The sequence below is a fragment of the Equus caballus genome, chromosome 19 (assembly GCF_041296265.1).
Source record: "Equus caballus isolate H_3958 breed thoroughbred chromosome 19, TB-T2T, whole genome shotgun sequence".
Lineage (NCBI taxonomy): Eukaryota > Metazoa > Chordata > Mammalia > Perissodactyla > Equidae > Equus > Equus caballus.
The window spans coordinates 43,289,983-43,362,071 of record NC_091702.1 but is presented as its reverse complement, the minus strand read 5'-3'; the positions used below and the strand labels follow the sequence as shown (position 1 = coordinate 43,362,071).

General features: G+C 39.3%; 2 protein-coding genes across 2 annotated transcripts; both read right to left on the bottom strand.

Moving 5' to 3' along the window:
- Positions 1 to 25,335: 25,335 nt before the first annotated feature.
- Positions 25,336 to 56,520, bottom strand: RNF168 (ring finger protein 168). The gene is made up of 6 exons (XM_070243525.1): positions 55,560 to 56,520; positions 40,662 to 40,738; positions 37,920 to 38,099; positions 35,303 to 35,424; positions 29,773 to 29,854; positions 25,336 to 27,553 (listed from the first exon to the last, which is right to left on the bottom strand). Exons 1-6 carry the CDS (start codon positions 55,858 to 55,860, stop codon positions 26,594 to 26,596), a joined length of 1,722 nt encoding a protein of 573 aa, XP_070099626.1. The 5' UTR covers positions 55,861 to 56,520; the 3' UTR covers positions 25,336 to 26,593.
- Positions 56,521 to 58,838: 2,318 nt separating this feature from the next.
- On the bottom strand, positions 58,839 to 63,457 carry SMCO1 (single-pass membrane protein with coiled-coil domains 1). Its single transcript, XM_001501186.5, has 3 exons — positions 63,203 to 63,457; positions 60,299 to 60,448; positions 58,839 to 59,847 (listed from the first exon to the last, which is right to left on the bottom strand). The coding sequence occupies exons 1-3, from the start codon at positions 63,361 to 63,363 to the stop codon at positions 59,403 to 59,405; spliced, it is 756 nt and encodes a 251-aa protein (XP_001501236.2). The 5' UTR covers positions 63,364 to 63,457; the 3' UTR covers positions 58,839 to 59,402.
- Between the last annotated feature and the right edge of the window lie 8,632 nt (positions 63,458 to 72,089).

The following is a 72,089-nucleotide window of genomic DNA, read 5'->3' as shown; positions in this document are numbered from 1 at the left end:
GGGAGAAGAAGGAGAAAGAAGCAGAGAGCTTGTTCAAAGAAATAATAACTGAGAACTTCCCAAACCTGGAGATGGAGCTGGAATTACATGTAAATGAAGCCAATAGAACTCCTAATTACAGCAATGTAAAAAGGCCTTCTCCAAGGCATATATTAGTAAAGCTGGCAAAAGTCAATGACAACGAAAAAATATTAAGGGCAGCAAGGCAGAATAAAATAACCTACAAGGGAACCTCTATCAGGCTTTCAGCAGATTTCTCAGAAGAGACTTTACAGGCTAGGAGAGAGTGGAATGATATATTGAAAATACTGAAAGACAAAACTTTTCAGCCTAGAATACTCTATCCAGTTAAAATATCCTTCAGATATGAAGGAGAAATAAAAACCTTCCCAGATAAACAAAAGCTGAGGGAATTCATCGCCACAAGACCCCTCCCTACAAGATTTGATCACGAAGGCACTCATACCGCGTGACATCAGCATCATGACACAGTGAACTTGCCCAGGACTCTCTCCCCTCCAACATACAACAAAAAGGGGCAACCATACTCCAACAGACGGCAAGGTAACAACACAAAAACCTCAGAGAGACACACAGCCACACAACAGAGGGCAGAGAGGCTGGAGCCCCACTCGGAGAAGCTGGAACAGGGTAAGAGAGAACCTCACTCCCTCCCCTAAAGACTGCAGTCATTGCAGTGGGAGGATCCGTGAGGGAAAGAGTGGGGGAGGGGTCACACATTTGCAGGATCACCCAGGACTCCCACAGGCACTTGCAGCCTAGAGGGAAGTCCTCTAACAAGGTGAAAGCTTTTGCACGGGGTGACCTCATCAAGCCAAGACCCCAGGAGACCAGATAGAGAGAGCTGATTGAGAAATCCTGGACTGCATGCAGGAGAAAGCACCCCTCACCCCACCCGCCCCACCCCATCTCGGCTGAAGGTCGGGGGCTCAGAATATGCGGCTCTTGACCCCCCACCCAGTGGCAACAGATTATAACTGCAACCAAATAATATCAGAATGAGAAAGAGCCGACCTTCCAACATCAGACACTACATCAAATCTCCAGACCAGAGAGAAAATGACAAGCACCAAGAACTCAGTCCTGAGGACATAGAAATATGTAAACTAAATGACAATGAATTCAAAATAGCTATCATCAAAAAACTCAATGAGATAAAAGAGAACGTGGAGAAACAATTCAACAAGGTCAGGAGCTACTTCACAGAAGAGATTGAAACTATAAAAGGAATCAATAAGAAATATTAGAGATGCAAGACATAATGGAAGAGATAAATCAAAATACAAATTCCCTCAATGCTCGAGTGGACATCATAGAGGAGCAAATCAGCATAATTGAAGATAGATATGTTGAAATTCTCCAGAGAGAGGAGGAGAGAGAACTAAGACTGAAAAGAAATGAAGAAAGTCTCCAAGAAATATCCGACTCAATGAGGAAATGCAACATAAGAATTATAGGTATTCAAGAAAGTAAAGAGAAGGAGAATGGAGCAGAAAGCATCTTCAAAGAAATAATAGCAGAGAATTTCCAAAATCTAGGGAGAGAGGGAAATATGTGTGGTAGAACCTTGAAGATCTCCTAGATTTGTCAATGTAAAAAGACCTATTGCAAAACGTATAGTAATAAAACTGGCAGAAATGAATGAGAAGGAGAGAACACTCAGGGCAGCAAGGCAGAAGAAAATAACCTACAAAGGAACCCCTATCAGGCTTTCAGTGGATTTCTCTGCAGAAACCTTACAAACAAGGAGAGAATAGAAGGACATATTTAAAACTTTAAAAGACAAGAATCTTCAGCCAAGAATACTCTATCCAGCAAAAATATCCTTCAGATATGAGGGAGAAACTAAATCTTTCTCAGACAAACAAAGGCTAAGGGACTTCATAGCCACAAGAACCCCCCTACAAGAAATCCTCAAGAAGGCCCTCATACTTGAAAAAAGAGAAAAAGGGAGAAAAAGGTCACAAAACACAGAGTAAGGAGCTAAATAGATAGACAGAATCAGAATAGGATAGCAAATATTCAACTATAGCATTAGGCTAAAGGGAAGGAAAACACCAAAAACAAAGACAATCTTGTCACTTTAAACACAAACTCACAATACAGGATGGAATAAGATAAGAGAAAAACAACTTAGGAGGGGAGGAGGAAAGGGACTGAATCAGTTTAGACTAAGGAAATAAGAGGCCATCAGAAAATGGACTATCTTATACACAAGATTCTGAATACCAACCTAAGGGTAACCACTAACCAGAAAGCAACAAAGACACAAAAAATAAATAAGGAAAAAACAAAGAAACACATCATGAAAAACTACATAAGTCAATGGGTGTACCAAAACAAACAGGATGAGAAACTAAGGAAATACAGGAAAATGAGAAAATGAGTGATATAACGTCAGCATTAAGCTCTCATACATCAATAATCACCCTAAACGTAAATGGATTGAATTCTCCAATAAAAAGACAGAGTAACAAGAAGAATTAAAGAACAAGATCCAACAATTTGCTGCCTCCAGGAAACACAGCTCCAATGACAAACACAGGCTCAGAATGAAGAGGTGGAAGACGATACTACAAGCTAATGGCAAACAAAAGAAAGCAGGTATAACAATACTTATATCAGATAAAGTAGACTTCAAGATAAGGCAGGTAAAGCGAGACAAAGAGGGGCAGTATATAATGATCAAAGGGAGACTCCATCAAGAAGAAAATAATTCAGAACATTCTCAAGGTTAGACCATATCTTGGGAAACAAAGCAAGCTTCTATAAAATATTTTTAAAAATTGAAATAATAACAAGCATCTTTTCTGATCATAATGCTATAAATCTAGAAATTAATTGCAAGAAAAATGCTGAGAAAGGGACAGAGATATGGAGACTAAACAGCATTCTATTGAACAAGCAATCGGTCATTGAGGAAATTAAAGGAGAAATAAAAAAATATCTGGAGACGAATGAAAATGATAACATACCATACGAGGTCATATGGGATGCAGAAAAAGCTGTATTGAGGGAAATTCATCACAATACATGCACACCTTAACAAACAAGAAAAATCCCAAATAAGTAATCTCAAATTAAACCTAACTGAATTAGAAAAAGAAGAACAAACAAAGCCCAAAGTCAGCAGAAGGAGAGAAATAATAAAAATCAGAGCAGGAATAAATGCTATTGAAACAAAAAAGGCAGTAGAAAGGATCAATGAAACAAAGAGCTGGTTCTTCGAGAAGATAAATAAAATTGACAAACCCCTAGCAAGACTTACAAAGAAAAAAAGAGAGAAAGCTCAAATAAACAAAATCAGAAATGAAAGAGGAGAAATAACAACAGACTCCACAGAAATACAACAGATTATAAGAGAATACTACAAAAAACTATATGCCAACAAAATGGATAACCTAGAGGGAATGGATAAATTCTTAAGACTCTTGCAGCCTCCCAAAGCTGAGTCAAGAACAAACAGACAATCTGAATAGACTAATCAGAAGGAAAGAGATTGAAACAGCAATCAAAAGCATCCCAAAGAATAAAACCCCAGGACCAGATGGCTGTCCTGGGGAATTCTACCAAACTTTCAGAGAGGACTTAATACCTATCCTTTTCAAGCTATTCCAAAAAATTAGGGAGGATCAAACACTTCCTAACACATTCTATGAGGCCAGCATCACTCTGATACCAAAGACTGACAAGGACAGCACGAAAAAGGAGAACTACAGGTCAATATCGCTGATGAACATAGATGCAAAAATCCTCTACAAAATTTTAGCAACCCGAATTCAGCAATACATCAAAAGGATCATACATCATGAGCAAGTGGGATTCATACCAGAGACACAGGGATAGTTCAACATCCACAACTCTATCAACGTGATACACCACATAAACAAATTGAGGAATAAAATCATATGATCATCTCAATAGATGCAGACAAAGCATTTGACAAGATCCAACAGCCATTTATGGTAAAAACCCTTAACAAAATGGGGATAGAAGGAAATTACCTCAACATAATAAAGGCCATATATGACAAACCCACAGCCAACATCATACTCAATGGGCAAAAACTGAGTGCCATACCCGTGAGAACAGGAACAAGACAAGGATGCCCACTATTACCACTCTTATTCAACATAGTACTGGAGGTTTTGGCCAGAGCAATCAGGCAAGAGAAAGGAATAGAAGGAATCCAAATAGGGAGTAAAGAATTGAAACTCGCACTGTTTGCAGACGACATGATCTTATGTATAGAAAACTCCAAAAGACCCATCAGAAAACTAATAGAAATAATTAACAACTACAGCAAAGTTGCAGGGTACAGAATCAACTTACAAAAATCAGTTGCTTTTCTATACTGCAATAATGAACTTACAGAAAGAGAACTCAAGAATACAATTCTATTTGCAATTGCAACTAAAAGAATAAAGTACCTAGGAATAAATTTAACCAAGGAGGTGAAGGACTTATACCATGAAAACTATAAGACATTATTGAATGAAATGGATAATGACATAAAGAGATTCCTTGCTCGTGGATTGGAAGAATAAACATAGTTAAAATGTCCATACTGCCCAAAGCAATCTACAGATTCAATGCAATTCCTATCAGAATCCCAATGACATTCTTCACAGTAATAGAGCAAAGAATACTAAAATTCATATGGGGCAACCAAAGACCCTGAATTCTAAGGCAATCCTGAGAAAAAAGAACAAAGTTTGAGGTATCACAATCCCTGACTTCGAATTGTGCTACAAAGCCATAGTGGTCAAAACAGCATGTACTTGTACAAAAACAGGCACACAGATCAATGGAACAGAACTGAAAGCCAAGAAATAAAACCATACATCTACGGACAGCTAATCTTCAATAAAGTTGCCAAAAACATACAATGGAAAAAAGATAGTCTTTTCAAGAAATGGTGTTGGGAAAACTGGACAGCCACATGCAAAAGAATGAAGGTAGACCATTATCTCACATCATACACGAAAATAAACTCAAAATGGATCAAAGACTTGAAGATACATCCTGAAGCTATAAAACTCCTGGAAGATGATATTGGTAGTGCACTCTTTGACACTGAACTAAAAAGGATATTTTCAAATACCATGTCCTCTCAGACAAGGGAAACAAAAGAAAAAATAAGCAAGTGGGAATTCATCAGAGTAAAGAGCTTCTGCAAGGCAAAAGAAACTAGAATCAAAACAAAGAGACAACCCACCAATTGGGAGAAAATATTTTCAAATCATATATCTGACAAGGGGTTAATCTCTGTAATACATAAGGAACTCACACAACTGAACAATAAAAAAATAAAACAGCCTGATCAAAACATGGGCGGAGGAGATGAACAGACATTTTTCCAAAGAAGATATACAGATGGCCCATAAACACATGAAAAGATGTCCAACATCACTAATCATCAGGGAAATGCAAATCAAAACTACACTAAGATACCACCTTACGCCTGTTAAAATGGCTATAATCACTAAGACTAAAAGTAACAAATGTTGGAGAGGGTGTGGAAAGAAGGGAACCCTCATACACTGCTGGTGGGAACGCAAACTGGTGCAGCCACTATGGAAAACAATATGGAGATTCCTCAAAAAACTAAAAATAGAACTACCATAAGACCCAGCTATCCCACTACTGGATATCTACCCAAACAACTTGAAATCAACAATCCAAGATAGCATGTGCACCTATGTTCATTGCGGCATTATTCACAATAGCCAAGACATGGAAGCAACCCAAGTGCCCATTGACTGGTGATTGGATAAAGAAGGTGTGGTATATATATATACAATGGAATACTACTCAGCCAGAAAAAAAGACAAATTTATCCCATTTGCAATAACATGGAAGGACCTGGAGGGAATTATGCTAAGCGAAATAAACCAGTCTGAGAAAGACAAGCACCAGAAGATTTCACTCATATGTGGAATATAAACAAATACGTGAAGAAAGAAAACAGTTCAGTGGTTACCAGGGGAAAGGGGGTGGAGAGTGGGCACAGGGGGTGAAGGGGAGCACTTATGTGGTGACAGTCAAGAAATAATGTACAACTGAAATCTCACATTGATGTAAACTATTATGAAAATAAAAAATAATAATAATTGCTACAAACAAAAAAAATTAAAAAGAAGGCACTCATACCTGAAAAAAAAATAAAGTGTTTACAAATACTTCAGCAAGGAGATAAATAGGAAGTCAAAAATCAGAAAATTGCAACTCTCAGAACAGATTAGCAAACACTTAATTATATCTCTAAAGATAAAAGGAAGGAAAAACATCAAAAATAAGTATAATCACTTCATTTTAACCAGAAATTCACAACACATAATGGAATAATGTGTGACAACAACAACTTAGAAAGAGAAGAGGAAAAGGATGAAACCTGCTTAGACTAAGGGAATTAGATGCTATCAGAGAATGGACTATCTCATCTACAAGATCTTTTATACAAGCATCATGGTAATCACTAAACAAAAAATCAGAACAAAGACACAAGTGATAAGTAATGAGAAAACCATCATAGAGAGCCACTAAACTGAATTGGCAGTCTGAAATACATCAGATGAGAAACAAGGGAAATACAAAACAACTGGAAAACAAACAATAAAATGGAAGCATTAAGCCCTCATACATCAATAATCACTCTCAATGTAAATGGATTGAATTTCCTAATCAAAAGACACAGAGTGGCTGGATGGATTAAAAAACAAGACCCAACAACATACTGCCCCCAGGAAACACACCTCTGCTCTAAAGACAAATACAGGCTTAGAGTGAGGGGATGGAAGACGATACTTCAAGCTAATGGCAAACAAAAGAAAGCAAGTGTTGCCATACTTCTATCAAAGTAGACTTGAAGATAAAAAAGACAATGAGAGACAAAGAGGGGAAGTATATAATGATAAGAGGGACACTCCACCAAGAGGAAATAACAATTACAAATATATATGCACCTAACACAGGAGCACCAAAGTACATAAAGCAACTATTAATTGACATAAAAGTAGACATTAACAGCATAACAATAATAGTAGGGGACCTTAACTGTCATCAATGGATAGATCAACCAGACAGAAAGTCAACAAGGAAATAGCGGTAGAATTAAACAAAAAACTAGACCAGATGGACTTAATAGATATATATAGAACACTCCATCCAAAATCAGCAGGATAGACATTCTTCTCAAGTGCACATGGAACATTCTCAAAGATAGGCCACATGTTGGGAAACAAGGCAAGCCTCAATAAATCTTTTTTTTTTGAGGGAGATTACCCCTGAGCTAACTCCTGCCAATCCTCCTCTTTTTGCTGAGGAAGACTGGCCCTGAGCTAATATCCATGCCCATCTTCCTCTACTTTATATGTGAGATGCCTACCACAGCATGCCTTGCCAAGCAGTGCCATGTCCACACCTGGGATCCGAATCAGCGAATCCCAGGCCACTTAACCACTGCGCCACCAGGCCAGCCCCCAAGCCTCAATAAATTTAAGAAGATTGAAATCATATCAAGCGTCTTTTCCAACCATAATTCCATGAAACTAGAAAATCAACTACAAGAAAAAAACTGGGAAAGTGACAAACATGTGGAGACTAAACAACGTGCTACTGAACAACCAATGGATCATTTAAGAAATTAAAGGAGAAATCAAAGAATATCTTGAGACAAAGGAAAATGAAAATATACCATGCCAACTCATATGGGATGCAGCAAAAGTGGTCCTAGGAGGGAAATTCATAGCAATACAGGCCCACCTTAACAAACAAGAAAAATCTCAAATAAGCAATCTTAAACCATGCCTAACAGAATTAGAAAAGGAAGAACAAACAAAGCCCAAAGTCGGCAGAAGGAGGTAAATAATAAAAATTAGAGCAGAAATACATGAAATTGAAACAAAAAAAATAGAAGCCAGCCCTGTAGCCAAGTAGCAATCCACACCATGATACTGGTGAGACCAAGAATAAGGTGAAGTCGTGAATAAGTAGAAACTCTGACCAAGCAGAAGGTGTAAGGTAGAGAAGAGATGGAAGAGGTAAAGAACAGAGGCCAAGATAGTGTGTCAAGAGTAAGTTCCTTTTCATCATGGCCTGAATTGCTGCCTTCTCTGCATGTTCTTTCAGCTTCTGCTTGTACTACCTCCTCTTACATCCAAAGTTTTGAAGGGATAATCTCATTGGTTATCATTATCCTTGTTTGTGTCAAACTCTTTGATAAACTCAATTTTAGAACACTTCTTGCAAGTGACAGAAACCAAATTCAAATTGGCTTAAGGGACTAAAAAGGAATTCATTGGCTCACATAACTGAGAAGTCCAAGGATAGTCAGGCATGTACTGATAGGGTAGCTGAGCTGATAGGATGTGAGTCTATGGTGCCCCACCTTGTGGAAAGTCTTTCCTAGAGGTGAAGAGATAGAATCTTTGCTTAAGGGCTGGTCCCGTAGCTGAGTGATTAAGTTGGTGCACTCCACTTTGGCGGCCCAGGATTTCACCAGTTCAGATCCTGGGTGCAGACATGGCACCACTCATCAGGCCATGCAGAGATGGCGTCCAACATAGCAGAACCAGAAGGACCTACAACTAGAATATACAACTATGTACTGGGGGGCTTTGTGGAGAAGAAGAAAAAAAGATTGGCAACAGATGTTAGCTCAGGGCCAATCTTAAGAAAAAAATAGAATTTAAGGATAAGAAGCCTTAAAAAAAAAAGAAAGAAACCAAAAAAACAGTAGAAAGGATCAATGAAACTAAGAGCTGGTTCTATGAGAAGATAAACACAACTGACAAACCCTTAACCAGACTCACTAAGAAAAAAAGAGAGAAGGCTCAAATAAATAAAATTAGAAATGAAAGAGGAAAAATTACAACAGATACGATGGAAATACAAAAAATATCTACAAATTATTTGACAAGTCTCCCTTCAAAAAATGGTGCCTAATTCCTCTCCTTTTTAGTGTGAGCCAGATTTAATGACTGGCTTCTAAGGAAAAGAACATGGTAGACATGACTGCATGAGACTTCCAAGATGAGGTCATAAAAGATATAGCAGCTTCCACCTTGTTCCCTCTTAGATCACTTGCTCTGGGGAAAACCAGCTGCCATGTTATGAAGACACTCAAGCAGTTCTGTGGAGAGACCCTTGTGCCAAGGAACTGAGGCCTCCTGCCAACAGCCAGCACTCACTCGCCCGTCCCAGTCAAGTCTTTGATGATTGCAGCCCCAACTGATATCTTGACTATAGTTGGATGAGAGCCCTATCCAGAACCACATAGCTATACCACCCCACATTCCTGACCCACAAAAGCTATGTGAGATAATAAATGTCATTTTATTGTCATTTTAAGTCACTAAGTTTTGGAGTAATTTGTAGGCGGCAATAGATAACACATTCCCTCTGGGCAAGTTGGGTTCTTACGTAAGCCTGGACGCAGGGTGATATGCTCACCTGCATCCATGTGGATGATACCTCTTTGCTATCTTCTAAAGAGTCTTCCTCCCGGAATATTGGTTCCATTCCCTCCACTCCCCAGGGATGTAGCCTTCCTCTGTGTTGGGTGAATCCTCTGATGGGTCTTGCACACCCAGAAGGAAGGGCAGAGCCACTAATTCAGTTTAAAGGCAGCAGGAGCCTAATGTTTAAACCATACCATCTGCCATCTTCCTTCTCAGACAATATAGGCTGGTTTACATATGGTCTCAGACAATACAGGCCTTGGCTATCTACCTAAGAGGGAAAATCTGTACCAACCAAACTAGATATTGTGGGGACTCTGGTTATTTTCTGGCTTCTGAAAGTCAGTATCCTCCCCAAGGTCTGACTTAGCTTCTGCATTTATAGTCGTAAGTTCTTTTTGTGAATTTAGGAATTGTCCATTTTTACCACAAAGTAGTAATGAGAGAGAGAAATGCTTGCATTTCCCTAAACTCTTAGCAGCAACTTAAGGTCCTAAATAATCCCTCCGCTGGGGGCTGGACAGTGCTGTAGAGATGAGCATTAGCCTCCAAAATTCAGTCTCTTCCCACGCATCTTGGCCATTTTTACAGCAGATTAAGAGGTGCACCAGCTTTGGAAGGGTTTTGAGAAACTCTCTACTTTGGCAACTGAATTTTGTGTCATTGAAATTACTCTTCCTTTCCTAAAAAGTGGCACAGTCTTTTAGAAATTCACCCTGAGATAGGGGCTTTATAATGACTGTGCTAGTTTCCTAGGGCTGCTGAAACAAATTATCGCAAACTGGGTGGCTTAAACAACAGAAAGGTATTCTCTCACAGTTCTGGAGGCCAGAAGGCAAACAGCAAGGTGTCAGCAGGATCATGTGCTCTTGAAGTTTCTAGGGGAGAATCTATCCTCTGCCTTTCTCTTAGCTTTTGGTGTCATGGGCAATCCTTCACATTCCTTGGTTTACAGCTATGTAACTCCAACCTCTGCCCCTGTCATCAGGTGGCTGTCTTCCTATGTGTCTCTGTGTTTTCATATGGCCATCTTCTTAAAAAGGACACCAGCGATACTGGACCAAGGGCCTGCCATAATTCAATATGACCTCATCTTAACTAATTATATTTGCAATGACCTTATTTCCAAATAAGGTCACATTCTGAGGTACTGCGGGATAGGACTTCAACATACCTTTTTTTAGGGGGCACAATTCAATCCATTACGATGACCTCACTCATTCTGATTTAGTAAATTTAATCATGAATGCAAACTCTAACAAGAGTGACTTCACCCTCTTGTTTCCATCACCCTGTGTCTGTCTAGGGAATTGGACCATTCTGTAGGACTCTTTCGTGCTTGGTCTCATCACTGTCCACTGCTATTGCTGAATCAGCAGAGACTTCTGAGGGGTCACATCAGCTCTACGCACTGAATTTCCAACCGGGTCACGGCCTTGGTCTCAGGATGACTCGACTCTAATCCTAGTCTAGGGTTAATATTCAATCTTCAAGAAGTTATGAGCTACCCCAGAATTCTAAGACATCCTGGATGAACCCCACAAATAGCTGATACTAATCTTGAACCAGAAGTAGTTGTACAACAGCTTTACTCATCTATAATTCAATTTAATCTCTACTGTGAGTCCCTGTCACCTGGTGTGGCAAAATTTAGCTTCACTTAAGTTGGTTTCCTCATGCTTTATCTGAGTTGTGCGAAGTTCTAGGGGGTCTTGCATTAGGCCCTGCCAGGGATGTATGTGGTTCTTGGTTGTCATCTATCCACACCAGCATCTTTGACATATTGGCATAGTCTTTCTGGTGCTTAGTGGCCCCCCAAGCACCATGGAGTTCCCTCCTTGTTTCCATCTGCAGGACTCTTTTGGGTCCAAAGGCCCTCTGGGCTACATGTCTGTTTACCCTTGAGCATACAGGAAATGTCCCACTGCTCCCATCCCACAGTGGGGCAAGGGAAGCTCTAAGGTTGTCTGCTCTGTTTCCATGTTGTTTTTGAACATGCAGGGGTCTGGGGCACTGGGTCTCCCTCTCTAGGGACACATACAGCACCTGAACTTCTAATGCCTCTCCTTTATCTCCCTCTCTGCCAGCCCAGAGATTATTTATTTGTCTGAGAACAGGGAATCCTGTCTTACTGATGTAGGGAATGAAGAAACTTTTTCCTCTACCCTCTTAGTTCAGTTGCTGGGGCCATGCAAATTAAACCGATAGATTAACAGGAGAAAAAAAAAGAGTTTATTTACACATGCAACATACATATATGCAGGAGAACCCAGTGATGGGTAACTCAGAGGAGGGGTGAGCATATGGGGCTTATATGCCATATTAATAGGCAAAGGAGAGGGGTGAGAAAGGCACTTACAGGAAGATAAGTGACGTTTTGGAAAGATAAAAGTTTTTTTGGTTATCAGGACAGCAAACAGGAGACAAGAAAGTTGTAATAACGTTTGTCTGTACAGGTATGAGTGGTCTTTCTGTCTCCTTCAGTGCCATAAAATTTCCCTGAGGGAGGAATTTGGGGTAGGTTTTATTCCTGTTCTCCTTCTGGGAGTAGATCTTCCTGAAGAAGAATTTATAGCAGCATTATTTCCTAGACATTGTTGCTTTTGGTCACATGAGGGAAGCTCCAGGAAGGCTATTTCTCTGTGTCTGTTGAATCCCCAATGTCTTCAGCTTAAAATAATCTTTATACTAAGTGGCCTATTTTTGGGGTGGCATATTCTGATCCCCTTTACTCAACTTCAGATATTCTTACAAATCTATTGTTCTTGTGTCGAGTTCTCTCTGGGGGCTAGATTTTGAGCCTCAAAAGCCTAGAACCGAATTCTTCCTCTGTTTTTTCCTAGGTGAACCTTTCCTGAAGGAATAAATGTCAAATAGCCCAGGTGACTAAATGTGGAAAGGAGCAAATCACTCAAGGACAGGGTAAAATATTGTTTAATATTTCAAAAACTTATCCACCACACATATGCTATATGAAGAATCTTCTCAACAGCTCTGTGAGGAAGATTTTATTGCCTCTGTTTTACAATTGAGACAACACTCAGAGAGGTTAGGACTACACAGATAGAAGCAAAATCTGAACCCATATCTATCAGATTCTAGACCCCTAGTCTATGCAGCCGGCCCCGTGGCCCAGTGGTTAAGTTCGTGTGCTCCGCTTCAGTGGCCCAGGGTTTTACTGGTTCAGATCCTGGGCGAGGACATGGCATTGCTCATCAGGCCATGCTGAGGCAGCATCCCACATGCCACAACTAGAATGACCCACAACTGAAAATACACAACTATGTACTGGGGTGATTTGGGGAGAAAAAGAAGGGAAAAAGAAGAAGAAGATTGGCAACAGTTGTTAGCTCAGGTGCCTATCTTTAAAAAAATTTAAAAGAAAAAGAACCCTAGTCTTGCTGTCTCGCCTGTACACCATAGACATTAAGTGTCACCTGAATGTTGCAGGCCTTATCAGCCTGCAGGTGCAAATGAGGTCACTTAGCACTTAACAAAATTTTACTGGCAGGTCACCCCTCACTTGTTCACATAGGATCTCAGCCTCCTTCAAAATGTCTCCCAAGAAGATTCTCATAGATGTTCAAGAACAACTTCATTTTAAGTATTGCTGCTCTCTTTTCTTTTCTCCTTGGCAAGGAGAACTCACCTCATAATAATGCTCAGTCTTCCTGTTGTGACATGAGTGATAAGGTCCTTTTTCTCTGACCCAGGAATCTCAGGTCTTCTGCCAGCATCCGTGAAACAGTAGTAGGCTAACTTCTGAGCTTGTAAGTAGGGTAAAATCCACTCCAGACCTGGCACCTGGCACAGGCTTGAGGGCAGGTACTACATGGTGGCCACCACATGAAGCTGTTCAGAGTCCAGGCAGAGCTGGTTGCTGTAGCAGTGGCTGGAATAAGAGGCAAGTAAAGCCAAGGGAATTCAAAGGGGTGATGAAGTGTCCTTATGTTTCTGTCTCCTCAGATCTCGTACAGCCTCCCACCCCGCTCACTCTTAACTGAGAATGGGAAACTGGAGTCATCAGACAAGAACTCCGGTGACCCGTAGCCACTAAACCCACAAATCTACATGCAACTCCACTCGTCCTGTTCCCTCTTTCCCTCTCACAAAAGCCATCTCTCCTCCTATGCAAGACCTAGCCCTTCTTTTGCCTGGGCGTGTGTATGAAATGTCCATTCTCCGCTGGACTCTCTCTGCTGACATTTCAGTATGCCCTGGTGTTCTCTCCTTCCCATGACAGCTATGCCCTCATCTCTCCCCACCTCCTTTCAAAACCAAACTTCTCTACACTGTCGTCTACACGACCATCTCCTTTTCTCCCCTCCCACTCACTTCAGAAGCCACTCCAATCTGATTTCTGCTCACACTGCACTCAATCCACTTTTACTGGGGTCACCTAAGACTTCAAAGTGGCTAATCCCTATAGATGTTTATCAGTCTTTATCTCAACTGACTTTTCAGTAGAATTTAGCATTTGCTCACTCCCTCCTTCTTAGAACAGTCTCACTCTTGGCTCCCATGGTACCTACCTGATTTTCCTCCTATCTCTCTGGCCCTTCTTTCCCTCCCCTGCAGCATATTCTTCTCTACCAATCATTGACTGTATCCTCAGACTTTCTCAGACCCAGCTCTCTTTTCTTCTGTAGGATAGGCAATCTTACCATACCCTCAGCTTTAAGCACCAGAAATAAATATGATTTACAAGTTTCAGGTGTTATATAAGTATATTTAATCATATTTCTTTTATATAGTTTTTATTTATTTATTTTTTTGAGGAAGCTCAGCCCTGAGCTAACATCTGCCAATCCTCCTCATTTTGTTGAGGAAGACTGGCCCTGAGCTAATATCCATGCCCATCTTCCTCTACTTTATATGTGGGATGCCTGCCAGAGCATGGCTTGATGAGTGGTGCCATGTCCATACCCAGGATCCGAACCAGCAAACCCCGGGCCGCTGAAGCAGAACGTGCGCACTTAACTGCTGTGCCACCGGGCTGGCCCCTATATAGTTTATATTTAATGAGGCAGCACATTTTGCTTGAAAGAACATAGGCCTTAAATTTCCATCTGGATACAAATTCTGGCCTTTTCCACTTATTGTCAGAATCCCCTTGGGAAATGTCAACTGCCCTGGTCTCAGGTTATTCCTCTACAAAATGGTGTCTCATTAGGTGTCTAGAACTGCACGAACTGCACACAATCCCTTCTTTTTTTCCTTATAAATCAAATCCTAGCTTATTTCCTTTTTGAACAGAATAGTGAGTCTGTGCTCGGTCTCTAGAGTTGAATAGTCTTGTGCTGAAATCCTGACTCTGCCTCATTCTTGCTATCTGACCTTGGGCAAATTACTTAATCTCTTTGAGTTTCAGTTTCCTTCATCTGTAAAATAGGCACAATAATAGTGTCTGCCTCATAGACTTGTTGAAAGGATTAAAGGACAGTTAAGCACATAGCACAAGCCTAGCCCATAGTTAGTTTTCAATAAATGTTAACTCTTGGAAATATTATCATCTCTTACCTTTAGGTAGTCATATTTCAGTTTTGATTAGTTGGAACTCTATAGATGTCCCCAGCAAATATAATTTAGAGGTGATGATGAAATTGACTAGCTTGAGGCTCGTAGCACACCTTTTACCAAGGTTAATATCAGAATAAGCTAGAATCCTGAGTGTGATTCCGAACAGTATTTCAATCAAAACCCAGATATTTGATGCCTGTAATTGGGATTTTTTTTTTACATATAATAAGTTATATGTATAAGATAAGTTAATTTCTTTTCTTTAGAGTGAGGGTGGAGGAATTTCACAGATTCTGAATTTAACATCCTATGATACTGAACCGCTTAATCACAAGTTCTGTGCCCAATGCACAATAAGTCAATCACTGAGACATCAGTGCTTGGAGATGGAGAAAGGTTTATTTGAAGTGGCCAAAATGAGAAGGTGGGAGGATAGGTTTTGTCAAATCCACCTTCACAAAAGAAGAAAGCAGGGGGTTTGATAGAGCTCAGGGCCTTGGGAGGAGGCTTTTGGAGAAACATAGGGGAAATCCTGTTTCACTCGAGATAAGCCCCTGGGCAATCAGACTTCTGGGTGTCAACGGCAGCTGGGGGCTGGTTATCTGGTGATCAAAACTTCCTTAAAGGCATTCTTTTTCTTCTGCAAAACCAGCTCATAAATCCTTGTGGTCCTTGAATCACCCCTCAGGTTAAACAAGAAAACAGAAAATTAATGAGATGAACTTCTTTTCATTTGTGTCTGTGTTGGGAACAAGGTTGAAGTGTAATCATATGCTTATTGAATATTTACAGTACTACCTTCAGGTACATTTATGTCAAAAAGTATATGATATTAATAGTGCAGTCCTTGACTAATGTCCAAGTTATAAAGGACCAATACATGCAAAAATCATGCAGCTTCTTCCTTTCTTGATACTTCTCCTGTATCCCTCCTCAACTAGAGCCCCATTAACACAGCAAGGCCTTTAGGCATTTGTGAGAACCTGGGGATGCACAAACTGGAGAGATGTTTTGAAAAGCAGAGAAAATTCTAGAGAAAATGACTTGAGAGAGTGGATGCTGAGGTCATCCCAAGAAAGTCATTTTTCAACTGCATTTCCAGAAACGTTCTGAATTTTAACTTTTCTTCAAATGCCTGAAAATTTATCATTGAAATTAATAAAAATATTTTGGACACAATAGGTAGTCGCATAATAGTACATATGAATAGGTGTCCTTTCCTCCTAACTACTGGTTGAAAATAGCTAAAATGAGATGGGAGAGAGAGTGGAAGAAATAGACAACAGTCTCCAAATTTAAAGCAAGACTGTCATTTACTGAGATCTGCAGATGGGAAGAAGACAGAGAGAAGCACGCATACAGCTGAGGTTCAACTCTCTTAGCACCTTAAGATTATAAATTTTAAAAAATATACCCTTATTCAGAACAAATACATGAAGCTAGCATAATAACTTGAGGGAGCCATGAAGGCTTTTCTTTTTTTCTCCCTGTTAAGTATTTTTCTCTGTGGTTGAAGGATCACTTGAGACACAGGGGAGCATGTAGGCAGGGGTCTCTTGTGACATGGGAACTACGCAAAGGATCATTGAGTGACCCATGGGAACTAATGACATGGGTCATGGATTTCATGGACTAAGTCTTAAAAACATCAATTTTATTGAGGTATAATTTACATACAGTAAAAATACATCCATTTTAAGTGTACTGTTCAATGAGTTTCCAAAATATGGAACATTTCCATGGCTTTTCATATCTGGTATGCTTCCTAGTCTAGCTAACAGTGCCAGGCAGGGCCTGGCAAGAAATAGATGGCCCAGTAAAACTGGATAATTTGAGAAGAGGGACTATTTGCAAAGGCGTGGGCATGGTGTAGGGAAAGCACAAGATGGTTCCTTGTAGCGATGCCAGAGAGCTGTTACCACTCCCAGAGCAGAGGAATGGAGGGGAGGAAGCTGTTACCAGAACCTGGGAAGAGAGGCTGTGAGGAGAGAGAGACTGTGAGGAGAGCACTGCCGCACAGGAGCTCCGGCTTTAAGTGGAGGGGCACAACCAGCCCGCCAGACTGGGGTGATCCTGAGGGGCCTCGGAGAGAAATACTCCCACCCTCCTCTCCTCTCTCTCTGATTTCCTGCTAGGGCTCCCCTGGGCATAATTCAACTAGAAGTCAGAAGGTAAGGATCCCCCTGAGTTAGTCTTTACAGGTTGTCCTCTTGGGGCATTCCCAGGGCAAGGGTGAAAAGAAGGGGCAGTCAGAAGATAGGTGTTATCCTGATTAGTGAGTTTAAGCAAAAAGTAACACGACCTCTTGTGAGAAGGCTGTGAATGGAGTGGAAAGGCCATTTCCAGCTCAGCAGTTTCTCAGTCCAAGCTACATGACCTATGCTAGTTAACTCTTGATGTATAACAGTATAACCGGAGCATCTTGAAACACGCCTATATTCTCTCACAGTCGGGAGTCTGGGTACGGCTTAGCCACATTTTCCGCTAGGGTCCCACAAGGCTGCAGTCAAGATGTCTGCCAGGGCTGGGTTCTCATTTGGAGGCTCCACTGGGGGAAGGATCCACTTCCCTGCTTGTGTGGTTGTTGGCAGCACTCAGTTCCTTGCAGCTGTGGTACAGAGAACTTCAGGTTTTTGCTGGCTGTTACTTGAAGGCCGCCCTCAGCTCTTAGAGCCGATTTATAGTTCCTTGCCATGCGAGGTTCCCCAACATGGCTTCAAACACTTTTTACCAGAGCCACCAACTTCGGAAGCCAAAAAGCTGCAGTGGAGCAGAGGGGGAAGTACCAAGGGGTTCTAGAAGTAGCAGGTCTCAGAAAAACATCAGCAAACTTTCATCTTCAGAAGGTGAGGGCCCTATTCTGAGTGGAACTCCTGTGAGCAGATCTGAGAACAACCGGGACCCACCATAAGCATTGGAGAAGGTGGAAGGGGGAGGCATAGAGGAAAGGTGAGAAAATTACAAAGGCCCAGTAGCGGGCCCTTTAAGAGAGGGAACTCCTTCAGAAAGCAGAGGCAGTATGCCTCCGTAGCAGCCATTGGGGATGAAGGAAAGGAAGGAAGTGGCTGGAGGTGAGACTACCAGAAACAGAATGGGATTCTAGAGTTTATGTAGAAAAATAACAATAGCTGGAACATTGTGAGAAAAAAAAGAGCAATGAGAGGTGACTTGCTCTATTAGTAATTAAAACGATGTGTTATCAGTGCATGAATGGATAGCACGCCAATGGAACAGAATAGGAAAGCCAGATAGACCCTAACATGCATGGGAAAACTGCCCATCTCATATAGGGAAATGTGATGGTATTGGTTGTACTGGAAGCGTGTTTACTGGAAGTGAGACCACTTATAATTAGCTGACTTTCAAAGCATGAGGCTTTCACTGATTGGCTGGTTTTTCAGAGGTGTGTTCAATGAACCAAGTTGTCATTGATTGATTAGACAGGTTTATAACCTGTTCTGGTGGCTACCTGTTACCATGGCCATGGAACAATCAATCTTTTCCTCGGAGTGTGGGGACTTATTCCCACGGGGAAATTTTTTTATAACTCATTACAAAGAAAGGGTCAATTTTCCTAATACATAAAGAACCCCTAGAAATCAAGAAGAAAGTCCAACAATCCAATAGAAAAAATAAGCAAAGAATGCAAAAGGAAAAATAAATACAAATAGTCCTAGAAATTGATTTTAAGAAAAAACCACCTCCACCGCATTCAAATAAATGTTTCCTGTAGTAACTACTCTTAAGACTCTGGAGGAAAACAAACCACATTCCATAAAATTAAGGTACAATGTCAAAAAGTTTTTGACATTTAAAGATAACAATGCAAAAGTCAACTAATTTAGAATAAATGTTTCAGAAAAATACATGATACTAAATGATTTTCTTAAGCCAAAGAAAGAAGACGTGATTGGCTCAGCTCTCATCTTTTTAGTTGTTTTTGCTATTATGCAACATTAAAATTGCCACTTCTCCCTCCTCTAAAAACCTAAGTCTTCATTTTAATTAGGCCTCATCTATTTTTCAGTTTGTGACCTATTTTTATCAGTGCCAAAGGAAATTTTTTCTTCTAAAAATAAACCAGTTAAATTCATGTAATTTTTAGCCTTATGCAAATAAAACCTTTAAATATAAGTTTTCTAAGCATTTGCCAATAGAAGGAATCAAGTCAATCTTTTTTGGTTTACAAGGTGCTTTTTCCAATCATTCTTTTTTGAGATTCTGAGATTTTGGAACACTGTTTTCAATTCAGTAAACTTAGAGTACAGTTGTAGGAATTACAGCGCTTCAAGCGCTTTGGGAGTGGAAAGATTCTCACACGTTAAAACCATATTGATTTAGTATTATCTTAGTACCTCTTGCTAGAATTATTACACAATTCCTCTGCCATCTGACTTTGTGCAATCTAGGTTTACTCTGGAGAGTCACTCCATCATGATCTATTCCAATTACTCAAACGCCCTCCTTTAAATCTTGTGTTTTAACTCTTATTTCTAGGGTGTATCCTCCTACAGGCTCTGGAGATTTAGTGACACTGCCTGAGGGCTTAATTTTAGATGAAATTTCAGTGAGGGGTTCTTTTTTTTTTTTTTTTTGAGGAAGATTAGCCCTGAGCTAACATCTGCTGCCAATCCTCCTCTTTTTGCTGAGGAAGACTGGCTCTGAGCTAACATCCATGCCCATCTTCCTCTACTTTATGTGTGGGACGTCTACCACAGCATGGCTTTTGTCAAGCGGTGCTATGTCCGCACCTGTGATCTGAAGTGGCAAACCCCGGGCCGCGGAGAAGCAGAATGTGCGAACTTAACCGCTGTGCCACCAGGCCAGCCCCAGAGAGGGGTTCTTGGCATCCCTGTAGGTGAGGGATTGGAAAGCTTGTAGGGACTCAGGACAATGGTAGCTTTACGTGTCTGTGTGTGGGATGGCACATAAACGTTACTCTGCTGAATCATCAGTTCTGGTCGAGATGGGGACACGGGTATTATCAATAGAAACTAAGTATTCAGGATGGCTTTCTACAGGTACGTCGGAAGGTTCTCCACCTTTCTTCCATAGATCCTTAATGAGATTTTACCTCTCCTGGACATTTGTTTAAGCATCATTTTCCCACACATATTACTCCATCTTGTCAAGATAGAAGCTTTCCATGTTTGTGCTTTAGAAATTTCAAGACATCTTTGTCCCAGAAGCCATTAAAGGAAAATATCTCTGGTGTGTTTTCCCCCTCTTGTCTCTCAGCTCCTGCCCGTCTTCTCAAGCCTGCCACTCTAAGCTCTGCTGTGACACATAACACTTTCCCAGACTCCTTTGTCAGCAAGCTTCCTATTAAGTTCTAATAATATGAGGTACTAGAAGGGAAGGGCAAAGGGGACTTATTTTTTTGCTGTTCGTCAGTGCTGCTCCAGCAGTGGCAGTGGACTCCAGCTTCCAAATTTCTTCAACTCTTCGAGAACTAGTCTCACTGGGCCCTTTCAGAGTACCAGCAGCCAGCTGGGAGGTGTTTCTTTCTCAAAGGTGTGAACACCAGGTCTGCAGGGTCCACTCTCCCCCACATCCTGAGCTCCTATATTGCAGCAACCAAAACGCTTCCCTTTCGTTTCCCAGCTTTAAAGGTGGTAGCCACTTCCTGAAGTTATCATCTTTGCGTCCACACCTGTCTAACCAATTCCCTATACTGCATCCCCTCTGTTGAAATACCTACTGTGGTTTCTGTTTTCTTAACTGGACCCCAATTAATACACCCAGTATAATCTACATTTGTCTAGGATAAACTGAGCAGGGAATGGGGTTTTCATACTGATCCTGGGATTCAGGAAAGCCCCTGGTCAGTCAGTCTAACCTGCAGTGAAAAACAGACACTCAAGGGGCTGGCCCCGTGGCTGAGTGGTTAAAGTTGCGCGCCCTTGGCTTTGGCGGTCCAAGTTTACAGGTTTGGATCCCAGGCATGGACCAACTCATCAGCCATGCTGTGGTGGCATCCCACATGCTAAAAACATAGGAAGATTGGCACAGATGTTAGCTCAGGGCTAATCTTCCTCATGGAAAAACAAAAGAGGAAGATTGGCAATGGATGTTAGCTCAGGGTTAATTTTCCTCACACAAAAAAACAAAAATCAGACATTCAACCTTCTCACGGGTCTTAAGAAATGGAGTGATAGAAAAGATGGACAGACTCAGTTTATGATCCCTAACTGAGAGACAGCCTTCTGAACTGAACCAGTCTCAGGGATAGAGCCTAACTGGGGCAGCCTGGGACCACAAAAGCCACATTGGAGAGAAATGTAAATAAAATGTAAAGTAAGAGGAAGGGTCCCCTCGGTTGAACTCAGGGTCTATATTACACCAAGTCCTGCCAAAACAAGGCAAAATATTCTGGGGGAAAAAAATCAGACTTGAAATTTAAAATGGTGATTTCTTATTATTTATATACAGGAATAAGAAATGGGTAAACACAGAGTAGTGGCTCAACTCCCAGTCTTTTAATATTTCAGTTTTTAGTGTTTTCCACACCTTTATGCATACCAAATGTGTAGAAGTAGTATAGGAATTTGAGGAAACCACAAAGTATTTCTGAGAATTCATTTCCTCTGAGGCCAAAGATTTTTGTGACCTGGGAGCTGTGACACAGTGGAACTTATGGGCAGGGGTCTCCTGTGACACAGGGAGCTGTGGTTACATCTGGCAGGGCAGAGATAAGTGGAGTCTTAACTGGTAGATAGAAGATAATTGCAATTTATTGAATGCCACATATGGGGACTTACAGGGGCACAAAGTCACTGGATGAAGTGAGACTCTTCCAAAGTGGGACCGGTGGAGCAGTGAGGTGAATGGCCAAGGGAAGGAACTGTCACCTATTAAGGTTCTCTTTTGAGTCAGGGCCTGTGCCAGGTGTTCTATGTATATTACTTACCTTAACTCTTGACAGCAACTTTGTTGCTTACACTATGACTCCCATTTACAAATTAAGAAAGCGAGGTAATGAAACTTAAGTAGCTCACACAGGTAAAGACCAAATTAAGAAGGGAATTCTCTTTCTTCCCTCCTGCACTATATGGCCTTGTTTTTTGGGGTTTTGTGTGTGTGTGTGAGGAAGATTGTTGCTAACATCTCTGCCAATCTTCCCCTATTTTGTATGTGGGACACCACCACAGTATGGCTTGATGAGCGGTGGGTAGGTCTGCGCCCAGGATCCGAACCCACAAACCCTGGGCTGCCAAAGCAGAATGCGGGAACTTAACTACAATGCTATCGGGCTGGCCCCTACATGGCCTTGTTTTGATGTTCCAAAACTCATGCACAAATTATCAGTCCCCTAGTTCAATTTCTCATGGATTTAATTATTTGTGAACTAAGGAATCTAAAAGCCATTTAAAATCATTCTTAGCTCATACGCCCTACAAAAATAGGCGGCATGCAGATTTGGCCTCTGGGATGTAGTCTGCAGACCCCCATGCTAGGGCTTTCGATTGAGGCCCTGGTGTGTTCAACAGGCTTCCTTCTCCTGGTAAGTCATGAACCGTATTCTTTCATCTCATCAGCAGTGTGAGCCTGATGACAACTCCTCTCTGCTTTTCAGAGGTTTTCAGCCTTTTAGTCTCTGCCATGAGCAGTTTCAAGAAACTGCAATTATCTTGATGGGAAAACCAGCTTTGTGTTTGATGACCCTCAAGTCTCCAATATTGCCACTCCAGCTTCATGAGATGGACTAGGGCTCTGCCAGTTTTTCTGTTCACAGGCAGCAGCCTTGACGCTCATCCTGCATTTAAAAACAGGCACATGCTAGGGGGCTGGCCCGGTGGCGCAGCAGATAAGTGTACACGTTCCGCTTTGGTGGCCCAGGGTTTGCTAGTTCAGATCCCAGGTGTGGACACGGCACCACTTGGCAGGCCATGCTATGGTAGGCATCCCACATATAAAATAGAGGAAGATGGGCATGGATGTTAGCTCAGGGCCAGTCTTCCACAGCAAAAAGAGGAGGATTGGGAGCGATGTTAGCTCAGGGCTAATCGTCCTAAAAAAAAAACCACACACACAAAAAAACACAAAAACCAAAAACAGGCACATGCTACCAGCGAAAAAGTGGTTGCAAACATCAGCTCACCTCTTACATCTTGTCTCTCTAGAATCTTAGCCTCTAATTTTGTCCTCACTGTTTCACCAGCTTTCTGGTGCGGTTAAGTAGACAATTTAACATTTTTATCTGGCTTTTCTCATTGTTCTCAGCAGGACTGTAGGTCTACTGAAAAGCTACCTGAAAAGTGTAAGTTTTGCTTTTCCGATAATTTAAAAATAGTACATTAAAGCTAAATAAATTCAAATTCACTCCCAACGCTATTTCCAAAAGTTCACAATGCTATTTTTTTTTCACGCTGAAAAAAACCTTCCCGAATCTTCATTCTTAAAATTTAAAGGCAAAAAGGAACCATCTTGAGTGGCACAGGCTGAGATGCATAAGCTTCCTTCATCTTGCAATACTTTAACATCTAAATTTTGACTAGATATGTTCAATATGATTGAAAATTCAAAAAGTATAAAAGAACATACAGTGAAAAGTCATTCTTCCACTCCTATCTCCCAGCCACCCAGCTTCTCTCCCTGCTGGCAACATTTATTGTTTCTCCAAGATATTTTAAGCAAAGACACACATGTATTTCTCTTTTTTGGACAAACGGTTGCATCTGCATCACGCATTTTTTATTTAACTCTATATCTTATGGTTCTTGTCATATCAGCAAAGTGGGTTTTCTGTTTAACTGCTGATTAGTATCCCGTTGGACCATCATTTATTGTCTATTGATGTGACATTAAGATTGTTTTTAACCTTGTTATTACAAAGAATGCCATATAAAAATGCTTTGTACATGTCATTCTACACACATGTGGAAACAGCTTTAAGAAATTCCTAGAGGTAGAATTGCCAAGTTTACTTCCATCAGGATTTTTCATTTTCTTTCTTTTAGATTTTATTTTATTTTTCCTTTTTCTCCCCAAAGCCTCCAGGGCACATAGTTGTATATGTTTAGTTGTGGGCCCTTCTAGTTGTGGCATGTGGGATGCCGCCTCAGCATGGCTTGACGAGCGGTGCCACGTCCATGCCCAGGATCCGAACTGGCAAAACCCCAGACCGCCAAAGTAGAGCTTGTGAATTTAACCACTCTGCCACGGGGCCGGCCCCAGGATTTTTCATTTTCTATTCATACCAAGCAACATATCAGAGTGTCTACTGCCCCATATTCTTGCCAAGATGAAAAGTAACACACGTACATACACCAAAAAAAGTGCACCTCTATCTTTCCTAATCTGAAGGGTGGAAAAATGCCTCAGCATTAGTATAAGTGATATTATGCATCTTTTTACAGATTTGAGCCATTTGTATTTCCTTTCCTGGGAACTATGTTTCTTGGGAACAAACACTTTTCTACTTTTCCTTTTGGGTTGTCAGTCTTTCTCTTAGTGCACCGGCAGCTACTTTATAGAACGGGAGTTAGCTCCTTGCGATGAGCTGCGTCTCTTTCTTTCCCAGTTTGCCATGTCTTCCAATTTTCCTTTATGGTAGTTTTTATCATGCAGAATTTTTTATTTTTATGTAGTTACTTTTTATTTTTTAATTGTGGTAAAATATACATAATAGCCCATTTTTATTTTTAATAAGTGTTTTAATTTTCAGATTCTCGACCTCTGCAGTTTTAGTGCTCCTTGAGAAACTGAACACTCTCATACCCCCTCCACAGAAATGAAAGGAGAAAGCAGCAATGCCTTCTAATTACTGACACAAAACATTTAACAGTCTCTAACAAAAAGGCATACGTGGTGGGACTACCAGAAAGACTAGCAGAGAAATTAAAATTGATCTTAAAACCAACTCGAGTCAGGAAGACTTCTTCACAGACAAATACATGGTTAAATATCTGTGGTTAAATCCTAAATGCATCACACTCCCCCCCTCCCCCTTTTTGGTCGTGGACTATTCCAGGAAGATTTAATTACGCAAATATTAATTTGAGGAGTTACAATGTCTACTCTAAAATGTAAAGTGAAATTGCTCTTAGAAGAATATTGGTTTGAGGAGAAGACCGATTTTAGTCTATTTTGGACAAATTTGGTTAGTTCCTGACTACATTTCAGCACAATCACTACTCAGAGGGCAATCACCTTTTTTTGGAGAAAGGACAAACAAAATTCTTATATTAGCACTGGAATTCTACCCATAATTACCCAATCAATACTGAAGTAGATGCCATCAAGTATGCACAGATTAACAGAATTTCAGTTACAAAATCTGGAGGAAAAACATCTTAATAATGTATAAAAAATTGACAAATTTAAGCTAGAATTAGCTTTAGGACATTTTATTATATTTTTACTTTAAAAGGATAAGGACCAGGACATCAACAGAAATGCTGTTAAAACTGTTGGTTGTTTGCTCAAAGTTGTTCATATTAATGAAACAAAAGATTAATAGTCTCGAAGTTAAATTTCACAAAACGAAATCACTGCCTTCTGATTTAACTTTCAGGGGTAAGAGAGGGCAAAATCCAAGTATCATACTTTGTATTTCTGTCCATAAATACAAATAAAAAGTCAGGATCAATACAAATGATAATATGAGGAAATAAACACATGGTTACGTCTCAGGTTGCACAACAGAGGATACTGTGATATAACTCTCCTACAGTAAATTCCCATTGTTTTCCTGGAATAGCAGATTAATAGAAATGTGAATTTCCAAAATTTCAGGTAATTTAGTAACTAATCTTGATTTTGACACCAGATACTATGGTGTGAAAAACCGTAAAGCCCAAATGCTTCCTGTGTCATTTAGCAAAGACAGGAGGAGGGCGAATGCTCTGCCAAACTACCCCTGCGACTCCATCCTGGCCCCAGTTTCTGAGGAACCACTGGGTTCCAGTGCTTCCATACTGCCAATCCATCCCACCCAACCTCAGCCCAACTCTCAACTCCTTTTACATCAAGAGCCTAGTTTCCTTTCTGTCAACTAATGCCTAGTTTTCCAGAAAACTCTGATATTTCTGATTTCACATTGATCCTAACCCATTTTAAATGAAAGAAAATGCTATAATGCTTAAAATAACTAAAGTGGAGGTGGAAACTTTAGTGTTATGGAAGATGCATTTCAAGTGCTCTGCAAATATATGGGAAAGCAAGAAAACTTAGATTTTAAACCCTGCCTGGACTCCTTAACTACTTGATATAGTATAATCTTGCTTTGATTACTAGTCACGACAAAAAGGTGAGCAAAGGCCATAAAACATGCACTTTTGGGAAAGATTCAGAATGGCACCTGAAGATTTCTTGGGTTGGCCAAGGCATTTTTATATCCATAAGGATTAGCAAACCTAGTATATCACAGTTATTTTTTTTAAAAAAAAGGTTTGGGACCCTTGCTTACCACTGAGTTTGGCAGAAACACATTTCTATATTCCTCCCTTGGAATCACACAATCCTTTAATTAAGGACAATGAGTGTGCCCACAGTGCAGAATTAACGAAAAAATTTTAAAGATTCTAAGATGGAAGAGAGAGCTTCACAATCCAGCTTACTAATTACAAAGCACTCCCTTTATCCAAGCATTACTTTGTGTATCTCTGAAACATCTGAAAAATACTTTTCTGTGACTTGCTAGGCTGTCGGGAATGAGTGCTTTTAGATACATTACAATTATCTCTAGCAGAATTCGGCACCTTTCTTCCATTAACATTAACTGAATGTTTCAACTGGATCTTTAAAGCAGGTTGCCAATTTTCATTTTTTGAGCCTCTCCGAGGTTTTAAATGTTCTCTATCAGTTTGTCTTTTTAAGTTCCTGTCTTTGGAATTCTTCTTCTGTCCATTTAGCAATCTGTCTGGCGGTGAGGACGCAGCACGTAACTGATACTCATCTGGGGAGCCTTTCTGCCGGTTTGGCTTCATTTGTTCTTTATCCACCTCTTTCTGAAGCTGTAATGCTAATAACCTGTCCTCTTCTTCTTGTTTATGTCTCTCAAAAAGTAGATGTTCCAAATCTATCAGTTTTTGCGTAAAATTGGTTTCTGTTTCCTCTTGGTCTAAGGAACCTTTGGGGAACATTTTCCTTCTTTTTGCAGAAAAGCAGGGATCCTTGACTGTTTCAAATGAGGACTCCTGGTTTTTTCTTTTGGAAATATCTTTATTGATCAGTAGGTGAGACTCTTCATTTTCTGTCTCAACTGTGTTATTTCCAAGTGTCTGTGTCGTATCTGACACAGTGCACCCATTCTCTGTTTTGCCACTAGGCTTGTCTGCAGCTTCTCCAGAGCAGGGAGCTCTGGCGTCAGGTTCCTCATGATTTGTGACACATAACTCTTTATCATGATTGCTTGGGCTGGTTATGACCTTTCCTTCAAGACACCGTTCCGTTCCATTAGCACATAACTGAGGCATAGGTGACTCTACTGAAGACTGTGTACCTTGGTCTTGAATTTCAAGACATACTTGCGGAGAAAGCGTTGGCATGTCCTCCTCAATTTCTGTGTCTTGCCACGTAGGGCTCTTTACATCACTACTGTCAGTTTCCTGTAGAAAATAGAAAAAGACTGAGTGAAACAGAGGAAACTATCAAGTCATAATATATGTCTAATTACAATGATACCAAAGCAGAATGATTATAAGGTAGTTATTATTACTACTAATAAGGTATATTAATTCTTAATAGTATTTTTATTATTTGTGCCAATTTAGATTAAGGCATTCCTTCACTTTCACTCCCATAAAAACCTACAGATTAAAACCCAAAAGCCAGATCCTATATCTGGCCAATAGCTGCCACCATGACCTGACCTCTCTTTGACCTTATAAACTTCCTCCAGCCCATATAAACCCCACTTTCCCCTTTAATCCTTATGTCCTCCTTTAGGCATTTTGGTGAAGCTTACAGACCTCCTCTGAGAACATTATTTTTAAATATAAAAATAAACACATAGCATTATAAAGTGAACGATTTATATTGCAACACAATTATTAAAATGTTAAAATTTGCGATGTAGTAATGTATATCTATTAATATATTAAATAATCAGATCTAGTGGCAAGTCTAATAACTTGCAATATTGAAGCAAGGATGAATATAAATGATATTTCAAGAGATCTGCAACAAATGTAACGTGATGAAACCTGTGCTTTCTACTGATGTCGAAGTCACAGGAACTGTTAACAGTATTATGCTTTGCTGTCTACATTCATAATTAAAGGAATTAGGTGAAAGTAAAGATAAACTTTTTCTTCTACCTAAATTTATATATATTCCCTGGATTCTAACCACAGACCTGAGGTTAAGAACCCCTGCTTTAGCCAGTATAATTCTTCTTCTCACCTACGGTGAAGACCTAGGGTTAGTTTTGACCATGGGAAAAACTTAAGAAGAAAGGCTTCAATGAGAATTTGACTCAAAACAAAAATTACTCCTTCTTGTTGGAGACCTTAAATCTGTTCTTTTATCTACTTTGCATTTATCATTCATGATAGCATTTCTTATGAATCAATATGGTTTGGATTGGAAAAATTCTAGGTTGCTTACCTAGTTTTGCTGTGAATATGAACACCAGGGCTGGAAAAATATCCCAGCCCTACAATGCTTCTTCCATCAATCCTCTCAGTTCCAGTAGGAGCTAGACTTTCGGGACTTGCTTCCTCCCTCTATTACCTATACTTGAGGGACTTTGGGCAAGTCTCTCGTCTCTGTGTGCCTCAGTTTTCTCAACTGTAAAATGGGCACAAGAAGGATACCTACCGTGTAGAGTTGGTGGTTGCCATGAAGAGCAAAGGGAATACATATATTATCTGGCACATGGTAAATGTCTATCAAACGTTAGGTGCTATAAAACCACCTAGCTGAATTGAAAAAATTTCAGGAACTTGGGGGTAGAAAGTTAACAAAACATCTATGTAGGAAATCAACCCTTTGTGTCAGTTTACCTTTCTTAGTTCTATTTTCCTGGAAACCTGATAAAGGTGCAATGTCACCTATGTTACTAGGCCATATAGCTTCTGGTAAAAATTACTCTTATTAGCGAAATGCATCTGCACTAGGAGAACTATGAGTGATCTATAAACACCTAGCAGGAAGCCAAAGCTTGGGGCTTCTGTAAGTGACTTCCAACTCTTTTGACTAGATGTGTTCCTTACCAGGACCCCTGGAAGCTGCACTCATGGGTTGTTACAATAAACAATTGACTCTATGGGGCATGGGGCTTCTAAGCTAGGGTGGTTACCACATTCATTTGCATGGTCTCATTTCCAGGCTGTCACTCAGGAGTTCTGCAGTGCAAACACTTGCTGAGCAGATATCCCTGATGCTGCCCTACCAGCATGCTTTGTTTCCCATCCTATACTCTTTTAAGTGAAGCTGGTAGCGGGGGCAGCCTATTCAGTTTTGTGAGTTTGATTATCCAGGTCAGGGATCCACAAACTATGGCCCATGGACCAAACTGAGCCTGCACTTGTTTTTGTAAATTGTTTTACGGGAAAAAAACCAGCTCATCTGTTTACATACTGTCTATGGATACTTTCACACGACAATGGCGTAGCTGAATAGCTGTGGCTGCCGTATGGCCCCCAAAGCCTAAAATATTTACTATCTGGCCTTTACTCCTAGTCTAGTTGAGCCTAAGATGACTAAGAAAGTGTTCCATTTACTACTGTGACTTAAAAAAAAGTTAGGAAACTATAAGTATAAACAATCTATTTATAGTATTAGTAAACGTGCCAAACTAAGAACATCCCTAACATCTACATACCTTAGATATGGAGTTTCTCCTGCCTTCTTGTACAACTTCAGACTGTGATGCTGACCCAAATTGAGATTTAGGTGACAAATACCTTAAAAAAGAAATAGTTTACCAAACTTTAAGTGCTTTGAAAGACAAGTGGTATGTACCCAATATGATAAAGCCAGATTAGCTATTTATGCCAAAGGTGGTCTGGTTTGCTGCTTGGCTTATTTATCAGAAAGAGTATGTTCCATCTCCTTGTCTCAGGTATTTTGGTCAGAGCAAAACTTAAGAGGCTAAGTATTGATAATGTAGTGAAAAACAGTAGAAAAGGAAGCAAAAGACAAATCTAAACACTTCTTAATTCTCAAAAGAAATTTAAAAGGTAGATCGCATCAAAACAATGAAAGACTGTACAGTATTCCCAAAAGTAATGGAAATGACATTTTAAATCAGGAAAAAGGATATGTTAGTTTCTATTTAATCATAGAAATTCTACATTTTTTATCTCTACTATTGGGAAAGGGTCCATGATTAGATTCTTTACCATTCTGGAATAGACATTTTGTTATACACACATTTTACATCAACTATCTGCTTAGACACAGAGAGATATATCAACATATCAGCATTAAGAGCATATCTCTAAATTTCTAAGCAACTTTAAAAGGCTGTTGGCCATGAAAATATGAAGTTTGTAATATAATGGAAAATCCTGTAAAAGAAATGAGAATAAAAGGACAGGTTATGAGACAATAAAAATATTTTTAAAACTATAAAAAAACTGAAACATACACACAACTATGCTTAAAAATGGCAGAAATCTCCCAAAATGTTGGCTGTCTTCAAATGGTGATAACTAGGTGATTTTCAAAGATCACCCAGCTTTTATTTTTAAAATTAAAGAAAAAAAAATCTTTGATCACAAATAATATGAAAAACCATAAGTTCCACTGTGTCCCAAAGCACCTACGAGCAGCATATGGTGTGATAAAATAAAATCTAGACAAAGATCTTACATAAAGAACAAATGAATATCCCTCATAGATTAGAGTATCTAGACCACATATTTAGTTGCATCAACCTAAATACTCTGCAAACTTAACAAGAACCACCTTCTCAGTTGATAAGAGAAAACAGGAGTCCAGGGTTAGTCTCATTAATTTGGTTTCCCAGAGCTGAAGAATCCCTTCTGGCAATGCTGGATATGAGTTCCCAAGTATATTTGTAACGAGATAGAATCAGTGCAGATTCAGGAACTCTCCTGGATATTCTTTATTTATAGTAACCAAGTACTGTATGAACACACGCTCATTATAAAAAAATTAATAGAAATGTAGGAAATATATGTCATCATTCCTATCTGCCTCCCCACAAGTAACCAACTTTTTTTAAAAATATGATTTTTATATAGTACACACTGTTTTTTAAAGCAATCGTATTCTTCTGTCGTTTCCTTTTGTTATTTACGTCTTAAAGATCTTTCTGAGAGAGCATATATAGGTCTACTTCATGAAAACAAGTAGTTTACAAGAGGATAGTTACAAAATACACGTAAGAATCACAATACATCCTGGTTACAGGGCAGGGGATACAACTGGGAAAGGGCACGAGTGAACCTTTGGAAATATTCTCTATCTTAATCTGGAGCGTGGTTTATACGTATGTAAAAATTCACCAAAAAGCACACCTAAGATTACTGCACTTTAATGTATGTATGGTATACTTAAGGGGAAAAAAAAATCATTGATTTTAAAATCCCTTTTGGGGCCTCTTCTTTGTCCCCTACCTCAGAGACAAACACTATCTTTAGTTTCTTATTTCTTGCTTTTAAAAAGTTTTACCACACGTTTGTATCCCTAAACACTGTATTCCTTAGCGCTGCATGATTCTAAACTTCATGTATATGGAATCACACTACATGTATTCTTCTACAACTTCTTTCCTTCACTCAACATTTTCCTGAATCACACATGCTCTTCTTAGCTAGAATTCACTTTCACTGCTGGACAGTATTCTGTTCTACGGCTGGCCATGTAGGTGCTTCCGGCTCTTTGCTGTTACGAATAGTACTGCTGGGAACATTCCTGTACATGTCTTCCAAGTTTTTTTTAATGTCCACACTCAAGAGTCACAACGGATCAACCGTTTCCACTCCCACCAAATGTGTAAGTGCCTCTTATCCTCTACAACACTTCATATTCCACAAAGTTTAATTTTTCCAATAGGAGGAGTATAAAATGTTACCTCACTGTAATTTTAATTTGCATCTCCCTGACTCTCAATAAGATTCAATATCTTTTCATAGGTGTTAGCTTTCAGGTTTTAATTTCTGGGAAGTCAAAGTTTTTTGCCTATTTTTATACCGATCTTTTTCTCACTCATAGGTAGCCATTCTCTCATAGTAATTTTTTTTCAGTTAAATAAGTTAAAATATCTTCTTGAAGAGTAAGACTTATCTTTTTATTCTCTAAAGGTGTTTTGACAAAGACATTCTTAACCTTATTATAGTCTAATTATGTTTTGTTCTTTAAAACATCCCTCTCTAAAGATATTCTCTTTCATTATCTTCTTAAAAGTTTTACGGTTTTGTCTTTTTAATACAGATCTTTAATTCACCTTAATTTTTATATATAGTATGAGTAGAGGTGCAAGCTCACTTTTCCCCATATAATCAATTGTCCTAGCAGCATTTATTAAGTTCATCCTTTTCCCACTGATCTCCAATGACAACTACTGTATTAGTTACCCAAAGTACCCCAACACTTATCTCTCACAGTTTCTGAGGGTCAGGAATCCAAGAGCAGCTTAGCTGGGTGATTCTGGCTCAGGATCTCTCATGAGAGTCCAGTCAAGATGTTGGTCAGTCATCTGAAGGCTTGACTGGGGCTAGAGGATTGCCTTCTAATAAGGCTCACTCACAAAGGCTATCCTGGAGGTCTCATTTCATTACTGGCTGTTGACAGAAGGCCTCAGTTCCTTACCAGCTGTTGGTAGAAGGCCTCAGTTCCTTACCATGTGGGCCTCTCCATAGGGCTGCTCAAACATGGCAGCTAACCCTCCCAGAGCAAGCAATACAAAAGAGAAAATCACAGTGCCTTTCAGGACTTAGTCTCTGAAGTGTATAACGTCCCTTCTGGTCATTCTATTTGTATACTTAAGTCCAGCCTACATTCAAGGGGAGGGGACTTGGGCTCTGTCTTTTTAAGGAAGAAATATCAAAGAATTTGTGGACACATTTTTAAAACACCAAAGCTCTCAAAGGCTCCATAAACTGTGTTTGTGCTTCTAAACTACCTATCACGTTGCCTCAATCATTTTGCCTACCCATCCCTGTGCAAATACCACATGTGTTTACTTACTATAAATCTAAAGCATCCATCCCTGGACCATGCCTTTTATTTTTCTTCAGGACTATCTGCAGGCCCTTTCTCTTCCACTTAAATTTTAAAATCAGTATGTCAAGCTAAAAACAAAGGTTGGGATTCTGATTTCAATTGCATCCAATCTATATATCAGTTGGGGGGAATCTCACACTTAGCAATATTATAATATTAGACGTCTTTCAATCCATGAATACTGCTTATTTCTTTAATATAATAGTAAATATAATACAATAGTAAAACTTTATAATGTTCTCCGTAAGATCTTATAGATTTTTCAATAAATTTATTTCTAAGTACTTTTTATTTTCTGATGCTATTATAAACACAATCTTTATTAAAGTCACATTTGCAATAGACTTTTTGTACAGATTTTATATCTACCAAACTTGCTAAACTCTTATTAATTCTAAAAAACGTATCTTTGAACTCTTGGATTTTCTATATAATTATTCCACCTCTAATAACAATAACTTTTTTCCTTCTTTTCCAAGCTCATATCTTTTATTTCCTTTTGTCCTCTTACTGTACAGACTGAAATCTCCAGTACAAAATTGAATAAGTGGTAAATAGCAGGCCACCCAAAGGGGAGTGATTTCAATTTTCTATCATAACATATGATATCTGAAATAAAATTTTTAGTAGACACCCTTTAACAGGTTAAGTTTCTTTCTATTCCTACTTTATTAAGAATTATCACTCCCATGCTTTTCATAGTTAAACAGTTAATAGGTTAACTTGCATTGATTCATTTTCTAAGTCAGCAATGTATTTCAGGAATTGTCATACCACTTCAGCCACATCTCAGAAATCCTGATGTGTAGTATTTTCAGTTTTATATTTCGATCAAGACTTATTCTTTAACCAATGAGTTACTTAGTAGTTTTTCTTAATTTTCAATTCCTTAGTAATCTTTCTGTTAATCGTTTTTAATTTGAAGTGAAATTCATGCAACATTAGAGACATTCTAGTGGGTATTGAAATGGTATTTTGTTGTGGTTTTGATTTGCATTTCCCTAATGACTAATGATGTCGAGCATCTGTTCATAAGTTTATTGGCCATTTTTATATCTTTGGAGAAATGTCTATTCAAGTCCTTCACCCATTTTTAAATTAGGTTGTCTGTCTTTTGTCGCTAAGTTATATAAGAATTCTTCATATGTTCTACAGACTAGACTTCATCTGTTTTTAACTTTAACTTTAATCCACTAGTTTCTCAATTTCTGCTTTTTAAGTTCATCAGCTTATTCTTGTACTTCCAGTAATTTTTTCTTTAAATATTTCGAAGTATATATTTAGATACGTGAAGATTCATGATAATTATATGCTTTACGCAGAATATTATATCAATTGAAATATCTGCTTTTCTCCTTTTAATCATTTTTCTCTTGATTTCTACTGTGCATAATATTGGCATTAACAATACTGATAGATCCATCTGTTTTTTTCTTTTAATAGCAACCATCTCATTTAACTCTGCTCCCCCAATCTGTCTCCATGCCCCAAATCTTTACCACCCCAAATCCAAAATCTCTATGAATTTTGGAAGGAGACAAATTACCTGCACATACTTACTCAGTTGAACCAGAAGCCCTTACATGTTTTTGAAGTCTAGACTGTGATTCTTAAACTTTTCCAACTATGAGTTACTACGGGAAAGCTTTTATCTTCATAAAACCATCTACACTACCACTGCTGGAGGGGCATCGCAGGGAAACTAAATCACTCCACTGTTGACTACCCGACTCACGCTTTTTGTATAATAGAAAAGAACTGTAATGCATAAACTGGGAAAGAGGGTGGGGGAATGAGCTAGATGCCAAATCAAACTCCTTCAGTGAGAATGACCCTTTATGGGACCAGCTTTTCCCACTTGAATCTAAACCAAGAGAAAAAGAAATCCAACTGGTTAATTTTGAGAAAATGGAACAACATGGAAATCCTGTGCAATCAAGATAAAAACAGGCTTCTTATCTCACTTTGTGCTAGCCAGGAACCTAGGCTTTGTGAGTAGCTCTCTTATTTTCACTTTATATTAATCTCAGACCAAGTGGAGAGTATTCATGCAGAGTTCATGGACCAAATTTTGATAATCAGTGGACTACATGCACCAAAAAACACTGACTTACAGTAGATGGTCAATAAATAATTGATAAATAGTCATATTCGCTTACTTCTGAATATCTCCAGTGTTTGTTTGTTTGTTCTTACTTTTCTTTTGCGACTTGATCGTGACTGGATCAGATTTTCTGGAATTCAAGGGAGATGCCAATATACTTCTCTCACAGAAATTGTTCTTCAACAACAGAAAAAGCATAAGCGACATTATTAAAAAGAATTTTATAATAAAATAAGCTATTTTTTTTTAAGATTGGCACCTGAGCTAACATCTGTTACCAATCTTTTTTTCCCCCCTTCTTCTTCTCCCCAAAGCCCCCAAGTACATAGTTTCATAATCTACTTGTGCTATGTGGGATGCTGCCTCAGCATGGCCTGATGAGTGGTGCCATGTCTGCACCCTGGATCCGAAGCAGAGCACGCAAACTGAACCACTCGGCCATGGGGCCGGCCCCTAAAATAAGCTATTAATGTGACGAATTCAGAATCCACAACAGAACTTTTCAGTAATTATGCTCACATTTAAATTCTACACACATCCTTTGAATAATACTAACCACGCAAAAATCAGTATAAAGAAGATTAAGTCCATCCAAGTTGGTCTAAACTAATGGCATTTTTACTCTACATTATAAAACACAAAGGACATGGTGGTACTAATCTCATCAGCTGAAAATTTCTGTTAATTTTTCTAAGGAATAGTTTCATATAATTATTACTACCTTAATCTACAGGGGGAAATTCAAAGAGCTGTGGATATACCTGGAATAAAAGTTAGTTTTATGTAAAAAATAACTTAATTTGGGGATTTAAGGGCATATCAATAAATATTGTGAATATTTACTTGCTGTACCAGCCTCCTAAGTTTCTTGCTGCACTACCGGAAAATTATAATTTGTAGTGGTAGACATTTGGCCTTGGACCACCAAACGTTCCCAACGGTGAACAAATGACAAGCAATACAATATATACTGGAATATATGAGGAAGCCACTTAGTTTAAATCTAATTTGGCCTGAACTTCTTTTTCCAAAAAGGCCTGACACGGCCTATTGAGCATGCACTGTACATCTGCTTTAAATATTTACAATGTCTCAAAGACAAGAATGATGCCCTTAAAGACAGGGATGTAGCTTCCCCCCATATCAGCATTTCTTTAAGGATATGCACCTCTTGCTGGAAACTAAGGATTAATTACTGACCTGCTGTGTTCATCTTGCCCACTGTTGTGCCAGCAAAATAATCCCATGACTGTTGTAAAAGGGACATTCCTGTCATATGTGATGTCTGTTCTGTACACCCCACTTCTTTGGAGTGCTTCCTTTCTTGGGGACGGAAGCCTCCAGTCTATAGTCCTCAGACCCGGCTCATAATAAACTCACCCCCATTTTGATTTACAAATTGATTATGGATTATTCACGGCAACAAGTAAACCAAAAATTCTTCTAAAATATCAATAGATCTACTCTTATAATCCCTGTGAAAATAAGAAGGATTAGAACAATAGACTTGAAAGACAGGTATAAATGACCCCAGAGTCTCCTCTTTGATATATTTTCTTTCCTATACCATTTGTTATCTTACTGGGCAATGTTCTTTATTTAACTTCCTGATTATGTACCATTTCAAAGCTATTCTACTTAAATTTAAAAAGAAAAGTGTATATATATATATATATATAAAAAAGAGCATATATACAAAAAAAGTATATATAAAAAATCTAAAATTTGGGTGTATTAACATGAATGGTAGGCCTCTCAAAAATGAAAAAAAAAAAATCCCAATTCTGGATATACTTCATTGGTAAGTAAATTTTAAGATATTTGTTGTTTGAAAGCAGAGGAATTATTTTTAGAGGCTCTCAAACCTGAAAGCACATCAGACTGCCCTAGATCCCTCTGGGGATGGGAAGCCCTAAATCATACGCCCAGAGATTCTAATTCAGTAGTTTGGGAACAGGTATGGGAGTTTGTATTTAAAAAGAACCCCAGGTGATTCTGCCAGGTTCTTTCAAATCACTGGGTCTCACTGTATCCTTTGGTCTTAAAGTATGTGTTTTATCATCCCTTCTTTCAGTCATTTTCCCTTAGGCAGTAACTTAACTACAGCAAGATAATAAAAGCCAGGTTTAATACACTACTTAAGAATTTAAAGTGTTTCCCTTTCAAACAGTGATTTGCATCCATACAATGGAATATTATCCGACTCTTAAAAAGAATTAGACTATATGTAGTAATATGAAAAATCTCTAATATATATCAAGTGAAAAAAGGCAAGGAAAAAAACAAGTATGATTGATACATCCTTTTTAGGTGAACAAGAAAAAAGTTATTAAAAAACTGTTAATAGTGCTAATCTTTGAGGACTGGGAGAGGAGAGGTGGGAGGGGGAAAAGGAAACCTTCATTTTTCACGGAATAGTTTTTCTACATAAGCTGAATTTACTAACAACATACAAAAGAAGTTTTGAAAGTATACCTGGATTAGAGCAAATATGTAACAATAGGCAAAGAAATGTAATAATACACAAAAAAAAGCTTTGTTTTGTTTTAAGTAAAGCAAAAACATGACAGAAATCACTGCTAGTTATGGTGAACCCTTCTTCAGATCTTTGAAAACCACATAGTCAAAGCAATAGGAATGTTAATACTTCAAAGTCCTCTCCTAAAACTTACAATATTAATGCTTAGCATTCTTGCCAGTTCTTCATCATTTTTCAGCTGTTCTGCCATCTCTCTTTGCCTTTTTTCTGCCTGTCTTTTTTCCTCTTCTTCCTCCTCTGCCAATAATCTCTGTATGTATTCTTCACTGGCTTTGTTCTCTTCTTCCTCATTGGCTCGTCGCTCTGCCTCCACCTTAAAAATGATAAGGAACAATCCTTCTCTGAACTTTTTTAGTATACCTGCAATATTTCTTAATAAGAATAATTAAAAGTAAAAAAAGACAAATTGCCAGGAATGAAAATATCTCAAATAAAGTGCAAATCTAGAGAGGCACATTCCTGCAGAATAGTTCAAGAAGCCTCTTTCCGGAAGCCTTCCCCAGTTAGCCCAACGAAAGCTTAATTAAACCCTAACCCTCCTCTTCTCAGGCCTTATCACATTTTCTACTACACTGTTACATTGGTGCAAATGTTTCTAGGTAATCCTTTTCCTCAGTTAACAGAATGCCACGTTGCTGACTAGCTTAGGCCTAGGTTTCTGAGCCCAATCCTAGCACAGGGGACGGAATGATAGAAACTGACTTAGACTAATCAGGGCCTATCCCTGAAGCCGGGATGAGTCCCCAAACACGGTGGGCGGGAATGCAGTGGCTGCCGAAGAAACCACCGCAGTGGTCACTGCATGATTTATAGAAGAGAAAACAGGCACAGAAAAGCAGGTGACTTCCTTAGACAAGGAAGTGATAGAATGGAGACTCAAACTCTGATTCTAGGACCTAAGGCCATGCTTGTGCTCACTTAAACTATACTTCCTGAAAGAAATAGTATAAGAACCACTTTAGAAATCCAAAGGATTTGACACAAGAATAACTCCTTGATCCAATTTGAGTGAAAGAGTCATGAGGGAAAGTTTGCTAAAGAACTTCTAAGTTGTCTTGCTCTTAAAGTACAGCCGCAGGAAGAGACTGCTGCTTCTTCCGCTGCATGTTGCTGTACACACATCTGAGTTTCAGAACTGTGCAGCCATCTTGCTAGTGGCCTGAGGATAAAGCCAGCTGACAGAAGTTAGTAAAGATCTGGAGCTAGAACTCTGGATGACACCCACCCTGAAGGCCCTGCTACCTCTGGACTTCCAGTTCAATTACAATTTTCTTACTGTTTAAGGTAGTTTGAGTTTTCTTTCATTTTTAGTCAGAAGCATCCTGTTAGAGTGTGTTCTCACTGCAATGTTGTAAGGATTAAGTTATTCCTTTAAAACCACTACTTAAGACACTGCTTAGACAATACAGTGACAATTAACTATCATAATTATTATTTATTAGTTCTTCAGACCTGCATGGTCCAATACAGTAGCCACTTGCTACATGTGGCTATTGAGCACTTGAAATGTGACTAGTCTAAATGGATATTTTTTTTCCTTTTTTAAGATTGGCACCTGAGCCTACATCTGTTGCCAATCTTTTTTATTCCTCTTCTTCTCCCCAAAGTCCCCCAGTACACAGTTCTATATTCTAGCTGTAGGTCCTTCTAGTTGTGCTATGTGGGACCTCGCCTCAGCATGGCTTAATGAGCGGTGCTAGGTCCACACCTAGGATTCGAACCGGCGAAATCCTGGGCCACTGAAGCAGAGCGTGTGAACTTAACCACTGGGCCACAGGGCCAGCCCCCAAATTGGTATGTATTTTAAGTGCAAAATATACAAAAGAGTTTGAAGGCTAACTAAGCAAAAATAATGTAAAATCTCTCATGATTTTTATATATGACTTTATATAATTAAGACCAAATTATATAATGATATATAACTACATATTTAACATATAATTATATTATATAACTACTTTCTATACTGATTACATAAAATATTTTAGATATATTGGGTTAAATAAAATATAACAGTAAAATTAATTTCATCTTTTCTTTCTAAAAAATGTGGCTACTAGAAAAATTTAAATTATATATGGGCTCACACTGTCTTTCTACTGGCCAACAGTGCTCTACACTAAGCAGGAGGGTAGGAATCTCCCAGTACTAGAGAAGTTCAAAGGCGTCACTGTAAGCACTACTTCCTCTTTTCCTATTTAAGTACTCCACAATTAGCCTTTTATGCTCTCCTCATCTAAACCGATTGTGTGTGTCCTCCAGATTCCTATGTGGAAGCCCTAATCCCCAGTGTGATGGTATTTGGAGGTGGGGCCTTTGCGAGGTAACTCCCACACGAGAGTGGAATCCTCATGAAAGGGATTATGCAGTACCCTTATAAGGGACAAAGAGAGATGATCTCTCTCTCTGTCTCTCTCTGCCATGTGAGGATGCAGCAAGAAGGCAGCTGTCTACAAGCGAGGAAGCAGGCCCTCACCCAACATCAGATATGCTAGCACCTTGATCTTGGACTTTGTAGCCTTCAGAACTGTGAGAAATAAAACTGCTGTTTAAGCCTCCAGTCTATGGTATTTTTGTTACAGCAGACTAAGACACCCATAATTTTCCATCCTCTAAGCTCAAAGCTTCAGGGAAATGAAAAAAATCTCATATGCTTAGGGATTACTATCATATAAGAGCACCAATTATGGATAAATAAAGCTAGTTTGTAACTATTTTGAACGCATGTAAAAAACAGAACCTTTATAAAGAACATTAAAATTATTTACATTTCAATATATACTATTTATATAAGCACATAAAACTATATGTAAAACCTGAAACTGAAAACACAGCAGAGAATTTTTCCAAGAAGGAATAACTATTTAGTTCCTACCTTGCTTATCTCCTCTTCATATTCTCTTCTTAATTCCCCAGGTTTACTTAGCAGACGAACTGGCTGATAGTCATCAACTGTTTCAGATCAACAAAGAAAAAATATTACAGGCAACACAAAATTTTACGGCTAGCTTTCATCTCCCATTAAAACTCTATTAATAAAAAATGCAAAATCAAAATAAAGTGTACAATTATTAACAGCCACAGCCAGATTTTCTTTATGAAATTCCATTTTAAAAGAAAAACCAGAGGTTTTTGGTTCAAAATGACACACGAATACATATACTTAACTCTTTCTCTAGAAGCCATTAAAAATAACAATAAAGGAATTAAAAATAAGTAATCCTACAACGGCAAAGAGATTAAAGGAAGGGTCAATCAGTAAACAAGAAACTAACATATTTCTAGAAAATGGGAAGCCAGTGTAAGAGAGGTGATTGATGCAACAGAACGAAGGAACACATAACCCTTGGAAGGGAAAGCTACAGCTGAGGTGAGAGGGGGTCTGCCCAACATACCTGAAGAGCAGCTCAGGCTCAGAAACGCAAGGCACGACACAGTTCAGAGAGATTAAGTGTGGAATGGGGAATTCAAAGTTTATAAACTGTTAAATCAGAATACTTGGCTGGTAGGCATTTCTTCCCGGATATTTGTGTAAGTGCCCACTCCAAGGCGATTTTTTTAAAAGACACTGAATTGTCTGGAGAGAGCCAGTGAAGCTAACGTAAGAGGTGGTGACCCAGAGCAAAGCCCTCTGAAATCTGGCAGTTAGGAGTGGAAAAGCATAATGGCCAGGTTTCCATCTGTTTAACCTCAAACAACGTCCGCCAGGCATCACTGCCTATATATGTACACAGAGCTTTTTTCTAGGGCCTCATTTTTAAATATGAAAGCAAAACCAAGGATCACCAGACATTTGTAATAAACCCACAAGATTAAAGAGAAACATTAAGCTATACAAAAGGGGGGTAAAAAAATCACTCTGGCGTTTATCCAGAAAAAGGGGCAGCTGTTACTCTGGGTGACTGCTGCCATCACCGAAACTCAGGTCCACCATTGCCGTATGTTCTGTTTTTTCAAGACAATCCAGAAATTCATATTTTAATGTGAAATCTCCCAATTTGAAATGTTGGCACTGAATGGATCACAGAAAACATGTCTGCAGGCTTTAAACAGCCTGCATGTGAACAGTTTGCAAATTCTGCAATAGAAGAACTAAAAACAGTGATTTACAACTCCATAACAAGTAGGGGTGAAGTAGGCTAAAGTCTTATTTATTTGAGCCATTAAGCATGAGCCACTTATTTTAGCCATTTGAGACAATACAGTGGAAAACACAGGTGAGAGAAGTATAAGGCTCCTAAAAAGACAGGAGGGGCGAGAAACAAAGCCCAGATAGATGGAAGGGACAGCACTTCTAATAAAGGAGGATACAGACTATGTGCAGAGATGCAGTGCAATATCAGATGTGATAGCCTGGGGGTGGCAAACTTTTTCTGTAAAGAGCAAGAAGATAAATATTTTCTGTTTTGTAGGTTATGCAGTCTCTGTCACAGTTACTCAACTGCTATTGCAGCACAAAAGCAGTCACAGACATAGACAAATGAGGGTAGTACCTGGGTTCCAATGAAAGCTCATTTACAGAAAAAGACACGGGCCAAATGTGGCCTGTGGACCACAGTCTGCTGGCCCCGGGCTTAAAAGATCCCTAATTATTAAAGCACTGACACAGCTATCAAAAACAGACAGTTAAGAAATAAAAACCCCAAATAGCTCTGGAAAATAAGCATATGATTAGGGAAACAGTACACAATAAGGATGTATCATTCACCAAGCAATGCGGTTATAACTGGCAATCCCTGGGGTAAGAAGGTTAAGATGCCTACTTCATACAGTACTCAAATTCCAGGTGAACTAAAGAAAATTTAATAGAAAGAAATAAACCATAAATGACTAAGAAGAAAATACAAGAAATAAATGTAAAATCTTAAGTTAGGGTAGATGTCCTGAATAACTGAAGACATTCCAAAACAATAAAAACTTCTATATGATGAGAAACATCAAAAAGTTAAAAACAACAAACTGGGAGAAGTTATTTGCAAATACATAAATAAGGAGAGAATTAAGCTTCAGAGTATAACAAGAACTTCTACAGATCACTTAAAAAAACTAGAATAATGGGCAAAGGAAAGAAACATGCAATTCACATAAGATGCTTAACTACTTTATAGTAAGCAAAGAACTGTAATTTTGTTAAACATGGAATTTCTGAGATGTTTAGTTTACTTATTTGTACTAAAGGTAAAATTTAAACTAATATCAGTAATTTCTCCAACCACAGACACAACAAATTAAAATCATCTTAATAGGCCTCCAACATCTTGTCACCCAGGGAAGTCCCTACAACATTTTCCATGTCTAGGAATGCTCTGTTTTTAAGTTGTGCTTGCTTACAGGAACCAAGGCAGAACAATGCCAGGTGGCCAAATGGCAGAACCAGTCCAAACCAGAAGGTCCAAGATGGCAATGGGCTTCCATGAGCAAAAAGAAATGTGTGCAAAAGGTGCCATGTGCAAGAAGGGAAGATCTGCGCATGCCCCAAAAGCCTCCCCACAAGCAATGATGTGGAGACCCCTCCCACTTCACATCCCATAAGAACTCTGCTCACCTTCCCTTGGAGAGAAGGGGGTTTTAGAGCATGAGCTCTGTCCCCTCCATTCATTGATCAACGAATAAGGTTTCTGCTCTGCTATTCCAAACCCATTCTATTGGTGTGGGCAGCTCTGGGCAAAAGGACCCACTGTGGGCCACCAGTCCCTTGGGGCTCGGTGACAATCTAGATGCAGCAATTATTTGCTATTTCTTAAACAATTTCTAAGTGTATGAGAAATCTGAAAATATCAGTTTTGTAGACTAAAAGTGATAGTCAATTTTACACACTATTAAGACGGTGAATTTCTGTCATCTGTTGGAAACAACTCTCAACACTGCTCAGTTTTGGTTTAACGCTAAAACTTCTGTTGTAACCCACTGAAATTCAATGTTCCCACTGTACTTAATATTGCTTTCTTACGGTGAATTTTCTTCCTGCGCAGCTAGGATTCATTAAAGAAAATTTATCCTCATACTTTTTACTTTATTCTGAAGGAAAACCCAATTTAATTAAAGAACTGAATGTCCAATATTGGACCAAAAATAAAAATAAATAATAAAACCTAACTTTAACAATTAAGCTATGTACAAAATTATTCTTCCATCCCTCAACTTGACTCTGCTTGCATCATCACGGAAATAAACCATTTTCTTTTTCTAATTAAATTTGCTCACCTCTTATTTTTTTATTTTGAAAAGTTTTAAACCACATAAAAGTTGCAAAAATATTATGATGAACCCCCATTTACCTTTAATTTAGATGTGCCAAGTGTTAAATTGTCACAGTTATGTCTCTCTAGTGTGTGTGTACATTTAAATGTATATATATTTTCTGAACCATTTGAGAGTAAACTGCATAGATCGTAATCCTTCATCAAATACTTAAGCATCTACCTCCTAAGGTAATGTTCTTATCCTTATAACAACACAATAATCTAATTCAAGAAAATTAACTTTGATACAAAACTAGTTATGTAATAAAAATACAGACCATATGCAAATTTCACCAATTATCCCAATAATGTCTTTTATAACACTTTTCCTAATCCAAGATCACACACTGCATTTAGTTGCCATTCTCTTTTAATCTTTCTTAATCTAGAACAGTTCTTCAGCCTTTGCCTTCACAACAGTGACATTTTTGAAGTATGGACCATGTTTTGCAGGTCTCTCAATTTGGGTTTTTGCTTTCCCACAATTAGATTCAGATTATGCCTTATACATATCATATCAGGAGGCATATGACATCAGTTTGTTCCAATGATGATAACTTTGATCACTTGATTGCAGTGAACATTGGCCAGATTTCTAAACTGTATCCTTTCCACTTTTGTAATTAATAAGTAGTCTGGATACTTTGAGAGTGTATGAATCTTCTGTTCCACCACAAAATTTCAGGCAGGCGTTTTGCTATCTATTAGTGATTCTTGCTTGCATCAATTATTACACTGATAATTGCAAAATGGTAAGGAAATTTAGACAGTCTAGGGTTGATTGTTCCCTTCTGTAGGATTATTTTTTGAGAAGTTCAAATGTAGAACTCAAAGACTACCTCCCTCCATCACATTAATCCATTTTCAAACACTTCATTTTTAAAAGCCATCTCACATATGATTTCTCACAATCCTCTTCTATAAATAAAGAACGATAACACAAAAGTGAATGAGCAGGTACAAGGTTAATACATAAATACAAATTATATTTTTATGAACTACCAGTGAACTGAATAAAAATTTTTAAAAATTCAAAAGCCATACAATAATTAGGAATAAATTTAACAAAAGATGTGTACAGTAGTTTTCTAGGGCTGCCACAACAAAAATATCACAGACTGAGTGGCTTAAAATAACAAACTTATTCTCAGTTCTGGAGGCTGGAAGTTCAAAATCAAGGTGTCAGCAGGACCAAGCTCCCTCTGAAACCTGTAGGGAAATCCTTCCTCGCCTCTTCCTAGCTTCCAGTGGTTTGCCGGCAATCTTTGGTGTTCCTTGGCTTGTAGATGCCTCACTCCAACCCTCTTCTTTAAATGGTGTTCTCACTGTGTGTCTTCACATCATCTTCCTTCTGTGTGTCTGTCTGTGTGTCCAAATTTCCCCTTCTTATAAAGACACCAGTCATAACAGCTTAGGGCTCACTTTCATGACCTTAACTTGATCAGCTCTGTAAAGACCCTACTTCCAAATAAGTTCACATCCTAAAGTATGAGGGGTTAGGAGTTCAACATATCTTTTTGGGGGAGACACAATTCAACACATAATAACCTGAAATACATCTTCACTGAAAAACTACAAAACATTATTAAGAGAAATTAAAGAAGACCTAAATAAAAAGAGACATACTATTTTCATGGGTGCAAGGGTTCTATATTGTTCAGATGTCAATTATACCCAAATTGATCTAGAGTCAAATGCACCCCAATCAAATTCCTATCAGTCTTTCAGTAGATATTGACAGCTTTATTAAAATATATGGAAACAGAAAGGACCTAGAATACCCAAGCAAACAAGAAAAATAATAAAATTGGAGAACTATAATTATGTGCCTTCAAGACCTACTATAAGGCGACAGTAATCAAGACAGTGTGATTTTTAACCCTAGAATCAACAAATAGATCAATGGAATAGAACAGACCAACACTTGCAAGAAAAGCCTTTCCAACAAATGGTGCAGGAACAATTGATACCCATACAGGAAAAAATTAACCTCAACCTCTAACTCACATAATATTCAAAAATTAATTTGAAATGGGCCACAGACCTACATAAAAAAGCTAAACTATAAGCTTTCAGAAAAAAACAGAGGAATATTTTTATATTCCTATAGAGGCTAGGTAAAATTTTCTTAGAACACAGAAAGTAATAACCAAAAAAGGACAAGTTTATGAATTAGACTTCATGAAAATTAAAAATTTTAGCTCATCAAAAGGCACCATTAATAAAACAAGCCATGGACTATAAGAAAATATTTATTACATTATCTGGCAAAGTATAGGTATCCAAAATCTATAAAGATCTCCTGCAACTCAATAATACAAAGATAAACAACTCAAGGGGCAAAAGATTCAACGAGACACTTCACAATGAAAGATATACAAAAGGCCAATAAACAATAAAAAAGACTCAACACCATTAGTCACCTGGGAAATGCAAATTAAAACTATGAGACACTACTACACATCCATCAGAATAATTAAAATTAAAAAGACAGAAAACACAAAATGTTGGTGAAGATTTCTAAGTGAACTGAATGTGTCTCCTTCAAAATTTATATGCTAAACACCAGTCACAATGTGACGGTATTTGGGGGTATGGCCATGTATTTGGCCAGTATTTGGGTACGGCCTTTGGGAGGCGGAGCCCTCATGAATGGGATTAGTGCCTTAATAAGATTTAACAAGGTTTGTGGTAGATGTAATTCAGTTCATAGTAGTAGGGTGGGCCCTTAATCCAATTATCATCGGTCTCCTTATAAGAAAGGAAAGAGAGCCAGAGAGGAGAGGGCCAGTACAGACAGAGACACTCAGGGACAACACCACGTGAGTATGGAGGCAGAGACTGGAGTTACGCAGCTGCAAGCCAAGGAACACTACAGACTGTCAGCAATACCCAGAGGCTGAGAGAAAGGCATGAACAGATTCTCCCCTGCAGCCGTCAAGAGGACAAGTCCCTGTTGCCACCTTGATTTTGGACTTCCAACCTCCAGAAGTGCGAGAAAATAAACCTGTATTATTTTAAGCCACCTAGTTTGTGGTACTTTCTTATGGCAACCCAACGACACTAACAGAATTCCATTTATATGAAGTTCTAGAACAGGCAAAACTCATCTATGGTAGAAAAAAATAAAAACAGTGGTTGACTTTTGGGGGGTAGGGGTAGAGACTAATTGGAAGGGACAGGAGGGTACACTCGGGATGATGATAATGTTCTGTTTTTCTACAAGCGTTTGTGTTACAAAGGATTACACATTTTTGAACAGAGAAGGTATAATTAGGATTGGTGCATTTCATTACATGTAAATTTCACATTAAAAGAAAAAGGTTATAAGCTAATATTGATCTCTCTATATATACTTACATATTTAAGGGAAAGTGAAATAACTGAAAAAATAAGATTGATGGATAGACAGATGAAAAGATATAAGACATAGCTAGAACAGTAAGATGCTAAAATTTTCCATAAAATGCTGAAAAAAAATAAGTATACTATCAAAATTGCTAGAAAAGAAAGAGAGAAACCAACTGTTGGCAAGGGTGTGGTGCAACTACAACTCTCATCCACTACTGGCAGGAGTGTAAATTGGTAAAACCACTTTGGAAAACTGCTTGGCAGTTATCTCCTAAGGCCTACCCTACCAGTAACATGCCCCAAGGGGTGGTCTTAGGGGCTACTAAATATTCAAATTCAGAAAACAACCAGAGAGGGCCAGCCCTGGTGGCCTAGTGGTTAAGTTTGGTGCACTCTGCTTTGACAGCCAGGGTTCAGTTCCCAGGCGTGGACCTACACTACTTGTCTGTCAGTGGCCATGCTGTGACGGTGGCTCACATACAAAAAAAAAAAAAAAAAGAGGAAGATTGGCAACAGACGTTAGCTCAGGGCAAATCTTCCTCACCAAAAAATTAAATAAATAAATAAAATAAAATGACCAGAGAGCCACATTTGGCATCAATCTAACAGCATGAAAGCAAAGAAGCCAGGTAATCCTTGCTCCTCAGAAGCCAACATCTCTTGTGTCAACTATACAGGCACAAGGTTCCCCACAGGGAACAAGCTCAGTTAGAATGGTCACTACATCCAGAGAAGCACAAAGCATAGTATCCCAGTCAATATTTATAATTCCTCCCAAGAGAGAGGCAACTTTTCAATTGGGATCATTTTTACCTTAAGCAATGTCACCTACTAACATCATTGACATTCTAACCCTCATTAGGTTTTTGGGAGAACAAAGCTAGAGATTTAATCAAAGGTCAGATTCTCATGTAACACAGGAAAGGATTTAACTCTTTATCCACATTCTATGACCTCAAAATTCCACTCATAGATCTATGAACATATCCAACAGAAATGTAGACATATGTTCACCAAAATACAAGTATAAAAATGTTTACAGGGGCCCAGGTCAGGGAGAGTGGCCACACACTCTGCTTCAGCAGCCCAGGTTCCCAAGTTCAGATCCCAGACATGGACCTACTCAACTTACCAGCTACGCTGTGGAGGTGTCCCACGTACAAAAAAATAGAGGAAGACTGGCTCGGATGTTAGCTCAGAGCTAATCTTTCTCAAGCAAAAAAAGAGGAGGATTGGCAGTGGATGTCAGCTCAGGGCAATCTTCTTCAGCAAAAAAAAAAAGGTTCACAGTAGGGGTCAGCCCAGTGGTGTAGTGGTTAAGTCTGCGCGCTCTGCTTTGGCAGCCCGGGGTTCATGGGTTTTGATCCCAGGTGCAGACCTACACACCACTCACCAAGCCACACTGTGGCAGCACCCCACATACAAAATAGAGGAAAATGTTAGCTCAGGGACTATTTTCCTCAAGCAAAAAGCGGAAGATTGGCAAGAGATGTTAGCTCAGGGCCAATCTCCCTCACCAAAAAAAAAAAAAAAAGGTTCACAGTAGCACTAGTCATAACAGCTAAAACTGCCCAGTATCAATGGAAATAGAATTTTTCATTGCTTTCACTATTTAATATCCATAGAACATAGGACTATATAGCAATGAAAACAAAGAAACAGCAGCCACATATATCACAGATAATCACCAATATAATGGGAAGCTAAAGCAGCCAGACACAAGAGTCCAAGATTCCACTTTTTAAAAAGGTTCAGAAACAGGCAAAAGTAATTTACGGTGTTACAGGTCAGGACAGTAGTTACAGGAATGGTGAGTAAATAGAAATGGGAAGGGAGCCACAAGGAGGACTCATGAATTCTGGTAAAGCTCTGGGTCTTAACAGGAACGCTGGTTACACAGACATGTTCACTTTGAAAATTCATCAAATGGCAGACTTATGATCTGTGCACTTTTAATAAAATTTACATTAAAAACAAAGTGAGGAGGATCACCTTGATGGATGGTAGAGTGAAGAGATCTACAGACCTGTTCTTCAACACAACCATAAGTGGAGAAAAGCATAAAAAACTGGTCATATAAAGCCCCTGGAAATTGTCTTAAGAGCATACAGCAAACGAAGAAATATTTCCCCCCAAATCTACTAAATCTCAGTAAGAAAAGTGAGACTCTGTGGCATTTGAGCCACGACCTGCTCCCCTCCACCCAGCTCAACAAGAGGGAAGCTCCACTCCAAGTGGGTGTGGCCAAGACAGGGTCCGTCTCCCCATCTCCCGGACAAGGGCATAAGCATCCCTCTGGGAGGAGCAGACTACCCGCATTTCTCATCCCCTCCAGCTCAGTGCTGCAGAGGCTGAATTCCTGGTAAGCGGAGCTGAGAGACTGGGGGCTCCCTTCCTCTATCCACTGCCCGTTCACAGGATAAAGTTATACTCTGAGCACAGCAGGCAGAGAATACTGGGACTCCACGGCCCTCATCACAGCTCACTCACAGGGCGAAGGTTCTAGGAGAGGCAATCCAAGAACACCAGAGGCTTCCATGCCTGCCCACTGGCCTGTTCACAAAGAGAGAAGTAAGCTATTGTCTCTGCCTCCAGCTCCAGAGCAGTGGCTCAGAGATTTTGCCCAGGGGCAGAGACAGGCCATAAGAACTGAGAGCTCCAAAAATCACCCTCAAAGAAACTGACTTTATTTGGAACAGAATACGGGGAAGTTCAAGCAGAAAGGCACTCATGAAAACAATGGCAATTTTAGTGGTAAGCAAAAGAGGATGGTGGAAGACGTCAGTAAAACGGCAGAGCAGGCAGCTACAAGCCCTCATTCTTCCACAGAAACATCAAAAAACAAGCAGAAACTATCAGAGCTAAGATTGTCAGACCAGGGGAAAACAATCAAAGGTGTAGTGCAACCAAGAAAACGGTGAGTCAAGAAAACGGTAACTTCAAAATAATAGGAAAGCTTTGTGATTTTTTTTAAAGATTTTATTTTTTTCCTTTTTCTCCCCAAAGCCCCCCAGTACATAGTTGTATATTCTTCGTTGTGGGTCCTTCTAGTTGTGGCATGTGGGACGCTGCCTCAGCGTGGTTTGATGAGCAGTGCCATGTCCGTGCCCAGGATTCGAACCAACGAAACACTGGGCTGCCTACAGCGGAGCGTGCGAACTTAACCACTTGGCCACGGGGCCAGCCCCATGTTTTATGACATTTTTATTCATTCTTGCCCCACCTACTCCTCAGCATAGTGGGCAGTCTCGAAGAGGGAAACCCACATTCTCTGAGTAGGACACTGGCCCTGGTTCTGGAGGGAGAAGGGCAGACTTTATTTATAAATTATTGTGTATGTCTATTTTAACCTGTCCGAGCTTGTGAAGGACTGACACAAGGCACTCATCTGTTTCACCTGAGAACCTAGGCCAGAAAAGCAGTGGATGTTGCTCGAAAATACTGCAAGCTAAGTAAACAACCCACAGAAGTTTGTTCAAAAGATTATGGTTAAAACACACATCCCTCTAAAATCAGGAACAAGACAAGGATGTCTACTCTCACCACTTTCATTCAACGTAGTAATGGAAGTCCTAGCCAGAGCAATTAGGAAAGAAAAAGAAATAAAAGGCATCCAAATCAGAAAGGAAGAAGTAAAACTGTCACTACTTGCAGATGACATATTATATATAGGAAACGCTCAAGACTCCACCAAAAAACTGTTAGAACTAACAAATAAATTCAGTAAAGTTGTGGGACACAAAATCAATATACAGAAAGCAGCTGCATTTCTATACACTAATAACAAACTATCAGAAAGAGAAATTAACAATCCTATTTACAATTATATCCAAAAGAATAAAATACCTAGGAATAAACTTAACTAAAGAGGTGAAAGACCTACACATTAAAAACTATAAGATACTGATGAAAGAAACTGAAGACACAAATAAATGGAAAGATACTCTGTGCTCATGGATTGGAAGAATTAAGATTGTTAAAATGTCTGTACTACCCAAAGCAATCTACAGATTCAATGCAATCCCTATCAAAATTCTAAAACATATACCAGACTGCCTAAGGCCCAGGAGCAAAAGCTGAGGAGTTTCTTTGGGAACTTAGCACATTCAAAAGCACTCATACAAGAAATTTAGAATGTTATACACATACTCAGGGTGAGACATATGCTCAGAAAACACCCGAGAAGACCCTCAGCTTTCACCCTGCTGATCCATAGACGCAGTGCAAGCCCGGATAAATGGCAAGGACAGCCTCGGCACTGAGCCAATCTGCCAAGACAGAAAGGTGCTCTTTTGTCTTGTTTCTCTTTGTCGTTTGTTTTTCAGCTTCTGGCATTCAAGGAAATCTGTCAAAACACTAGCTGGAACACAAGCTAAGGCACAGAGACTTCAGCAACCATACACAACATGAAAAAGTCTTTGGAAAAAAAAACAGTTCAGGAAAGTCAGTAAACAAATGGACTATTACAACCTTCAACAATCAAAAAAATGGTAAACCCTGGGCAAAGGAAGAATTTGATTTCCAGGGGCCGGCCCTGTGGCTGAGTGGTTAAGTTAACATGCTCTGCTTCAGCAGCCTGGGGTTTTGCCAGTTCAGATCCTGGGCGCAGACATGCCACCACTCATCAGGCCATGCTGAGGTGGCATCCCACACAGCACAACCAGAGGCACTCAGAACCAGAATATACAACTGGGTACTAGGGGGCTTTGGGGAGAAGAAGGAGGAAAAACAAAAAAAGACTGGCAACAGTTGTTAGCTCAGGTGCAAATCTTAAAAAAAAAAAAAAAAAAAGAATTTGATTTCCAGAGTTACCACATTATAATATTCAAATATTCAGTTTTCTCCAAAAAAAAAAAAATCACAAGGCATACAAAGACACAAGAAAGTATGGACAATTCAAAGGAACACAATAAATTAACAGAAATCATCCCTGAGGAAGTCCAGACATCAGACTTACCAGACAAAAACTTTAAAACAACTATCTTATCAACAAATGGAACTGGGAAAGCTGGATATTCACACGTGAAAGAATGAAGTTGGACCTTTACCTATACCACGTACAAAAATTAACTCAAAATGGATTAAAAATGAAAACGTAAGACCTAAAATTATAAAGCTCCTAGAAGAAAACAAGGAAAAAGCTCCATGACATTCGATTTAGCAATGATTTCTTGGATATGACACCAAAAGCACAGGTAACTAAAGTAAAAATAGACAAATGGGACTACATCAAACTTAAAAACTTCTGTGCAAAGAGAACAATCAATAGAGTGAAATGGCAGCCTATAGAATGGGAGAAAATATTTGTAAATCCTATCCGATAAGGAGTTAATATCCAGAATATATAAAGAACACCAACAACTCATAACAACAACAAGATAACCTGATTAAAAAATGAGCAAAGGGGGCCAGCCCCAGTGGCCTAGTGGTTAAGTTTGATGCACTCCACTTCAGTGGCCCAGGTTCAGTTCCCAGGTGTGGACCTACACCACACATGTTAGTGGCCATGCTGTGGTAGCAGCTCACATACAAAAACAGGAAAATTGGCAACAGATGTTGGCTCAGGCAAATCCTCCTCAGCAAGAAAAGGGAACAAAGTACCTGAATAGACATTTCTCCAAAGAAAACATAGGAATGGCCAATAAGCACATGAAAAGATGCTCAATATCATTAGTTATTAGGGAAATGCAAATCAAAACCACAATGAGATAGCATCTTGTTCCCATTAGTATTGCTCTATCAAAAACCAAAAAGACAAAAAGTAACAAGTGCTGACAAGGAAGCAGAAAAACTGGAACCCTTGTGCACTGCTGGTGGGAATGTAAAATGGTGCAGCTGCGATGGGAAAGAGTATGGCAGTTCCTCAAAAAATTAAACATGGAATTACCATATGATCCAGCAATTCCTTTCTGGGTATATACCCAAAAGAATTGAAAGCAGAGACTCAGATACTTGTACACCAATGTTCATAGCAGCATTATACACAATAGCCAAAAGGTGGAAGTAACCCAAGTGTCCATCAACAGATGAAAGGATAAACAAATTGTGGTAAATACATACAATGGACTATTATTCAGCGATAAAAAGGAATGAAATTCTGACACATGGTACAACACGGATGAACCCTGAAGACATTATGCCAAGTGAAATAAGCCAGACACAAAAGGACAAACACCTACAATGATTCCATTTATATAAGGAACCTAAAGTAGTCACATTCATAGAGACAGGAAGTAGAATAATGGCTGCCAAAGACTGGAGGGAGATGGAATTGGGGAGTTATTTAACGGGCATGGAGTTTCAGTTTCGGAAAATGAAAAGGTCGGGAGATGGATGGTGGTGATGGTCGCACGCCAATGTGAATATACTTAACGCCACTGAACTGTACTTAAACATGGCTGAAATGATAAATTAGGTTATGTATACTTTGCCACAAAAAAACCCAAACCACACTAAGATACCACTTCACATCTAGGAGGATGGCTATTAAACAACACAAAAACCCCGGAAAATAACAAGTGTGGAGAAACTGGAACCATTCTACACTGCTAGTGGGCATGCAAAATGGTGCAGCCCTGTGGAAAACTTCGGCAGTTCCTCAAAAAGCTAAACATGGAACGACCATATGATTCAGCAATTCCACTCCTAGCTATATACACAAAAGAAGTGAAAATGTATTCAAACAAATACTTGTACATGACTGTTCATATCAGTATTATTCAAATAGCCAAAAGGCGACAATTCAAATGTCCATCAATGGATGATGATCTAACAAAATAGATCCACAAAACAGAATATCATTCAGGTCTAGAAAGGAATGAAATATTGATACACGCTACAACGTTATGTTAAGTGAAAGAAGCCAGACAGAAAAGATCACATATTGCATGAATGCACTTACATGAAATATCTAGAACAAGCAAATTCATAGAGACAGAAAATAGATTAGAAATCCCGGGAGAGAGGGAAGAAGAAGGGGGAGTCACTGCTTAATCGTTAAAGAATTTTTCTGGGGTGATGAAAAACTTTGGAAACAGATAATGGTGATGGTTGCACAACATTGTGAATGAAATTAATGCCACTGAATTGTAAAAATTGCAAATTTTAAGTTATATATATTTCACCACAATTTTGAAAAAAATACTGTAAAATAAACCCACTGAACTGTACCCTTTAAATGGATCAACTATATGTGAATATCTCAATAAAGTGGTTTTCATAAAAGATAACTTCTGTTAAAAATATGATTATCCTGTAACTCTCCTGGTCAGAAATCAGAACTTAGGGTTACAAACAGAAGCTGACCACCGATCACTGAAGTGTCATGAGGCATCTACTGTCAAAAAAAAAATCATTTTAAGCCCCATGTAGATACTCAATCTTCAGATCCAGAGATGTTTACATTTCTGGATTAAAATCAGTGTACTTAGGGAAATTAAGGCAAGTTTGAAATTGAAACAAAATAAAATAAAAATGGCAAATTTTGTTACATATTTTACCATAATAAAAATAATTCCCAAAAAAGGGGCAAGTACACCAGAGCACAGGTACCACATTCAAAGCCTAGACAAGAAACACTGCATGGTTTATTGAGGTTTATTGATCACACAAGTGATCAAGCTGCTAGAGTCAAGCATTCAGTTTGGGGGATTACTAAATAGCTACTAAGTCTACACTGGAGGGCTCTGAATAAAAATACTGAACTAGATGGAACTGGGAATAGAAAGCTGTTTTAGGCTCACTGCATGCTTAAGAATTAAATGAATGGAGATGTGTAAGTAAGTCAGAGAAAGCAAATGAAAACGCAAGAAATACTAACACAAGAATCCAGTGATTTCCTTACTTTTACTGTTGCTGTACTAGGATTATTGCTCATCTGTGAATACTTAATATAACTTTTCAAATAACTGAAGGCTCTACGGGGGCAATTCTTATTTTTATCTCTTTCCATTTTTAACCCAACAAACACCAAGTGAATACAGGCTGGGTATTATAACAATGAACAAATCTTGCCATTGACCTTAATCATCATTTTGGGGCCCATAAAACCCAAAACCCCATGAATAATTTAGACAAATACTAGTCGGGCTTTCTTTTTGTAATCTTTTTTAAAGAAGTGGGTATTCACTTTTCAAAGGATTTTTTTTTTTTAGCCGATAATCAGGCTAGACTTTACTCACCGATTTCCTCTGATTCTTGCCCAGAGGCTCTCAGTTTGCATTCCTTTGGATAGTGTTTTTGAATTATCTCCCACAGTTCCATGTTGATCAGAGAATTTCTTCGGGTATGGTACCGGGTCCAGGAAGAGACCCGGCGGCGACAGAAGGGACAGCATAAACTTGCCTTTTCGACAGTTGATTGGAAGCATGGATTACAGAGCGTGTGGTTACAAGGGAGTGTTACGGGCTCAATCAGGATTTCCACACAGATCGGGCACTGGCATTCCGATAAGGAAGGGATGGCGTCTTTGGGTCCAGCCATTTTAATATGCTAATAAGGCAGATCCAACATCAACACCCGAAAAGAGAAACAATCCTATTTCCGGACCATCTACAGAGAAAGCGAATTAACAGTTCGTGCTTAAATATTATGCCCAGCAGCATGCCAGAATTCGCAGATTGGGCGCATCAAACAGGACTTGAGGCAAAAGGCGCTCTGCGGGCCAGGTAAACAGTACTCCCTGGAAGGCGGTCTATCAGTCCAGGTTCAAGACAAAGTCGGATAAGAAAATAAACGAACGTTTCTGCCGGGAGACCTTAGCTGCTCCGAGGTATTTACATAACCATTGCGGCAGAGCGGACGGGGGGCTCCAGCGCTCGGTCGTGGCGGGAGCTACGCGCCAAGCTCCCCTCCTCCCTCTTACCAGGTAAGGATGCTCCCTTACCTCAGGGCAGCCAAGCCCGAGGCCGCCGCTCCGGGAAGAACGCTGCTTCCGCCCGGACCCCGGGCTCCGCGGGAGCAGGACTTCCGTTTTACCGTTGCAGTGCGGAAAGTGCGGGGGGCCACGAGTTCCAGCTTTCCGGCGCCTCGCTCGGTCTGCGGGCGCTCTGCGCCCCCTACGCCCTTCGGTCAGCCGAAAAGCTTAGGCGCAGCGGTGGTGCCGCAGCGACCCGACAACTTCTATTGACGTCACAACTGCCCGCCAAAACAGCCCCTCCCAGCCATAGAACCGCCAGAAGTGCGGTGGGTGGGACTTCCGGCGGCTGTGCGCACCGCCCCCGGCCCCCGGGAGGGCTCTGTCCCCGTGTCGCAGCCCCGCCTGCTTTCCGTTTGGGTGGCGTCGGACTTTCCCCTGCGCCTGCTGTTCGAGGAGGCTGTGGAAACGTCGGAATGTCGCGAGAATGGTTACTGGCGAGAAATGGGAAACCTGAAAACAAATTAAAAAGCCCGAACAGTGATTTTTGAAATTCTTACCTCAGTACTCGTCACACCACCTTTCTGTTTCTGTTAATGTGTAACTAAGCCCTTTAGGTCGCTTTCCAAAGTTCTTAGAAGAGCATCTCTGAGGTTGATCTCCCAGAAGGGTTGTGGTCGCAGAGTCCGCAAACTTGCAGTAATTTAACGGGCACTTAGGCTTCCTTCTATAGCCCGGACCCTTCCTAAGTCTCCGGCCCGGAGATAGATTATATTAGGTTGCCTCCCCTCCTAAGGAGTTGGGAAACAAGCTGCAGGGCTGCGTCGAACCTGGAGCTCAGCCGTCATGTGCCTCATTTATAATGTACTACTTTACTATTAAATTGCAATCTAGACAATGAAGATTACAAAGGAGGTCCAAAAAAAATAGTTTAACGTTTTATGCATTTTGAAATGTTTTTACACTTTGATATTAAGTTCTTGTACTGACAACTCATCCTAGTGAATTGAGTTCTATGAAAAAAGTACTTTCTGGATAGAAAAATGACAAAGATTAGACACTGTGATTCTTAGTGCTTAAGAACCAGCTCTCAGAGAGACGGAAAGTAAAATGGTGGTTGCCAGGGGCTGGGAGAGTTATGTTTTAATGGGTATAGAGTTTCAGTTTTATAAATTCTGGACATGGTGGTGATGGTTGCACAACATTGTGAATGTATTTAATACTACTGAACTGTACACTTGAAAATGGTCAGGATGGCATATTTTATATTATGTGTATTTTATCACAATAATAAAAAAAGAACTTGGCCTGAGTTTTTTGAGGAAATTAACTTTGGCAGAAGAGAAAAGAAAATCACTGTGCATGAGAATAGCGTTTAAGGTCTTTTGGGTTTGCTGAGGGCTTTCAGGTTGAGGAGATGAGTGGTTTCCAGATAGAGCCTAACCAAAGAGGTGTGGGTCCTTGGTAGAGAGCTTTGTTTTGTTTAAGGTGGGTTCAGTAACCTTTGGTTGTCATCCAGTTGTCCGCAGCATCCATCCCTTAACCTGGATTTCCAGGCTCTGTAATATGGTCCCAACCTGCTTTTCTCACAGAATCTCCCATTATTCTTTTAAATATTCAACTGTGGTCTGTTTGCTGTCATTTTGTGCTTTCAGGCCATTGCTTTCTCAATTCATCCTAAATGAGTTGTTTTGTGGCTTTGTCTCCTTCAAGGATGAATTCAACGCACTTCTCCCAGAAGTATTTCTCTATCACACAGTGATACCCCTCTTCTGAACTCACTCAAGAATAAATGGCCTAGTGATAGTGGTTTTTATTGTAATCTTATTTAACTCTTGCATTTTGATTTCCATTTTCAGGTACTTGTGTCATGTGTAATAGATTTTATATGCTTCCTCAGATTTCCTTGGCCTCATTTACTTTCTAGACCAACAGTCCCTGGGTCTGCTTGGAGCTAACCAGTTGCATTCCTGGAATCTCTGGCTCCTCCTGCCATGTCTTGGTTCCTGTGAAACACTGCACAGAACAATGCCGGCTCTGACTTCCCAGTGGCTCCTGGGAGGGCTTAGATGATGCATCCTGGAAGTATGGGTGGTCACTCCCCATGGAGCAAACTTTGGCCAATTGAAAACAATAGACTGAGTGGACCTGACATAGAAATTTTTCCTTCTTCCTTACAAGGCATGGTTTCTCCAAACAGTGTGTCTGGAGAAGTACCAGACTGAGTGGGTGTTTCTGCCAAGAAACCTGCTGTGTCTCTCAAGGTTCATTTTCAAGGAGGGGCCAGCAAGGTAACACATCACCTTGTGTTACTTATACTTCTCTACCTTCTGTCCTTCCAGAGTGTTACTTATTCTGGCTGTCTTGAATTTGTACCTCCCAAATAAAGCCATCAACACTTAACCTTTACCAGGAGTACAGGGTCCACATTTTTAAATGTTTCTGTTATTCACAGCACCTGGCACGTGGCATTTAGTGTTCAATAAATATTATAAAATATATGGTCAAAGTGTGTGAATTCCCTTTCTAGTATAAATAACTGTGGTACTCTACTAGAGAGAAAAAGTACATCAACACACAATATATATTAGGTGTTCCATGGTTGTTTTTTTTTTTTTTTTTGTCTTTTAATAGGTAGAACATTCACATGGTTCAAAATTCAAAATGTACAAGACAGATTAACAGTGAAAAGACTGCCTCCTATCTTTGACCCCTAGCCTCTTAGTTTCCTTGCCTAAGACAACCAATGTTATCACTTCCTTATGTATCCCTCCAGAAGAAGTTTATGAAGTTTACGGTTATAATAGCTTATATATGTGTATGTGTGTCTGTGTATATATATATATATATATATATATATATATATATATATATACACACATGCATATTTGGTTTTGCCCTTTTTTCCACTTAATATGTATTGGAAATAAGTATTTTAAAACAACGCATCTTGGTGATAACTCCATATACAGTAACACAAAGAGCTTCTTCATTCTCTTATATGGCTACATGGAAAATATCCATTGTATCCATGTATCATAATTTCTTTAACACTCCTCTCACTTTTGTTACAAAAATAAGACTGTAACAAAATTGTACTTAGATATTTTTTTTCCCATTTGCAAGATAAATTACTAGAACTGGAATCGCTAGGTCATAGAGTAACAAGTTAGTTTTTGACTGATGGTATCAATTCTTTTAGAGATGACTTTTGCTCTGCAGGGGCCTTCACTGCTTTTCCCTTCTCAGTGACCTGAACAGCCCTCAGCAAGGCATCCTGCAGAGCCTGGTTATTTACCATGTTAGTGATCATGAAATTGACATCCCTGATGTACATCTGCCTCACTTTAGAAGTGTAGTGTTCTGCCTTGTTACCATGTGCAATAAAGAAGGTACACAGTGCTGTGATATCTTCTTCCTGCAGCCCAGACTCCTCCAGGACAGACTCCCAGACGATTCTAATGCGCTTGTTCTTAACTTTTCGTCTAAGGACAGAGGCTAAGGTGGGAAGACCTCTCACCAGATCTGGCAGCTTCTCAAGCACGCGAGTGTGCAAACAGATGAGTACTTCAATGACATAGCTGTATAAAATATTCAATTCCATTGAAGTGAACCTACAAAAATGGAGAGAGCTTCTTAAGCAGTTGAAGTCTTTATGTACAAATATAAAATAAATTCTATTAGGATAACTCAGAGAAATGCAAACCCACTAGGAGAACCAGCTGCTGTATTTTAGAAAATACTTTAGAAATAGGACCTGCTACCTGGACACCTTAGTTCTCTGGCCACCCATACTATAAGTTTCTCAATGGCAGAGGAGTTATATTATTCATCTCTGTGTTAGTAAGACTTGGCAAGCAAGAGACTCTGTGATGAGATGAGTAGCATAGTGTCTGGCATATAAACAGGTGCTCAAATTAATCTTTTTTGAATGAATGAAGCTAAGAAAATGTGATTTCTTCACAATCCATTGTTGGAACCATATTAAGAAATTCAATTTTAGAATGACCACTGCAAGCTCTCACAAAGCCACAAAACTCCACTGATTTCTCATTGGATACTCACCTGAGTGCCAGAACTGCTGTCCACAGCTCATCTTGGGCTGCCTGGCTTGCCAATGTTTTGCTATGATGTTCAAATTTCTGTGTCAGATTATCCTTGGTGAAGTCCAGTTCTTTGAACTGTGCTTCTAAAGCTTGGAGTTTGTGGTCTACTCTATAGGATAAAAAAATCAAGGGTTAGTTTAGATCAGGGGACAAAGCTAAAGTTTTTGCCTTAAGATAAGACTAATACATTGCTTACAACTACTACCAAATTTGGATTGCTATTCAAATTTAAGTTATAGGGGCTGGCCCCGTGGCCGAGCGGTTGAGTTCGCGCGCTCCGCTGCAGGCGGCCCAGTGTTTCGTTGGTTCGAATCCTGGGTGCGGACATGGCACTGCTCATCAAACCACGCTGAGGCGGCGACCCACATGCCACAACTAGAAGGACCCACAACGAAGAATATACAACTATGTACCAGGGGGCTTTGGGGAGAAAAAGGAAAAAATAAAATCTAAAAACAAAAAAACAAATTTAAGTTATGAACAGATGTTCCCATTTGCCATTCTCTCTAGCCATCATCCTAGTTCTTGCATTCTTTATATTGCCAACTTTTGAATTCTCTAATTACTTGAATTATCTGCCATGTCTTGTCTTTGTATTGTACTTTATACTTTAAAAAGTGTTTTCTACTAGCATTACTTTGATTCTTGCAACAACAATAAGAAGTGAAGCAGTCATTTTTACTATTTCACAGATAAAGAAATTGAGTCTCAACAAGATTGAGATCTAATGTCATACAGCTAGCTAGTGCTGGGACCAGTATTTGATAACTTGGCTTTCTCTACCCTATTCTGGCTGTCCAAATTCTATCATTCCTTCAAGGATAAGCTCAAATTCCACTGCCTGCTTAAATGCTCCAGCCTGCCTACCTAGAAATCTCCTACTCACCCACTTCATTTTCACAGGGTCTGTCTCTACCACCTGTCACTCCTCACCTCCTGGTTTATTTTTAGAGTTAGCTTTTCATGAATAAATTGTAAGTTTTTGGAGGGAGGGGATCAGATACTATTTCTTAGACATCTTTATACCTGTCCCCTAATACCTAGCAGAGGCCTTACACAGAAGTAATAAAATGTGGGCCGTATGATTGACATCTATGATATGAATGAAATGCTGAGCTGTGTAACCCAACATGGGGATTTGAGTAGCTCCACACAGCCCTAATCATCAGAGGGCGCTGTGGCACTGGAATTATGTCTAACAAACCACAAAGAACTGGAACAACACCACAACTCACTTGCCTGAAGCCACCCACATTGTCTTTCATAAAGGTACACAAACACACATACCACTTCCCTCAGGTTCTATGTCCCCAGCGACTTGAACACTGTTGTGTTTGCCCAGGTTCTATCTTTGACCATCTTCTCTTCTTGGTCCTCACTTTCTCCCAAGGCTAATTCAGCTTCAGGTACCACCTCTTTCCCAAGCTCTAGACCTATATGTGGACTATGTTTTGTACATCCCCACCTGGATGAGAAGTCAAACTCAACTGTCCTCACTGAACCTACTATCCCCCCGACTCCCTCTCCAGACATTACTACAGCGGAATTTTCTCACCGCTTTGGATTCTATTTACACATGGATAAGGCTCAATATGAAATGTGTGTTTCGGAGGAGCAAAAGCCTACATGACCTAATATGTTGGCAATCTCTGTCTACACATCAAAACTATGTTATCTGGCATACTGTTTGTATTAACTTTTAGATCTTTAAGACTATATTGCCTATAGGTCATCTCTAGCTTGTCAATCAGTATAAAAGTTTACAACTGTGGCAGTTCTTTGGCATCTTCTCTCCAAAAGGTATTCCCAGACCATTCCAAATAAATCCTAACCAACATGTCTGCAAATCTGAGTCTGTCTTCTACTACAATTCCCAAGCTCATTTAACGACATCACCATAACGATATCAATTGCTTGAACTAGAAATCTCAGAATAATTCTCACGTTGTTTCTTTTCTTCCTCCCCATTAATGTCTCTAATCTATCCCCTCCTCTCCCTCTCCACTAAACCAATTAATCACCATCTTTCTCCTGGACCTAGGATTACAGTAGCCTAACTGGATCCCTGCTTTAAATTTCTGCCACTTCCAATCCATCCTTCAGAAATATGCTTCTAAAACACAGTTCTGATCAAGCAGCTCAACTGCTTTTCTACCTTTTATGCCACCCTGACTTGCTCAGTGATGTCATTAGAGCCAAGTTGGATCTCCTCAAGGAAACATAAAGCTCTTTACCCTTTGCACCCATCTTCTGCCATTCCTCTCACATCCTACTCACCAATTATGTGAGACATCTAGCTGCTGACTGAGTATAGTATGCCATTCCAAGCTTCTGTGGCTTATATGTACTGTTTCCTCAGCCTAGAATTCTTTCTCATATTTTTCTTTCTCATAAACTGCTACTCTCACTTTAACATCCAGCTTACATGTCTCTCTATGAAGGGTTCCTTTTCCTGGTATCAAAGGCAAAATTAATTGACCCTCTCTTCATGTTCTCATAGCCCTTTAGGAACATCACAATTATAAGGTCAATCACATTAAATTGTCAGAATTTTTGAAAACTTCTGTTATCCCTACAGGCCGTGGACTCCTTGAGGGCAGAAACCACATTTTACTTATTTTTGTATACCTACCATATAGCCCATGCATTATTGGAATGGAATTATAGCACCTGGGAGTAGATTTTTCTTTATTATTAATTTACGTATTTTTTAAACCTGGAAGACTTAAGCCGCTTTAACAGAGACAGAATTCTAACTAGCATATTTGTAGTTCTTTGCCTATTTTTATTCTTCATTCTTCTCTTACCCATCTTCCCAGAAAAACAGACCTATTCTTGCTCCCTCCCTGTAGCCCTTAGCAACCTTTTCATTGCCTCCTTTAAGGATATCAGGGTTGTGGTTTCATTGTTCATCTTCTTAAGGCAAAAGGAAGGGAAACAAAACAAGCAAAACAAAAAGCCCAATAGAGGTTTGAATCCAGAGTTTTCTGCTGTCTTCCACTCAGCAACAGGCAGCAGCAGCATGAGTATTCGATCTAAATTTTGCCTGAAAGGTCACTCAGTACAAGGAGCTTTTAATAGCTTGTACATCCAAATATAGTTTCAAAGAACTGATCGTGTGAACACAGGTGTCCTGGAATGCACTGTAATATTTGCCTTTGAAAAATGAGCCATAGTACATCAACATAGCACAACAACAAGGTGTCATTGTGGCTTTATGTATATTCTGCTACATGTATATACAGATATACAAATGTATACATATACTTGGATTAAATTTAAAGGAAATATTAGTCTCAAATTTTAACAGCTTAATTATTCAATTATAATCTAAATTAGGTTTAGAGAGAGCTCCAGACTTTTACGACGTATTATATCAATGCTAAAAATCTAACCATCCTTAGAAGCTAATAAATATTTATTGAGAGCTTCTAGTATCAGCTATGGTATTGGAAATAAGAGCAGATGTAAAACGGGATTCCTGAATTCAAGGAGTTTAAACTCTAACTGGGGAGATAGGACATATAGTTAAAAAGAAAACATATACAAAACATTGTGTGCTAAATAGGTGCTACATGACCATAAAATTCATAGAAGATGAGAGAATAGGTTGCTGAAGCCTTGAATAACTGAGAAACACTCACACTGAAGGTAGGATTTGGGCTTGGCCTTAAAGGAAATGTAAGTCTTTGGTTATTAGAGAAAAGAGAGAAGGGTTTACAAACTGGAGAAACAGTGTGAGCAAAATCGCAGAGGTGGCAAGGTACATGATGTGGTCAGGGAACAATGAATGAGTATGTCTTAAGCAAAAGATTCATGTGAGAAAAAGAAAAACAACATTTAAACTGATAAGAGCCAGGTCGTGGATTTATTCATTTATGGAATAATTTATTCACTTATTCAATATTTACTGAACATGATAATATCAACTGAATGGATAAAACCTATGGATGAATGATCGGCACTATTCCAGGTAGTGAGAATACAATGATGAGTAAGGCAGAACTCTGCCCTAAGGAGCATACTAGTAGGGAGACAGAAAACATGGATCACAAAAGAGTGGCTCATTCTACATAGCCTGGTAACGAGTTTGAACATATGTGAGCTGTTGGTTCCGTAAAATTAATCTAGTAGTGGTGTTTAGGATGGATCCAAGTGGGAATAAAACCAGAGGCAGAGAAGCCCCTCAGGAGACTGCTATCACAGTCAGATGGGAGGTGATGAGGGCCCAGGTTACAATGGTGGTCCTAGCAGTGGAAAAGCAAAGGGACAGCTCTGAGAGACGTTATAACTCCCCCAAGGACTCCTGGGGGCTGGAGTCAGGAAGTCTCACATGAATCTTCAGAAAAGTTCGAATGTCCTGAGGGAATCAAGTCCTTCCTTGCCCCAGAGGGTAAACCTTGCTAGGGTCTTTGTGTCCTACCAAGTAGCCATCCTCTCCGACCTCCACCTCCACCCTTCATATCCCACCCCCACCCTCACCTAGCTACTTTTATCTCATTAACAGAATCCAAATTTTGTTGGAGTATTGGGCAGCCATGTGCTTCAGGGGAGGCTGGGCCCCTCCCCAGTCACAGGAGGGTGAACTTGATTAGACTAAGCCAATTATAGTAATTTCATTATTGTTGCCATATCCTTGGTTTAGGAATGGGCGGGTGGCAGAATTCTAGCCTATGAAATGTGAGAGGAGGTCTACTGTGGGGCTTCTGAGAAAAGTTTTTTTAAAATTGTGATAAAGTATACATAACATAAAATTTACCATTTTGGTGGGGGTGGGTTAAATGGGTGAAGGTAGTACATACCCATTTTGTACCAAAAGGTATCAACTTCCAGTTATAAAATAAGTCCTGGGGATGTAATGAACATCATGGAGACTAAAGTTAATAATATTTTATTGTATATTTGGAAGTTGCTAAGAGAGTAGAACTTAAAAGTTCTCATCAAAAGAAAAAAATTGTAATTATGTGTGGTGATGGATGTTAACTAGACTTACTGTGGTGACTATTTCTCAACATATACTTATATTGAATCACTATTTTGTACGCTTGAAACTAATATAATGTTATACATCAATTACATCTCAATTTTAAAAATTTACCACTTTTGACCATTTTTAAGTGTACATTTCTGTGACATTAAGTACACTTACACTGTTGTCCAACCATCACCACCATCCATCTCTGGAACTTTTTCATCTTCCCCCACTGAAACTCTGTACGCGTTAAACCCCAACTCCATATTCTCTCCTCTCCTCAGCCCTTGAAATCACCCTTCTACTTTTAGTCTCTGTAAATTTGACTACTCTAGATCCTTATATAAGAGAAATTGTACAATATTTGTCTGTTTGTGCCTGGGAGAAAAGTTTTTCTTATGATAAAAAACAAAATATAGGAGGGACTGGTCTTTCTTTGTCCTTCAATATTGTTGAATCTTCATGTGATGCCTGGAACTGCAGCAGCCACCCTGTTACGACCGTGAGATGAACTAGCCTCAGAGAGCAAGCCAGGACAGCAGAGCAGAAAGATGAAAAGAACCTATCACAGTGGAAAATAGTATGGAAGTTCCTCAAAAAATTAAAAAATAGGACTACCGCATGATCCAGCAATCCCTCTTCTGGGTAGACACATCCAAAGAAAATGAAAACAAGAGGTCGAAGAGCTATCTGCACTCCTATGTTCATTGCAGCATCATCACAATAGCCAAGATATGGAAACAACTTAAGTGTCTGAGAAAGAAGGAAAACCTGCTGTTTGTGACAATATGGATGGACCTTGAGGGCATCATGCTAAGTGAAATAAGCCAGACAGAGAAAGACAAATACTGCATGGTATTACTTATATGTGGAATCTAAATAAAAAGTCAAACTCACAGAAACAGAGAATAGAAAAGTGGTTGCCAGGGGCTAGGGAGTGAGGGAAATCGGGAGAGGTTAATAAAAGAGTAAAGAAAAAAATTTTTTTAAAGGAAAAGAACCTGTCACTGAATTAACCTCCCCTAGAACTGTTCCATTGCTGGCATGCTTATTGTGAGGAATAACAACTTTGCCTTATTGATTAAGCCTTTTCTGGTTGGCATTTCTGTCCTTAAGGAGTTAACAGTTCAGTGAAGTAAACTTTATATGTCAGATTCTTCTTTGCTGAGGTTTCTTCTGAAGCCCTTCGTTTTTCTGGAGCTAACATTAATTTTCTTATGGGTAGATCTGTGGTCAGGACCTTGACAAGGAAATAAAACAGAGAAGGAAGGAAAGAATGGTGGAGACTGATGCTCACATCTCTGTCTTCAGCCCACTCAGAGTAAGCCAATGTGGGACCAGCCCCCAGCTCCTGGAAGAACATTTAGAACAGAGCGAAAAGCAAACAGTTCTGCTCCAGGAGCTGAGCCTGCCAATTCCACCCACCAGTGCTGTTTCCTCTAGGTTGCTGCCTGCCTATCCAGATCTAGTACTTGTTTCCTTCTCCTGGCTTTCACTGACCGCCTCTTTTCTGTGCAGACCTAAATAGTACCTGCTGATCTTTCCATCTTACATTGCCTCTCTGGTATTTGGCCTTTTGTCTGCCCAGTCTTTTGTAATTTCCTGATCTGTTCTGCCAGGCTCATCTTCCGGACTCTCCTTGTCCCCTGTCATATTGCTTTCCAAACTCTTTAAACTGATAAACTTTATTTTTTAGAGCCGTTTTAGACTCCCAACCAAATGAGCAGAAAGTACAGAGAGTTCCTATTTACCCCTACCCTCACACATGCACAACTTCCTCCACTATTGACATCCTGCACCACAGTGGTACATTTGTTACAATTGATTAACCAACACTGACACATTATTATTACTCAAAGTCCACAGTTAACATTAGGATTCACTCTTCCTGGTGTCCATTCTATTAGTTTTGACAACTGGGTAGGAACATGTATCAACCACTGCAATATCATATAGAATTGTTTCACTGTCTTAAAAATCCTGTACGCTCTGCCTATTCATCTCTCCCTTCCCCCAAACCCCTGGAAACCACTGATCTTTTTACTGTCTCTATAGTTTTGCCTTTGCAAGAATGTAGTTGGAATCATATAGTATGTAGCCTTTTTGGAGTGGCTTCTTTTGCTTAGTAATATGCACTTGTTTCCTTCATATCGTTTCATGGCTTGATAACTCATGTCTTTTTAGCACTGAATAATATTCCATTGTCTGGATGTACTACAGTCTTTATCCATTCACCTGCTGAAGGAATCTTGGGTGCTTCCAAGTTTGGCAATCATGAATAAAGCTGCTATAAACATCTATGTGTAGGTTTTTGTGTGGACATAAGTTTTCAGCTTATTTGTGTAAATACCAAGGAGCTAAATTGCGGAATTGCATGGTAAGAGTATGTTTAGTTTTGTAAGAAACTGCCAGACTGTCTTCCAAAGTCACTGTCCCATTTTGCATCCCCGTCAGCAATGAATGAGAGTTCCTGTTGCTCCACATCCTTGTCGGCATTTGGTGTTGCCTGTGTTTCGGATTTTGGCCATTCTAATAGGCGTGTAGTGGTATCTCATTGTTGGTTTAACCTGTAATTTCCTAATGACAAATGATGTTGAACATCTTTTCATCTGCTTACTTGCCATCTGTATATCTTCTTTGGTGAAGTGTGTGTTTACGCGTTTTGCCCATTTTTAAATTGGGTTGTTTGTTTTCTTATCATTGAGCTTTAAGAATTCTTTGGATATTCTGGCTAACGGTCCTTTATCAGTTGTGTCTTTTTCAAATATTCTCTCAGACAAACCTTTTCATAACAAAGCTGCAGCCTAGATTCCTGCCTGCTTTCTGTTGCAGGGTACAAATCTTTAAAAGAATGCTGTGCTCAAGAGCTAAACAGCAGTGCCAAGAAGTAAACAGTACTTTGCTCTAAAACAAGGATCTAAAGCACCAGCAGGTTTTTGTTGTTTATTGTAGAGCTGCATCGAGTACTAACAATTAGATACTTTAAGTACTATACTTTGAGTGCTGAACTTAAAGTACAGATACTAACAGAGTAATATTATTTCCAGAGCCTTCTGACCCAGGAAAAAGATCCAGAAGTTTTTGTTAGAGATTAAGTTACCATTAGTAAGCTTACTAATGGCCACCTCGCCCTAAGAGTTCTTGTAACAGTAGCACATGTGGTTGGAAATAAGATTTGTTAAAATGATACTTTGTCAGGAGGGCTGCCAACCTGGTTTTGCCCACTTTGTACTTTCTTCATACTTCAATCTTCAAGAAGATGCATTCAGTCCAGAGACTTATCTGTGCCAATATCACTTGCAAATTTATAAAGACTACAAAAGGATTCATTGAGAATGTCTGAGCTCATATTCTAGAAAGAAAATTCCATGCATTTTATGGTTGGGATCCTTCCGGACCTCACCCAATGCATCTCTTCATCTGGCTACTCATTTGTATTCTTTAATACATCCTTTGTAATAAATTGGTAATAGCAGGAAAACTGTTCCTCTGGGTTCTGTGAGCCATTCCAGCAAATTATCAAACTTGAGGAGGGGGTCATGAAAACCTCTGATTTATAGCCAGTTAGTCAGAAGTACAGGTGAAAACTTGGGACTTCTGATTGACGTCTGCAGCAGGGGCAGTCTTGTGGGACTGTGCCCTTAACCTGTGGGGTCTGTGCTAACTCTGGGCAGTTAATTTTAGAACTGAGGTAAGTAGTAGGACACCCAGTGAGTGTCTGCCAAGAATTGGAGAATTGCTTGGTGTGGAAAAACCCACACTGGGGGGCCAGCCCCATGGCCTAGTGGTTAAGTCTACCGTGCTCTGCTTTGGCGGCCTGGGTTCAGTTCCTGCGCCCGGACCTACACCTCTTTTTGGTGACCATGCTGTGGTAGTGATCCATATACAAAATAGAGGGAGATTGGCACAGATGTCAGTTCAGGGCAAATCTTCCTCAGCAAAAAAACCAAAAAACAAAAAACCAGATAACCCACACATATGGTGTCAGACGTATTGAGTATAGAGAGGAACTTGTTTTTCCTTTTAATGACTTATCACAAAGTGAACACAGTCACGTTCCCTTAACTCAAATCAAGAAATAGAATATTGTCAACATGCCAGAATTGGCACAGTCGTTGTGGCTCCTCCCAATTATTGCTCTCCCTGTTTTCCCAAAAGGTAACCACTACGTCTCATTATACATTAGTTTTGACTATTTTTGAACTTTTTGTAAATGGAATCAGTGTGGATTTTTAATAGCCTTATTGAGATATAATTCATATATCACAATTGACTCATTTTAAATGTACAATTCAAGAGTTTTTAGCATATTCACAGAGTCCTACAACCATCACCACAATCACTCCCCAATCCTTCCTGATCTCTCCTCCCTCTGCCGCTGGCACTAGCAGCCATTAATCTACTTTTTGTTTCTATAGATTTGCCTATTCTTGACATTTTATATAAATGGAGTCATAAGATATGTAGTCTTTTGTGACTGGCTTCTTTTACTTAGCATAATTTTTTCAAGGTCCCTCCATATTATAGCATGTGTCTGTATTTCATTCCCTTTTATTGCCAAATAATATCCCATTAGTGGTGCCGTGGACTGAATTGTGTTCCCCCAAAATTCCTATGTGGAAGCCTTACCCCCCAATGTGACTGCATTTGAAAACAGGGACGTTAAAGAGGTAATAAAGGTTATATGAAGTTAGAAGGGTGGAGCTCTAATCCAATATGACTCGTGTCCTTAGAAGAAGAAGAGACGCTAGGGAGGTTCATGCACAAGAAAAAAGGCCATGTGAGGACACAGCAAGAAGGGAGCCTTTTACAAGCCGAGGAGAGAGGCCTCAGGAGAAATCAAACCTGCCAACATCTTGATATTGGACTTCCAGCGTCCAGAAACGTGACAAATAAACTTCTGTTGAAGTCATCCAGTCCGTGGTATTCTGTTCTGCCAAGCCCTAGGAGATTAATATAAGCACCAAATGGAAATTCTAGAGCTGAAAAATGCAACATCTTAAATCACAAATTCACAGGATAAATTAGGAGCTGAGATGAAAAAATTAATTAATCTGAAGACAGGGCAATAGAAACTCTAAACTGAAGCACAGAGAAGTAAGGCTGAAAACTAACAGAGCCTCAGTAATCTGTGAGACAACATCAAGAGTTCTGACATTTGTGTAGTGGAGTTCCAGCAAGGGAGGGAGACAGAAAAAATACTTGATGACAGAAATGTTTCCAAATTTGATGACACATATAATTCCAAGAAGTTCCAAGAAGCCCAAGCAGAATATACCTAAAGAAAACCATACCAACGGTGACTATAGTTGATAACACTGTATGGTATAATTGAAATTTGCTTAGAGAGTAGAACTTAAATATTTTCACCAAAAAATAAAGAAAGATAAATATGTGAGGTGATGGATATGATAATTAACTAGATGGGTGAATCCTTTCACAATGGATATGAATATCAAATCATCACATTGTACACTTTAAATATCTTAACAATTTATTTGTCAATAACACTGGGGAATAAAGAATAAAACCATACCAAAGCACGCCAGAATCAAATTGTTGAAAAACAATGATGAAGAGAACATCTTGAAAGCACCAAAGGAAAAAAGATGCATTAAATTCAGAGGAACAAAGGTAAACATTTCTGCTGACTTCTCATCAGAAACAATACAAGCCAGGAGAAATTGAATTGTCTTCTTGAAAATGATGGAATAGAACAAAAACAAGGGGGGAAAGCTATCAACCCACGACTCTCTATCCAGCAAAAATATCCTTCAAAATTGAAAGTAGAATAAAAAGATATTTGAGAACGAAAAAATCAGAACGGAGTAGTATGGGCTGTTAATCCATTACGACTAGTAATGTCTTAGTCCCTTCTGGCTGCTGTAAAAATTTACCACAGACTGGGTAGCTTATAAACAATAGTAATTTATTTCTCACAGTTCTGGAGGCTGGGAAGGCCAAGATCAAGGCACCAGCATGGTTGCCTTCTGGTGAGGGCCCTCTTCCTCTTTCATAGCTGGCCCCTTCTTGCTGTGTCCTCACAGGGAGGAAGGGGCTAGAGATCTCTCTGGAGCCTCTTTTACAAAAGGCACTAATCCCATTCATGAGGCCTACACCCTTACAACTTAAGCATATCCCAGAGGCCTGACCTCCTAACAACTTTGGGGTTAAGTTTCAACATATTGAAATTTGGGGGGACACATTCAGACTATAGCAAGTGTTCTTATGAGAAGAGGAGAAGAACACAAGACACAGACACACAGGGGCAGATTGCTATGTGATAACAAAGGCAGATTGTAGTCCTATAGCTGCAAGCCAAAGAATGCCAAGGATTGCTGAAAAGCACCAGAAGCAGGAAGAGGGAGGAAGAATTCTCCACTATAGGTTTCAGGCCCTGATGACACCTTGTTTCCCAACTTTTCACCTCCAGAATATTCTTAAGATATATTCTTTCATGTCTTAAGCTACTAAGTTTATGGTACTTTGCTATGGCAGCACTAAGAACTGATAAACCATATAACCCTAGAGAAATGAAAATGTATATCCACAAAAAGATTTATACATGAGTATTTATAGTAGCTCTATTCATAATAGCCTGAACCAGAAACAATCCAAGTTTCCATCAATAGGTGTATGGATTGACAGATTGTAGTATATTCGTACAATGAAATATTACTCAGTAACCACTAATCTACTTCCTGTCTGTATAGATTTGCCTATTCTTGCCATTGTCTAATAATTTTGATTGTATGTTGGTCACTATGAATGTTACATT

Excerpts from the sequence above, each read along its gene's own strand:
- RNF168 (XM_070243525.1), bottom strand. The coding sequence starts at position 55,860 with ATGGCTGGACCCAAAGACGCCATCCCTTCCTTATCGGAATGCCAGTGC. Across the intron at positions 40,739-55,559 it reads GCAAGAATCAGAGGAAATCG|TTGATGACTATCAGCCAGTT; the intron begins GTGAGTAAAGTC and ends GATCTGAAACAG. Across the intron at positions 35,425-37,919 it reads GAATGCTAAGCATTAATATT|AACAATTTCTGTGAGAGAAG; the intron begins GTAAGTTTTAGG and ends CTGTTGTTGAAG.
- SMCO1 (XM_001501186.5), bottom strand. The coding sequence starts at position 63,363 with ATGCTGCTGCTGCCTGTTGCTGAGTGGAAGACAGCAGAAAACTCTGGA. Across the intron at positions 60,449-63,202 it reads TTAAAGGAGGCAATGAAAAG|AGTAGACCACAAACTCCAAG; the intron begins GTTGCTAAGGGC and ends TTTATCCTATAG. Across the intron at positions 59,848-60,298 it reads ACAGCAGTTCTGGCACTCAG|GTTCACTTCAATGGAATTGA; the intron begins GTGAGTATCCAA and ends CCATTTTTGTAG.